This window comes from Aulonocara stuartgranti (assembly GCF_965226115.1).
Source record: "Aulonocara stuartgranti genome assembly, chromosome: 5".
Classification (NCBI taxonomy): Eukaryota; Metazoa; Chordata; class Actinopteri; order Cichliformes; family Cichlidae; genus Aulonocara; species Aulonocara stuartgranti.
In genome coordinates, this window is record NC_138943.1 from 21,885,058 (window position 1) to 21,946,193 (window position 61,136).

A 61,136-nucleotide genomic window follows, 5' to 3' on the forward strand; every position below is an offset into this window, starting at 1 on the left:
TGCATTTAAAGTTATGAAATATGATTCATTAAACATGTTTGTGGTTGTTACAGTAAAAAAATGTAACTTTTTCTACTCGGATTTTATGTTTTTTGTCTGATTTTAGATCAATTGTGTTAATACAGTATGTCAAAATGAAAACATAACGTGAGGTTGTGCTGAAAAGAGTGAGACCAAACAAGGCAAAGTAAATAGTTTTTAAAGGTGAAATGTGGAGGGAAAACCAAAAGTAGTTAAAAATGGCCAAGTATACCCTGGACCCCAGAGGGTTAAACGTTTGGGGGGGTTTTTTTCAAAGTAACGCAATAGTTACTTTTCAAGTAATTAATTACTTTTAGAATCTTGTGACTCAGTTACTTTTTTGAAGAACTATAATTAATTCCTTTTTCAAAGTAACTTGCCCAACACTGATCATTTCACAGAAGCAACAAATACAATGCTAAATTAAACATCAACTAATCATAAATAGCCAAAGGAGAAGTTTGCACATTAATGAATAAAAGTGAATATTTAATAGGCTTTTGTTGCTCCATATAGACTTTTTTTTCTTTGGATATTAAAGATTGCCAACCCTAGATTTGCAAATGTAATTGTCATTACCATCTAATATTAATATCCGTGTTTGCACTTTTCTTTATATAGCTGCTTTGTTTCAGATTGTGTTTCCATGTGATTTGTGGAGTCACGCTATGTTCACGTTCATATTTTTTGCATTTCTGGATTTTCCAGCGTGCTTTCTTTTTCCCTCTGCCCTATTTGCAGTCTTTATCATGCACTTTGTCGTTAAGAATGACCGTATGAAATGTTATCTCACATTTTTATAGCTGACAAGAGTATATGCCGGTCAAGCTGCAAATCCAACCGTCAGACCTGTTTCTAAAGACAAGCGCCAACAGATAACATACTGACTTTTACACATGGTGCATTTGATTATATTTGCATGGGGCCTGTTTTCATACTGGAACATCCAGACCACATGAACCCTCCATTGTTTGCAACTAATGCATAAAACACCTTAACATATTTTGTTGCAAAAGAGAAAGTCTACCCTATAGAGTTTTCCACTAGATAAGATTACAGTGTAATAAGTTGTAAGTAAAATCCTCTAGGCTGACTGACCACTGAAAGAAATGTCTTGGCCTCAGAGTTTGAAATCAAGTGTACAGAGAAACATTAAGAGACGGAGCGCACCAGCCTCCTCTAAAACTGGGCCATTTAAGTATTTTTTGTCCTGTAAGATTCTAGAAAATCCATTGAAGCAGTCATCTACAAAATCTCCAGCATCAGTGGGATATTGGGGTTTGAATGTAATTACTCTATGGCCACTTAGTTCAGGCTGTCACTGCTAAGGTCACATGAATAAGCCTCCATATTTGTCTCTAATCGAGCCACTAATCTCAAAGATCTAAGAGCCTGAATCAATCCTCCATTCTGCCTCTATTGATCTCATCTCCTCCGTCTACCAGTTTCACTCCAGCTTTTTCATCTCCATCTCCTTCCTCACTATGCTCTTTGCAGTAATGGATACTGAAAACGTCAGGCAGATTTAACATTTATTGCTTATTCAAAACGGCCTGTAACCCACACACAATACCCTCCACCACATTTCTGCAGACATGCCAAGAGGGGAAAAAAGGGGGGAGCAGTGCATCTCATTGGGCGTAGTCATCGTTCAGGGGCTGTCACTCTTGCTGTTGCAGTAGCCATGAAATGATCTAGCTTAGCTAATGGCTGCCTTATCTGTCCAGCAGGCTTAATAATGGCTGTTCAAAGTCTGCTTCTCCAGGTGGGAGTTATGTCATTAATCCTTGATATTAGACATTAGACTAACCACAATAACCATATGGTCCAAACTAAGAGCAAGATACTGAAAGGTTTTCAAAGCCTTGAGGCCTGGGCCAATGGATCAAAGTAGCAGAAAACCTGATTGTAAATGTCTGCATGTGTCCGTCTTTCCTGTGTTAGCAATTACGTGCATGCCGATTTATGTGTGTACAGTCAGTTACTCTCATGTCCCTTCATACCTTGCCTGCAGTGTTTACACAGGCATCACAACTGCATAAAATTACCTGAGTGAAATGTTTCCATATTATGACTAATGAAATTGTGTTTCTTCATTCATATTCATCAGAAAGGTTTTTTCCCCTAAGGGGGAAACACATCCATGGTACTCAGTAACATAAGGCAGCAGAAAGACACTGAACTGAGTAAGTGGAAATCAATTGCTGTAGTTTTGAGAAAGCTAATGTTTTCCCTTTTATACTGAGGGAACGGTTCACAGACTCCTTTGTGAAAGCTTAGATCAGGTCGGTTTAGCCCCATTAAGCACCTTTACGTCTCTTGTAATACATTCAGAATGTAGTTTGGCACCTCATTGCCGAAATAAGCAGGCTCTCTCCAAATTTAAAAAACAAAACCAAAAAAACATCATCTAATCACAAAAATTACAGTTTATGTTTCATTGTGTTTATATATTTTTTCCAGCATTAAATTTTAACCTTCACAGATGCAAGTTACTCATGCCATGTGCACTAATCCACCCCCATTAATAAATGTTATAACCTGCTTGTTACTACTGGATGTGGATAACAAGCCAGAGCCCATTCACTGATTTCCTCTGCAGATTCCTGTCATCCTTTAAAGCAGTACCTGTGGCTCGCAGTCATTCAATATTCATTTTGTCCTTCAAGTACAGTTTCCTCTGGATTCTCTGAACTTTCCCCAAATTATATGTGATTTTACATTAAAAACTTTTCTTCAGCTGTTGGATTCTTTTTTCTTTTTTTAACCATTTTAGTAAGCTGTTCCTAGATTTCCTAATCAGCTGTGACATGTTCAGGTTTGTTTTTTCTTTTTAATAGCATTACCCAAGTTTTCCATTCTTTTTAGTCCATTTACCATGTTATCTCTGCTATAAATAAATAAATATATATATATATATATATATATATATATATATATATATATATATATATATATATATATATATATATATATATATATATATATATATATATATATATATACACACACATATATATATCTGTGACACCTCTTCACAGTCACAACTTCTGTGAAGAGGTGGGTTTCCCTCACAGTTGTTATGCAACTGTCATGTAAGTTAAATTATAGCTAATCAACAGTGGACTATTAAAATATACGGCAAAAAAGAAGAAGAAGGAAAACCTGACCAATAAAAAGAGAGAGAAACAAAAATGATAGGAACAGTTTGTTAAAACTGAGTCAAAACTGCATCCAGACGAGTTAACCAGTCAGATAACCTTTTCCACATGATATCATCCTGCCTCTAAATCCACAGAGGTTCTAAATGAGCCACATATTTTGTTAAACAAACACTGGGATTACAGAGATTAATACACAGAAAGAGCAGACACTCATGATCACAGTTATGGGGAGCATTGGTATTTACTTGAACTCAGGGGAGCTCGTATCACTGCTGCAAAAACATACACGGAAAAACAAAAGCGTACAATGTAGGATGAATGTAATCCCTAAAATACAAGACGAGGGCTGTGTTTCCATGTTTTATTGCTCGTGCTTACTGAAAATACAGTTAATAACAACCATTTGACATTAATGAGGGACTTTTCTTCAGCTTTTATTATTACATCGACAAACTTGGATGAGGGATTGTCAGATGATTTAACTGAGAGTTACAACTGTTTGACATGTTGTGTTAAAAGTTTAGTTTTGCCTACAAACACCCTCTAACATTTTTATTCCTTATATAAAACTGTAGGCAATGCTAATGACAATTTTAAAGCTCCAGTTGCAATATAATGGGTTGTATGTTATACCTTCTGAATAACTTCTCAATATTTGCACTATTAATTAATGTGGTGTTTGAGAACAGCAGTTTTCGACCCAAAGTCCAAAAGTTTAAAACAATGGATACTTAAGAAAGCAGAGCATCCTTAGTACCTAAAACTGGATTTATCTCTTTATTCTCTGCATTAGGCTAAGCTTAACAACAAAGCAATTCCAGCAGGTTTCTGCTGAACAGGAGCAGCAAACATGTCCTCTTTGCTGTGGTTTGCTTTCGCTTTGTTTGAATGAGGGTCGAATTTGTTTTGGTGTCTCTGGGCTGCACATCAAAGTTGGGCACAGTGCATCGATGCTGGCCTTGTGCTGTGCTGATAAAACAGCAGAACTTCAACCACATCCCTCACTTGTCTACTATCGTCCCATCTCCTTAAAACCAGCCTGTGCATGCACGCCTTGGCCTTGTTTTCAGGGATGCAGAAGAACATGGCAGAGAAGGGATGGAAGTGGAAAACTACAGCTGAAAAGAAAAGGCCCCTCTTAGACTGGTTTATCAGCTTTAATGCCTTTGCTGTAACCCCTGTCTATGACTGGAAGACATCCAGTTACACATTTTAATTACTGGGAGAAAATCAGAAGCACTTTAGACACCAAACCCCTTTTAGATTTTGCTGAATAAATAATAAAACCCGATAATCGAGGCAGCATTTCCATTTATGAAATTTAACTCATGGGCCGGACTTCCATTGGGGGCGTTCCATCCTGTCCCCCACATCATTCCCAAACAGCCTGCCTGACTTTCCACCCCATGCCAAATGCAGACAAGGAAAAGAGAAAGGAGAAAAATAAATAAATCTTCAGTTTTAATGGCTCATTTCCATGGGAAACTACCCTTAAGCCTTAGGCGTGACATCCACGAAGACACAACTTCAACCCCAACCCTTGTTAAATCTCACCATCCACAACCAGTCCGAACAGGAACAAGAGCCAGGAGTATGTCTAATCTGATTTTTCAGTTTGGTAGTGGCTGGGGAGGCAAAACCACCAACCCAAACACGCTGAATACATGATTACCAGTGTGTTTGTGTGTGTTTGCATGCTTGTTTGTTTGTGTGAATGGGCACATCAGCTGTGAGAATACACAAACTTAAGTCGTTGAAACATGCAAAACTCACAAATAAGAGGTAACAGTTATGGTAAAATGTCGTATAACAGTACAACTAAATTACATTGTAAGTATATTTTAAATCTGTAATTAAATAATTTATAAAAATCTTTTTCTATTTTTAATTGCCCATAAATTATTATAAATTATACATATTTATTACAAAAAATACCCATGAACATATATTGTGTTTTCCCTAAACCATTAATTAAATATTCTTATATTATTCTGTGATCTTTATCTGCAAAATGCTGTTGGTTATCTACTATCGCTGAGCATCACTAGCACCTCTTATAGGAAACCAAGCAAGATGAAATTATATTTATACCAAAATCATGTGAGATGTACCATTAAACAAGAAACAAATTGTGGCGCATATAAAAAGTATAAAACGCAACAAATCGAAAATGTTAAAACACTGAACTAATATTGTTTAAAAGGACAAGTGTGGGTTCAGCAGCAGCAGTATAGTATTGAACTGAGGATAAAATTATTGCATAAATTATTAACAAGATAATTCGTGTATAAATGTATAGGATGTAAAAATGTAAGCTAAAAATTAAAACACTACACCCTAATGGGTGATAAACTTAGATAAAATATTAAATACACACTCTGAATTCAAAGTCTTTGCTGGGTAATTAGCTTTTTTATGTTCTTGTTATTGTTGGTATTGCAGAATTGAATTGAGAAAGCAGGAAGGGACTGGCCAACCTCCACGTATGAAGAAAACTTTATTAGTAATTCATCATTTAAATGCATTTTGTAAACATTCTACTATAGTTGTATAGATGATGTATAGACACTTATAGCAACCAATGTGAGCGCTATAGGTGTCACTGATTGTTACTTAATTACTTATAAGAATTAAGGATTCATTACTTATCAGAATGAATATTTATATAAGTATTTATTCTCCTGAGATATTTAGTTATTTATTTAGTTATTTCACCTGCGTTATTTTTTTATGTAAATATCTAGTATTTCCTATGGTAATGCTCACTAACTTTTCCTTAATACTTACATCTCTTAGGGATTTAATAAAGATCAATGAAAGTTTTAATGGTTAATGAATCAAAGAAAAAAAAAGCAAGGAAATACATACAGTATCTGCAACCAATAGATCACTTGCTAACTTGAATCTAGACTGATACTAATATATCTTAGAGAGCTGCAACAGTAAATAGACCATTCGATCCTTCACGACACAGACGTGGAATCAGATGAAGAAACAAAAGAACGGGATATTTTGTTCTGCATTATCTGCCATATGTATCTCACTGTCACCCTTGAATGGTCTGTGCCCCTGTCTGCATTGTCGCCACTGTGAAATGATGTTATGTACACACACCTGATGATTAATATGCAGCGATGAAGCATTGAAAAGAGCAACGGGGACAAAAAGAAACAGAGGAGAGAAAGGCCTGATGGGAATCTTTTCGGGACAGTAAACACTGCATAAATTAACCTATCAGTGCTCTCACAAGAAGAGACGTGAGCAGGAAATAAACGAACAAAGGGTCAGAATAAATTTACCACTATATGCAGTTTTTCATACTATCAAGTTTCATCAAGGGACCATCAAGAGTCAAATCTGTCCTAAATTTATTCTGCAGTGTGACAATGGTGCCAAACATATAACTGGAGTGAACCAGGAGTCCTGCAGCAGATGGTCATGATCCCACACAACCTCAATCTCAGTATCATGGGGATTACAAGAAGAGAGACACAGGAGTCTGAGGCAGCCTAAATCCACGATGCCAAGTTCTCAAAGATTTAGAGCAACAAGTAACTTGAACTAGGAAAAAAAAGCCTTTCAAAATTAAAACTTTCTCAAATTAAAACTTTCTCTTAGGTGAGGAAATTATTATTTTGAGATAATAAGCCAAAAAATCAGCATTAAATTTTTGGCTCTGCCAGCCAAAAAGATTTTAGTTAAACCACAATAAGCTTCTCATAATACACTGACTGTGTCTTCTTCACTCACCTCTTTTCTCTTATTATGTGTTTATTCACCACTCTGCATTTAATCATTACTTATTATTAATCTCTGGCTCTTTCCACAGTGTGTCTTTTGTCCTGTCATCCTCCCCTACCCCGAACCGGTCGCAGCGTCTGCCCGAGGTTTCTTCTTATTAAAAGGAACTTTTTTCCCAGTCTACAAAGTCATTACGCACAAGGGGTGATCTGATTGTCTGGGTTTTCTCTGTATTATTGTAGGATCTTTACCTTACAATATAAAGCTCTTTGAGGTGACTGTTGATTTGGCTCTATATAAATGAACTGGTGGTTTGTTTGTTTTTCCAAAGGACAATATGGCTGTGTGGTGTGGCTTTTGGTTCTGCTGCAGGTGGTGAGGCAAAGTGATTCAGGGAGCAGTGCTAGTTGTTACTGCCACACCTGCTGTGAATTTGTTAACAAGTTTCTCTTTTTTCATGCACTGCACTGATCTGAGGAGAGCTTCCTTGAATTACAGTTTGGACAAGTTTCTGTCTGTGTGTCTGTGGTGACCTAAACCCACAGGTAGCAAAGATTTCTGCTACAGACAGATCACTCAAAATTTCCTTCTTCTTCTTCAGTTCCACATTAAACTGTATTAAAAGGTTTTTGGATATATGTATTAAGATATATTGCTGCTGAGTCTTATGTGTATATTTTTTGACAGTTTCAGTACCACAAGTCAAATATCCATGAGAGGACAGACATCTTTACTTCCAATATCATGAAAAAAGTAAGAACCTGATCGATAAGATAAATATATGGGAACGTGATTTCAGGTTTAGCTGTACTGTTGAATGAAGAAGGCGATCACGTATATATGTTTATACGTGCGTAAGTGCTTGCCCAATGTCAATCAAGCTGGTTTCTAATTAAGAATTGCTGTACAAGGTGAGCGATAGTTGCTAGGGAAGGAAATCACTATCAGCCTCCAATTTTCATAAGAATGAGCTCATTTAATTAAACTGAACAGCTAATGAGAACCTATATCACAATAATAGAAATTTTTACCAGCTATGTAACAAATGAGCAGAAAAAGAAACCTCAAGGATGACATATAGGACAATAAAAAAAGAGCTGAAGCGAGACAAACAGAGTGAAAGGAAGGGAGGTTAACTGGTTCTTAGCAGAAAACAGATATCTGTTGTCTTTGAACCTGTAATGTTATTTTAATGCTGACAGAAGTTCAAAGAATCTGGAAGCTGAGATGTGAGTTAGACTTTGGAGCACAAAGGAACGAGGAGGAGAAAGAGAGTGAATAAATGTCGACTTGCATGTTGTCTGGTTCGTGTGTGTGTGTGTGTGTGTGTGTGTGTGTGTGTGTGTGTGTGTGTGTGTGTGTGTGTGTGTGTGTGTGTGTGTGTGTGTGAGAGAGAGAGAGAGAGAGTGTGAGAGAGAGAGAAGCATGGAGACAGATCTCAGATGAAAGGCAGAAAAAAGTCTCTTCCATTGTTGATTTTATGATGGTGTGTGAGTGTGTGTTCCCTGAGTATGCACACACATACACACACGTGTGCCTACAATAAATTCTCCATTTGAAGGTTAATTAACGCTTGGAGTGAAAGCTACAGTACTGCAAATCAAAGACAGTAAACAGTCTTCCAGCTGCCTTGGGGGATTATTAGAAAAATAAATGAAAGCTGCATAAAACAATTAAAATATTTGAAATGTGAACTTTGAGAGGCAGTTTTCTCTCGGCTTTCCTTTGATAACACAAAAATGATCAAGGACGAGTGAAATAAACTTAGAGAGCCAGCGTGTGAGTGTGCAGCTGCACAAATCATACATACTGGAGGATACTATAGCTGCAAAGCAACAACAGTGGATAAAGAAATGTGTTTTGAGTAAAGTGGTTGTATAGAATATCATCTGTAAAACAAAATAAGAGTGAAGGTCAGTTCAAATGATCCTGAATAAACGACACGTCTCCTGACCGCATCATAACAGAAAACAACAGGTAACTGCAACAGCTGGAGGAAAGCACCAAAAAACAGGATGTAATGATATTATTTCTCCTTGAAAGAAGATGAAGAAGCAAAAAAAAGTTTGTGCATGTGATGCTCGGGAGCGGGAGGGCTGTATGTGTTTGATTTGGGGCTGTGCCGTGTGCACGTTAACGACCCCAATCTGGCAAACCAGAGGGATATGAGCTAATTAAGGAGGAAGACAACCGAAGGGGCATAACAGAGGGAAGAAATCAAATTAAAGGCAGGAGAGGATTAGTGAGAAAGGCAAAGTACTTTTTCTAGAGTTTAGCAAAAACATTTGGAACGAGAGGGAATGAGAGAAACTGACAGAGGACGTAATAAAGACAGACAATGAGAGCATTGGGGAGTCATTTCTGACCACATTTGCATTAAATGAACCCCCCTGTCTGGTTTTTATATTTTCCATTTGTGTTACTGTCCAGTTTTCTTGTCTTCTTGAACATTTCTATCTTTTTCTGTCTTTCTGTCTTTTCTGTGCTCTCGGAGGAGCCGACCCTGTCCCAGGCATCGAGCTTGTATCTGATGGGCAGAGAGCCACTGTTTTCATAAACACTGGTTTTGGAGGGCTAGCATACATACATAAACAGCAGCACCACAGGCTGCAGTGTCAGATCTCCTCTAAACTTCTGTCACTCACTCTGCTCTTCTAAAAGCCCCATCAGCCAGTGTTTGGGCCAGCCTGACAGTGTACTTTCAGATGGGTCCCAGACAGAACCAGAGCCATGTCTGGGTCCCCCCGAAGATACAAAACCCTCTAGCCCATCAGAACCCCAGAGTCAGTCCTGGATTAAGTCTATATACAAACTGGTCCATTATAGTACACACAGTGTAGGCCGAAAAGCACAATAAATATTATTTAATCTGATAACTTTGTGTTTGCCCAAGAAAGAAAGTCTTTTAGAGGTTTTTTTTTTTTGTGGGTTTAAAGTAATGTTAATGTATTACTCTATGACGAACCACTAAATCTGTAAACAGCTTTTCACTGGCAGTTAAATAATGATTTGTGGTTTCCTCAAATTTAGATCCTGAGGTTCTTAAGTGTGCTACTGGTTTTCCATTGCCTCCAAATCCCACATAATGACAGTGCAGCAAAAGTCAAATTCAAATGCATTCAAATGGACAATTTAAATATAAAAACATTTTATATTTGCTTTATCCACAGTAGCAAGTACAGCAGTCCAGTACAACTCTCCCCGCTGCTGTTGTTGGAACACTTTCTCTCAATAAAGATTTTTTAAAGAGTAATTAAAGTAATCAAAAATAATTTTCACATGAAGCCAGAGACTGTACTCATCAAAAAACAGAAGAAGAAGACGTTCCTAGCTAACAGGCAGCTATGAGGGTTTTCTTTTTCAGTTTCTTTTTTTTAGCCATCCACTCTTTGCCAAAGCCTCATCAGAATTAGTCTCAGTCGAAGGGTAGCTGTCAAAAAGGCATTTTTAAATATGGCAGACAGAGAGAAAAGGCTGATGTATGCTACATTACTCAAAAACTGAGCTGAAAATCAGTGGCAACAGATGTGCTGGAGTGGTGAATCCAAATTTGAAACTTTTGCCAAATTATCATCAATATGTATGGAGGATGTCAGGAGAGGTACAACAGTGAGTGTCGACAATCATCTGCAAAACATGGTGGAGGGTCTGTCATGGTTTTGAGCTGCATTTCAGCTGGAGGTGTTGGAGATCTTTTCACAGTTAATCAATGATCAGCATGACAATGTTCCCAACCACTACCAATATTAAAAGCATACCAGTATAGAAAAAGAAACATAATGCAGCACTATCAGTCATGAATTGGCCTCCCTAGAGCCCGGACCTCAAAATTATTGAAGCAACGTGGGATCATCTCAACAGGAAACAGGACAAAAGGAAGAAACATACAAAGAAGAGCTTTGAATGTCCTTCAAGAAGCCTGAAGAACTTTTCCTGAAGACCACTTAAAGAAATTACAAGATCTTGCCTGAGAGTTCAGTGCGTGTTGAAAAATGAAGATGACCAGATACTGATGTTCCAGCAGGTTAAAACTGTACAAACGTATTTTTGCCTCATATACTTTATTTCCATGTCTGCACGTTTCTGCATCTGCTTTGCATTTTCCTAGCAAATGTGAAGACATTAGACATGACTCAAGACTCTTGCACAGTACTTTATGTTGTTCCATATATGCAAATGTATTTATTTGCTTACCAGATACTTTGATTTTAGATCCCTGAACATGAACAAGATGCTGTTTGCCATTCACTAATGAATAAATTAGTTCAAGATATTTTAGGCTCAGTGATTTCTGAAACAAACATAAATTGCGTGACACATGAGGAATGAGTTAGGACTGGCTTCTTCTGCTTGGGACTATCATGTTTGGTGACTAATCGAAGCATAACATCTACCTCTGAGTTACATCAGGCCAGATGGACTCCCCTAAACTTCCCTGAAGACATTTCATTCAATTGTAAAACAAGCATGAAGATCCAAGAATAGCTGACATGTCTTTTACGTTTTTTACAAGGTTATGCAGAGTGCAAGTGACTTTTCACATGACCCTGCGCATCACATGACCCCACCAGCAGCAATTTTACTGCTAGACCCCGAGTTTTAAACCCTCCTCCCTGCAGACCAAAGTCCCCTCGGCAGTAACAGAATGCTAGAATGGGAACAGCTTCAGGCTTTTCCTTCAGATTCATTACTATGTTGCTTTAACATAATTACTGGAAACCTACACAGGATCTCAAAGTAAAATCCTGCCAATAGTTGTGATAGCTAAAGCTGTAAACAGAGCTAACGGCATCACTGATGACAATTATATGTTTTATGTTAGAATACATTTTTAAAAACGGAGGGTTAAGAGAGAAATGTATGATCAGTGATATTTATGAAATAAAAGAAATTGTAATAATATTGTTACAAATGTCATTTTTCCAGACAACCTTTAGATTTTTGTTTACAAAGATCAATCAGCCAAACGCGTGAGGTGCCCAGAAAAATCTAATTTACCGAACTGCTATTTTTAATTGAAGAACTTATGAGTTGGTGGATCAGGTCAGAGGTGTGACCAGCAGGATCAGTAAGAGAGGAAATTTAGCAACTTAAATTGTGGCATGTGCCATTTTGCCACCCTCTTGTTCATGTTTGGTTCTTTTGACGTTGTTACCCATAAAGTCACATTTAAAGTTGAATGGTCTCCCTTTTTGACACAGTGGAAGAGCTCCAGCACTTGGCAGCTCGTCAGCAGTGGACTTCTAGATATACATCATAAAATAACAGCCCACAGGAAGGTGCTGTGGTGGTTACCACTTTGAAGCCAGTCTAGGGCCTTTCTGTGTGGAGCTTGCATATTCTCCCTGTGTCTGTGTGGGTTCTCTCTTGTTACTCTGGCTTCCATCCACAGACCAAAGTCATGCATTTTAGGTTAATTGGTGATTCTAAACTGAGCATGCGTGTGAATGTGAGCCTGAATGTTTGTCTGTCTCTCTGTGTTAGCATTGTGGAAGATTGGCAACCTGTCCAAGATGTACACCCTGCCTCTCACTGAATTGATTGAATTGGATAAGAAAAAGAAAATGCAACAACACTGAAAGGGATAGCAGTATTTCAAATCAGATTTAGCGTTTTTGGAGCAGGAATCACATCACACTTAATGTTTCCAAACATAAACTTTACAGAAATCCTTAATTAATAAACTACATAATGACAATGCTGTTTGTTAACTGCTTAAAAATTACCTGAGGCGTTTCTGAATTTCTTGTTACATGACCCTTATTTACATGCATGCATTATCATTAACCTAATACTGGCCATTGTACTGGATAGGGCAATTCATTAGTCTAGCAATAATTCTATGCATCCATGCTACGCTAACAAAAATAAATAAACAGAGCTAAAGACACTGCCACTGCTCTTCACAGTAATCTCAATCAAAGCTGCAGGTGTTTGTGTATATTTGTCTCCTCTCATTCCACTGTATGTGTGAAGGTGCATTGACATCTACTGACACACAGAAAGGTTCTTTGGTTTTTTTTTTTTACCAAGGTGATGCTTCAGATGGCCTCTGACTTGGACTGCTGGACTCTGCTGAGCTCAGCTATAATGATCGACTGTTATTCTTCAGCCATCAGCCTCTGCCTTTCACTGACCGTCCCCTCATCCTGAGGTGAGATGAGGAAGGAGATGAGACGATGACAGCAGCGGTAAAAACAGACTGTGTGTGCATGTGTGTACGCCAGGGTGTGGAAACAGTACATCAATAGATTGCTTTATTGAGGTGCCAGCACTAATTTGCATGTTTTTTCTGTCTGTGTAAATGAGAGAGGAAGAGATATGCAAACAACTCAGTGATGATGGGAAAACAATGGTGGTTTTAAAAGCTTTTCTTTCATTATGGTGTTCTGCTTAGGCTTTAAAAAAGTTTTGTGGATAAATCAGCTAATGGGGCTCTTTAATGTGCAAAGGATATAAAGAATTTGGTTTTAGAAGCTGGTTACATGAATAAAAGCCTTTTTCTAAAACTTGCTGACACAATTAATAACTATAATGACTGTTAAAAACAAATTATGTGAAACAAACTTCTCTGGTAAAAACAAACAAACAAAACAAACTCAACACTACAAACTATTAATGAACATCACTGCAAATCCATGAGGAGGGTTGTCCATAAGAAAAGAATGCTTTTATATTATACAATACCAGAAGTGTAATCTCTCTATATGTTTATATTATGATAACACATATGCAGAAGTCTGTATTTTACCTCCCCTTGACTCCTGAGACTAATAATACTAAAATGAATAAAACAGACGCGAAAGAGGAAAAGTGAAAAAAACAAACAAAACAGGGATGCCCAACTTTTATGAAAATTGAAAATAACTCTTGAGCAGCAGCTCACAGCGCCAGCAGATTTATGACTGAAATGAAAGAGGCAGTCTGCACTCACCACTGCTGGTGCCTGCTGCTCCTCATATCTAAAGAAGGGAGTCTTCAGGGAATATTTACGTTTTATCTGTATCATTATAATTATTATTATATTATATATAATTTATCTGTATTAGTATTAGTTTTATGTTTGTTTTGTTGTTTTTTGAGTTCTGGAATTTTTTCCGACAAATAAAAAATGTTCCTTTTCTAAGTGGACACATCCCAAAAGTTCTTTTTTGCAGAGTGTCCCAAATCCTAGCACTTACTGTTTCTGGCTTCTAACCCTTACATTTTTACTTTTTATTTATTGAAATAGCATTCAATATATCACATGTGCTAAAAGTAAATAAATAAATAAGCCATTATTATATTTCCACAGTTTGCATCATTTAAATATCTCTTTTGCCCATAAATTGAAGACCCTCCATAACCACAACTAAAGATTAAGTGAGATTAAGTGGCCACAACCATTTTGGTAATTTAAGTGAATTTCAGTCATGTTAAATTAACACTTGTGCAAGAGTACATGAACATCAAATAAAGTCAGATAGTCAGGTGTGCATATTTGTGGTTCTGACTTTGGCATTGTTGAAGTCAGAAACATTTTAAAAATGACTTGGAATTGCATTTTCACATTGTGCTCATCTGGTTACTGCAGATGTGCTTCAAACTGTTTTGGAAGTGAAATAAACCTTGTGACTTTATATAGGTTTAATGTTCTTCTCTGATCACATCCATATTTTACAAAAGCGCGTGTCAAGAACAAAACACCTAGAAAGACTTACACAGCTGATGGGAGGATCTGAGATAAGCGGCGCAGGAAATGGAAAAGTCGACAGAAAGAGGCCGCGGAGGTATTAATTAAACGCCGCTCATTTTAATCATAGCTAATTATATTTGCATGTGACGGTTCAGAGGAGTGATGAGGCCGAGGGTGATTCTATCCGTCTGTGTCTCATTAGTACGGTGCAGCTGTCTGATGGCAAAGATTCTTTAAAAAGCTATTTTAGACTCATTTGTATGGTAAAAATAAATAAATAAAATACAAATGTAAAAAAAAACAAACACAAAGAATATCTGTAATTGCTTGCAAGGAAAATAAGATATAAAACAATGCAGAAGAATTAGTAATTTACCCTAGCCTCCCTGGATTAATTGTTAATTGATGATACAGCCGTTTACCAATCAAATAGTTGCTAATTAGTCTTTTCAAGCTCCTCTTGTCTTGAAATGCTTCTCTGCGGCCCTCCTCCTCTGCCTTGCCAATAACCTACTCTTCCTTCTTTTCTTTCTCCTACCCAGCTTGTTATCAGCGCTCATCAGCGAATGTTTTCCATCTATAAACAATCAGACGCTCAGACGTTGACCCTCGACTCCTGTCTGACCTGGAGGTCACCAGTAAAAAGGAAAGGGGTGTTGAAGGGAAAATGGTCATTGCTGTATTTCATCTCTTTGGAGGAAAACAGAAAGGGGGGAGGGGGGGGGGGGGTGTTTAAAGAGAGCACATTACAGGATGTGTGGGAAAAGAGAATATGAGGACATGTAGGCCACAATGTTGCAGGAATAAGTGTAACCCCTCTGTCTCATCCATGCACAACAGGATTAGCATGCATGTTTAAAAAAAAAAAGGGGGGGGGGGGGGGTGTTCAGTGTGCTCGCTATCACATCTGTATTAATGAAACACAAGATCTTTATCAAGGTAATCACGATCTATTATCTTTTATCCACCATGTTTTGATTTTAATGCTTTTGTTGTTTAAGGACATTCTTATAGTAATGGAGATTATGACATATGGAAACAAACCAAACATGCACACTTTTGTTTTGTTACGTTTAAGATCTTAAACTTGGGCAATGACGCAAATATGTGCGCTGTCATGGTATGCCGGTTTAATTGTAACACTGGGGAAATATTTAGGAACCAAAAAGCTAATTTCCATGACAGCCTCATAACGAAGCCAGTAATAGAGAAAAAGGGGAGGGGGGTTCTATAAAAACCAGAATGAAAGAGGGGGAGGTGGAGCAAGAAAGAGAAATTGGAGAGACCAGGAGTAAAAAGCGACAGATTTTTTTTTTTCTGTCTGGTTTTCTATAAGAGGAACGAGAGGAGATAAGACTAAAAGGACTGTCACTCAGAGGAACAATCCTTCCAGTGTCCCCTCTTGCTCCTGCTGCTCCTCCTCCCTCCTTACCCCCCCTCTCCAATTTCCACAGATTCCTGCTGAGATAGAGTCGCTGTTCACAGGAACAGTTTGCTGACATCATCCGCTACATATCGAGCGTCCTGCATTCTCACAGCCCCGCCCAATAACACTGACAGGATGGACACGTACATACACGCATACTCAGGCACAGAGACGTGACCGTGGCTGAACAGCAACTTCTCGATAACTGCTGATTAGCAGCAACACTGATGTCCCTTTTTTTAGGGTTTAAAGAAGGGAGACTAAATCATGTGCAAACCATTTTTCTTCTTGTGTCTGGAGAGTCAGAATGCACAAGACTTCCTTCTTTTCAACTCAAACAGCAATTCTGATTGCTTGCATTATTATTTGACGACATATAGTGTGCATTATATATTTTATTGACTATAAATTTAGCAAAACTAATGTCATTTCTGTAACTTGCACTCTGCTGGAGCATTATCAGTATATAAACAGTACAGTAGGGCTCGTATTGAACCCCCAGTGTACTACTTTATGCATAAATACTCCCCCCCCTCCCGAAAAAAAAAAACAGTCTTAACAGGAGTTTTGTTTTAATTCTCTGAGATCATCAATATTGAACAGAAATCAAATATCATACAAACTGCCAATGATCACCGATTAGTTAAAGATGCAGCCAAACCCAGTCACTGAGCAAAGAAGACCTGAGTGAACGTGAGTTTAGTATTTCTACAGTGCTAAAGTCTTTATGCCAACAAGTTCTCAGATGAAATTTAAAATAAAAAAAACTAAACACACACACATAAACAGCAAAGACAAAAGTTAGTTTCTAGTCAGAATGATTGAATCAATTCTGTTTTTATCAATAAAGAAGAACAAAAGCCTTGATTTCTTTCAAAGATAAATCAAACGTATTGAGATCTGTTGAGCAGCTTTCACCCTTCTGATGGAGCAAACAGGATTAGATCCAGCTCGTTAAACTGAGATAAAACAATCACTGCTTTGCATGCGTTTAGCGTCCCACAATCATTGCATTTCAGCAGACTGTCTCCATCTCCAGAAAAAAAGAAAGGCAATGAGAGTTAACACAGCCTGGCAGTCACCTCTCTTTGTGCCAAGACTTCTCAAACAACTTCTCTATCTTACTCTCTGTCACCAATGGTGTCTGTCTATAAGTGTGCGCAGCAGAGGTCAAGACTGAACCATCTTTTTATGGGGATCAAAGACATATCGCTTGAAATGCAAGTGAATGCTAACAGGCTGAAAATCTGTTCTGGGCTCCTCTTCATTTGCAGTTGCACCTTTGCTCCCACTCTTCCCTTTCTTCTTAGAGGCGGAGGAAAACAGCTGCTTGGTTTCTGGTCGAAGACCCTCTAAAGAAAAACATCAACATCAATGTCAACTGAAACTGTATTAAAAACTGCATTGATGGAAACACAGAAAACGTTAAGATCGTTACTGTATACTGTCCGACAGTATGAACAGTAGTTGTGATGGCATATGTGATACATGATATGGATCTTTTCAGTTATGTGTGCAGTTGATGTTGTAACAATGTGCTGACCTCAAAAACAACTGATGCCTTCGTGCTCCTGATGTAACTGACGACAGTATGTAGAAAACCAGGTCGCAGTTGCTCCTAGTTATAATCTACACAGTTCCACGTTGTGTCGCATCTATCTGTTAGCTTCTCAGTCATCACTTTCCTCTCATATTGGCCTTATTCTAAGCCATACCAACCCATGCGAATGCTCAGTTTATTGTTCGATGCCAGTTAGGCGTGCAATGCAAGTCCTTCTCTATCATATCTTGTCGTCTGTCTGTATGTCTTTTTGAGGGAACAAACTGAATGCGTGTTTGCTTGCTGCCTTGCACACGGAAGGTAAAAAATGGTCTCAGTTCACTGCTTTACACGCTGGCTGTCTGACCTCACGTACAGCGGCGCCAGCATTCTTCTTGTTATCGTTATGCCAGCGTGAGGGTTGTTATGGTTGCAGCGCAGCCAGAAATTTCTTCTTGTTATCTTTGATCAGCTGAAAATGCCCCGTTCGCCACCACAAAACACGCCCTCCCACACCCTATCACTTGGGTTCAAGTGACACATGAGGATTGCTATTTTGTTTTCTGCCCACAAATGCTGCCAATGTCTTGGCATTTTCCACACACAGCAAAATTAAACTTTACAGGTACTACACAAACTTAAAGCGTCTCTCAAAGCATGACGATTTTTACTTAAAAAATATTTGTCAGATGTGGTTCAAAGTTAATAAGCAAAAAGCATAAAATACGGATAAAAACTGTCTTTGGTGTGAAGATCACTTTGTTTTCTGTGGAGATACGAAGTGACTGAATCAATACAACGACAGCAACCTAATGTATTACACAGTTCTTTTGGGCTTTTCAGTGGTAAAGTACACATGCTTGGAGAACATGTGCAGTGGCAAATATACTGACAGTTTTGTGTCTGTATATTTAGAAAAGTAGTAACAATCAGTAATACTCCGGTCACTACTACTTCTACTCTGTACAAGAAATCTGTGGATAGGCCTCTTACCTATTTCTAACATAACACACAATTATAGGAATATTATCTTAGACTATATGCTCAGCTGAATGATAAAAATAATCATTAGTTGCAGCCCTATGAATAATGCAGGTATGAACAGCTGATTTGAACAGGAAATAATCTGTGGGTGCAGTCTGTGTAAAAGCAGGCACACACATTAGAAACAGACCTGTGCTGGCCGCAGGAGAGCTCATAATATTTACAAGTTAACTTGTGTATTAGAGTAAAACCATTTCAATACTTTGTTTTGCTTTGTTTTGTTTTTTTTTTTACACTGAGTGAGAAAGAAACTACTTCAGACTTCCAGCATATACAAACTGCTTTAACCTCCAAACAACTACATATTCGTCTTTTCCTCCTGTTATAAGCTTATTACATTTAAAAATAAAATGTTTCCTATCATGAATTTGTTGGAATCTACATTTTTTCAGGGTTTTTTTTCCTACAGGAAGTTAGATAAGGAACATGTTTCTATTTATGGCCCTTGAAATATATGTGGTTTTTTTTAACATTATAAGCTTTGTCTTTACTGTATTTTTCAGCTTCTAAACATTGCTCTTTAATATTTTGTGGTGTACCATGTGAGAATCAGAGATATCCAGAAGTACATGCAGTTTGACAACTGAGCAACCAGAACAACAAGAGCAACCAGAGCTGGTTGAGGAAATCTGTTTGATCAAGGAAAATTGTTGCTTTTGAGAATATGAGGACAATACATCCCTTCTAAAGCTGAGAAAAGATTTAGTAGAACTGGGATGCTGAAACTCCTCATTGCATAAAAAATATTGAAAACCAGGATTCATTACTTTACATACGTATGTCTGTACATGCCGCATGCTGATGTTAAGTTTCTGAACCATAAAGGGGGCATTAAGAGAGTTTGTCATCCTCCATCTTTGCTGTTGAACACATTAACGATCTGTTTAGACCTGTGTTTAAAATGATCAACTGCTAATCTCTCTTTTAGTTATACTAAAAGAGCGTGAAAGCAACCATAGCAACCTACCTTCTGTGCCTTTCGAGACTCTGGCTGGTCCTAGTAGATTCCTAATAGGTTTTTAGTGGCAATTTTTATCGCAATGATTTACTTGAACTGATTAACAAACTGGCAAATTGAAATTGAATTTTTAGCATGGATGGTGACAAGCTTTTCAGTCCAATCATTTATTATCTGTTTTAAGACCAGACAGTCTCACCACTTCAGAGGCTACTAACATCATGAAGAGCACAGGTGAGGCTATCCAATTTCTACACGCAATCAACATCGCCCACAGAGATCTCAAGCGATTTGTCATTGGCTTATCATACTTATTCATAAGAAATTTACTTTATTTTTCTTTCAACTGAGGGTGATTTAGTTACTAATGTTGTAATCATATCTTTTTGTTAGATTCCTGAATACTCCCAGCAGCCAGAGAACTTACTGTATTCCTGAAAGAGACCCGGTGCCCCCCTCAAGCTCACAGACTTTGGCTTTGCCAAGGAGACCACCTCACTTAATGATGTTGGTAAGAATCTGTATGTAAAGCCATTAAAAAAGTATTCTTATACAAAATATGATGGATTCACTTGAGGGTTAGGAGTACAACTGCTCAAACAGATCATAACCCATCATTCTCTGTCTTATACCCCTGAATGTCTCATGTTATGCTCCTGCCTGAAGATGTGCGTGACAGTATATGTAAGACTTTTGATTATGCAGGAGTAAGGCAGCAAAAAGGATGTAGGTGAGGCTCTCTTTCTAGATATTTTTGTTTTCTCTTCCCTCCTGGTGTGGAGTCGTGGGTTTTGAGCAACAGAAGGTAAAATAAACACTGATCAGGCTTCCCCCGGAACACGTGCAATCCCCAGAGGAATCCTGGGAATGTGGCTCGGGATGTCAGGCCTACCACTTTTACCACATCCTGAAAACTGTCCGGTGAGCCCCAAAAATTCAAGGAAAGACAGAGAATTTGCTCCTGATGTGAGCACTGATGAAGAGGGAGAGACTGTTATGTGCAGCAGAAAACATCAGGGTAGTTGTTTCACTAAATCCTTACCTTGTACGCGAATCTTGAACTTCCCGCTCTGGCCAAACCCACCCTCAATGACACCAGTTTCTCCTGTGGACAAGGTGACCTTTAACCCCACAAAGAGCTGGAGATTGGTCTCCTTCTTGAACAGGCTGCGGCCAATCACAGTGTAATCATCGGTTACCTGGGCACAAGAGAGCAACAATGATGCAAACAGTGTGCAAGGCAGCGTATGATCTAATAATTCATTTATTGCTCATCTTGTGGTGACTTAATCCTCCGTCACAAAGAGCTGATCTGTCCCACATCCTCATCAATTGCACCGTCCAGCTGCATTCTTCGAGTCCCGCGGCCTGGCTGTCTCGCACTCTCTTTTCCATGGTTGTGCACTTAATGGCATATTTGCTTTTATTTCTCGATTATCATCCATCACTAAGTCAATATAACCCGCTGCTAATCTGATAACGTGAGGGCACCGCTCTGTCTCCAACTCGCCCTCATCACCAGCTCTTCCTTTCTCTCCTGCTTAACCCTCATTCATTCTTGAACATTTGACCCTGATGTATCGCAAGCGTGACTGATGAGCTGATAAAAAAAAAATACAGTTGCTGTATACGTCGTTTGACAGACCGTCTGAATTGTGGCTGTTCGAGTTCGTCATATCTCAACAATGCCACTAATGTGTTCTTTTACCAAAAGGACATTCTTTAAGTTTGAAGCATAACTGCTGCATTCTGGGAGACACACGAGTGACAACGTTAACGTCACACGACCACCATCTGACCTCGTGCACATGCTGTTCTGCTCCTGAGTTAGCGAGTGGAGCTGTCAACAGCCTGAGGTGCTAAAGCAGGAAACTAATTCACACACTTGAACCCTGACCTGAATCTGCCTTTCTATGAGGGAAACATGCAGAGAAGCTGCACACACAGAATGTAACACACAGAATGACAACAGCTATTATCAACATCACACTTAGTGTGAACAAAAATTTAAATATAACTTGTTAAGTTTCTGAAAAAATGACAAATCCAAGTTAAGTCAGTTAGATGTTTGATGAAAACCACAGAGAGAGCGGCTCGGGATTCAGGACACAATGAAAAAGCAATCACACAAATATGAAAATAAAGGTGGCGAGAGTATGTGACAGAGAGGAAGAGAATGAGAGCGAAAGACGCCCAGGCAGACAGAAGGGAGAGTTAGGCTAGTTCACAGTGGATGTGGATATTCGTGTGCCACTCAGGTGTGTCCAAACAGCGCCAGCCTCTGACAGCTAGACAGGACTAGTGGCGTCAGGCGGCCACCCACGCACACCTCTGTCACAGCACATGCTAAGGCATGCATACCCATCCCATGCCTCAAATATTGCTCACCAGAGCTGCATATGCATGCTTGTTTGTGTGTACGTGTCTGTTTATGAATATACAATAGGGGCTCTGTCTGCGACACGCTCCAGTGCCACCAGCAATGAGAAACATCCAAAGATTCAGAGCACGCAAAAGGAGCGCAAGGTGACAGAGCGGGCAGAGATGCAAGGAGCGGACTCCAAAGAAGGCTGAAAGGTCACCACACTGATCATTTTAAATGAGAGACAAACTGCTTAGCGTGCACTCACCCTCTCCACCTGTCCCTCCTTGTGCTTGGTTTTGTAAATGCGCAGACGAGGTAGATCGGTCTCAGCGTAGTTTTTATCTTCAAACCCCTGCAGCAGACGGCCCTGGAAAGCCAGCCGGCATGCATTGGCGTGGATGTCTGTATCTAGCTTTGAGCCAATTACTAGACAGAGCAAAGGGCACGTGACTGGCCGCTCAAACTCCAATAGAGCCCACTGCTCTGGGTCAGGCCCCAAACTCCCCTCTCCCTGACCAGTTACATATTCATCCTGGTAGAAGTACTCCCTGTCGAAGGTGAACGGAGTTTCCAGTGAGCAGGGCTCTGATGGAGGCGGCTTAGAGTCTGGAGGGGGCTCTGAGGCACCCACAGGTGGCAGGCCAAAGAAGGTCACCTTTGCCATGACTGTCTCGTGACCCACTGTGATGTGGAACTTGGCACGGGTGGACAGAGAGCCCTTGAAGTAGCCTATCTTCCTTACAGAGATGACAGCTGCAAAGAGCGTGCGCAGGGATTCAGGGGTGCACACCACACCACGCTCCAACAGTTTAGGGTCAAACTGTGTTACGCACACACCCACCCGATCCCCCTGCATGGCCCCAGACACGGGCTTCCGAAACATCTGCACCGACTTTATCTTCTTGGTCACCTGATGTCAGAGAGCATAGAGAAATAAATAACACAGCTCAAAACACATTTAAATACAAACAATAAAGTTTCCTCATGTAAACGTAATAAGAGACTGAGATGTAACAGATACAAAGCTACAACTGCAAAACTGAGAAGGAGAAAGCATACTAGGGCTCTACAGTAAAGTTTACAGCTTAGAATTTAACTTCCTATAGGTTCCTTTTGAAAGAGAATAATGTTTTATATTCCCTTTATCATTTTTATTTTTATCAATGTTTTCATTTTAGAGGTAAAATTTGAAAAACAAACCCAGAATACATGTAGAGATTAAAAAGAAATGAAACATCAGTTATAATAGTTATCATTTTCTCCTGTACTCTGATATTTAAAACACACAAAAACGCCCTTTAACGGAATTTTATCAATAAAACATGCACACATGTAAACAAAAAGCTTGTATAAGTTACAGTTTAAAGTGCACTGTTCATCTCTAAAAGATAAGAACTATTTGTCAGCATATTAGCTTTGATAAATGCAAAGACAAATAATTAAACTTCTTGGATATTTAAAAAGTCCCATTAAAGTGTAAAATATTATACATGACTAATTTCTGAGAAAAGGACCTGAAGAGTAAAAATCATATTTGAATATATATGAAGATAAATAAGACACTGATTGAAAAATAGATGCCAAGCTTTGTTTTGTTACACCAAATACGCATCTCCAAAAACAGGTGAACACATGGATGATTTAAAGGTGTCCAGATGAGCATCTATGTATACGTATATGTCACACCACACTCTCGATCCCTAGCTTGACACTGAGAATTTCATGGTTGTGTTTGTTGCCTATTACACAGACAAAATCACCCGTAAGCTGGATTGAGGCTCCTTAACAAGTGGCTATCAATCTAGCTATATGCTGCCTCCAAGAGGTGACCATGATGACTGCACACAAGACCACTGAGACATGCTCATAGTTTGCATCTGGTCTAAATTACCCAACTCCTGTGCTCCCAGTCCACCCCCAGTCCCCCCATCCTTCCCTCGTACTAAACTGACACATCCTCTGATCCCAGCCGGCAAGCCGTCCCTTTTTCTGCCCACAGCCAACTCAACTTCTGAACTTCCGAAACTGCGGTTCCTTCGAATGTTTTTCCACTGCTCGGGAATGTTTCGTGCTTGTACATATCAGAAATTCCAAATTCGTGCCCATTTTTTTGGAACACACCTTTAGCACTGGGATTTCTACAGTGTCATTAATGGCCAGTGACCCCTGCAGGATGGTCCCAGTCATGACTGTTCCTTGACCACGGATAGAGAAACAATGGTCCACAGCCATTAGGAGGTCACCTCCAGGGTCTCTCTTTGGTAGGTATGTCTGTTTCTTCAAAAGCTAGAAGGAGAAAGCACATATTCAAAATGAAATACAAAAAAGACACTCTAATCGATTTGAAAAAATATCTGAAGGTCACGTCTATGGTTTCGGACACATACAAGCATTAATGAGATCCATATCTTGTCTTCATTAATCCTGTTTTTGAAGCTCGGCCTCTTATGTTGACAGAGTTGATCCGACTCAGCAGTTTTTCACACTCCAGGAAAATGTACATTAACTCTCCAGAGTACCATCCTTAGGTTACGTTTTATTTAGCTTTATTGAACACTTGACTTAGTTTGACCAGTAAAATCAACCAATTGTTTATCGAAATCAGTGAGCAGTAAAGAAACTCCACGTTCCAGATGTGCCTGAAGTAATGTTTCCATTACAGTTTGACCACCAGAGAGCACTGAGCTTCTTTTCCAGCTGTCAAATGTTGCTCTTATTGCATACATTTGTCTCTTCAAAACAATGAGGAAAATAAAAAAATACTAACAATAATGGCTTCAAAACTATTTATAATTTAGATACGCATAAAAAAAAGAATAGCCTAAAACATTATCATCACATTTTTATCTCATGGCAGAACTACAGACAAGTGTTGACAGCATTTATTTACATTAGTTAGAATTTATTTAGCTATGGCTCCTTGTGGATTATTTAATTTTCATGTACATCCCGTGAGCCAGTGGTGACACTTAATGTGGCCCACAAGTATGTGATACTCAACCCTACAGTTCATGATATACTGTGCTCAATGAGACACAGGAAGCTTTACTTCCCATGTATAAAAGGTAAAATTTACTCTTACATTTTATGCATATCTTTTCTGGCTTTGTGCTTTTAATATGTTTTATATGTTACATATTTAATAATATTAAATTTTTAGAATATTTGTCTTATTTTCTGTCTTTTATGTGAAGTGTTGGTTTTTAAATGTGCTCTACAAATAAAGTTATATTGTATTGTATTACTCTTCCACTCACTTGACTGAATGAATGAATCAGCACAAAACAAAAACCTATCAACATAAATCCAAACTCAGCAGACACATTCTAAATAATATCTAAAAATGTTTCACGCATGTTAACTCACTGAATTTGGTACTTTGAGAATGTGTGATTAAAGAAATACTTGCTGTGACCAACTCATTTTTAAGCACATCAATTAAGTAATCATAGTAAATTACTGATCACTCATTTATTATTGACTAACTAGTAACAACAGAGTGGAACCAGTCTCTTTTACCTCTATTAACTGTGGCACTCCCTGTGGCTCCTCTGTGTCAGGAGCCTCGGGACCCCCTGGCTTTGCTGCTACGGCAATCACAGGACAATCCTTAAATCTGTCCGACAGAAAAACAACAAGGTGGAATCATGTCATGCTTCAATGTTTTCGTTTTTCTTTTTTTCTTTTTTTTTTTGGGGGGGGGGGGGTGTTGTTTTCTTTAAAGCATCACTGAAATATAAGCAGGCTGAGCAGACTAACTCTGGACACAGAGGGAGAGATATGAAGTGTAATAAATGAGGGAGCTGACATGAGGGTTAGACCTGTGATTACTGCAAGTGCTTGGGATCCCCGTAACCCCACTAATGTGTGGCTCTACATTATGCAGCTGTGTAACCCAATTATCATTTTAGATATAATTGCAGACCTGGTGCTTTCCAGTGTTTTGTGGAGTCTCTTGGTCATTTTCTCAATGGCACTTTGTCTCTTGTTGGGTGGCAGTAGGTCAATCTTATTCAGGACAACAACCATGCGAGGGCAGGTGAGCTCCCCTATCAGCAGACACTCTGCAGTCTGAGTCTGCACCCCTTTCACCACATCCACCACCAGCATCATCAGGTCGATGATTTGGGCACCTAGAGGAGGCAGATGTCACAGAGGTCAAAGAAAAGTAGTGAGCTGAAGGGGAACAATGCAGTGCTTTGTGTTAAAGGCATTTCAGCTTTCCTGCTCTATAAAAAGATGCAAATGCTTAGAGGCTATGTAGCCGACAACAGCAATGCAAACAGGAATGGACACGGAAACCCAAAAATAACAGGAGAAAAAGAGGAGAAATAAAGGGAGGGGGTGCACAGAGGCAAAGAGAGAATAAAAGGCTAGAGGGTTGAAACTGGAGCCGCAGCTCACTTGGTTGTCTTTCCTTTCCCTCTTTCTTTTCCTGATTTTGGCAATCTCTCTTTCCTGTGCTCGCCCCACTTGGGACTACAGGGGAAGTTTAATATAGACCCCAATCCACACACAATTTTGCTCCTCCATAATCTACAGCATGTGCCACCTAAATGGCTCTTGCATTTTTTTTTCTTTTACAGTGCTGGTCACACAACGCAAATGCATTTAGTGTTTAATGGGCTTCTAAAACAACCTTTTATTGTTCAGTAAATAAGAAAACAGGACTTCTTGCTCTGAACATCTGCAAATCCTAAAGTTGTTTCTCCAAATACTTCCAACCTTTAAACTCAACATACTTTCAAACAAGCTTTGAAAAAAACAAAACAAAACACACACAGACCCACTGAGGCGTGCTGAAAAAGAGAGGGCGCCCTCTGCTGGACAACAAATTGAAGCTCAAATGTAGCGAGGATGTAGTTACTATCCTATTAAGGCCTGTTGACTGCAGCCCTCACAAAGATCTGAAAGAATGATCTGTTGTGATTGATACAAACATACTAGTCTGATAATGTACACCCTTACACCAAACACTGTCAGTGTTTGTGCTACTGAAGGCATCCCAGACATGTTTTAATGTTTTTATGGACATACTGTTAAAACTTGTTTTGTACAAACTTGTTCATTCGTGACTGATCAGCACTAAATCTTATGATGTTCCAGCACTTACTTTTTCCAATTTTCATTTGATGGTTATATATAAACTTGGGTGATGTTGTGACTGCCTGTAGTCCACTCTGTTTCAAAGGCTATTTCCCAGTGAGTCAGTCATAGTCAGTCAAATATGTGTAAAAGAATTTGTGAATTCTGAATGTTTTTCCTGCATAAATGCCTTTTCTGTTCATCTGGACATAGCGTTTTCAGTGGGAGAAACATTTCATCACTCATCCAAGTGAATTCTTCAGTCTCAGCTGACTGCAGGTTTCCCCAATCTTATAAATAGTACATTTGTATAATGATTGAAACTAGCACCATTGAGGGAACAATGGGCTGGGAGGTCAGTTCCTTGATCAATTAATATGCAAATTCTCATGACAACAACCACTGATCAAAGCCCATTGATCAATGACCATGAGTACCATTTACAGGGAGTTGGGGAATGGCTACAATTACAGCATTGTAAGATGGCAGAGATGTACCCTTAGGCCCCCTCCTCAATTCAGAGATGGTCTTTCCCTTTTCACGTAAAGGGGCTCCTTGACTAAACGCTCAAACCAGCATTCCTCCCTGTCCAGGATGTGTAAATCCTCATCACTGAAAGAGTGTCCACTGGCCTGTAGGTGTGAATAGACTGCTGAGTCCTGGCCTGACGAAGTGGCTCTTCTGTGTTGTGCCATCCGCTTAGCCAGAGGTTGTTTGGTTTCCCCGATGTATAAATCCTGCCAATCCTCCTGGCACTTAACACTTACACTATATTTCTCTGTTTGTGTCAGGGGACAGATCCTTGGGGTGGACCAAGGTGCAGCCACTGAGACGTGGTGTTTTTTAAAAAATGCCTCACTTGGATGAGTGTTGAAACGTTTCTCCTTCTGAAAACGCTACGCCCAGATGAACAGAATCAACTTTTGGGGATTTACTTACCTGGATGATTGAGCATGCATCAATAAGGAAATTATGTGAAATTGAGGTTTATGAAGGTATTTTATGTCTGTGGTCTCACATCCAAACTTTTTGTACCCAGATTCCTGCAAGTTATTTTATTGCCCAAGAAGACAGCATGCAGTCACATACACACACAAAGTAGATTTAACTGACTGCATATTTACATTTTCTGTAAATATCGCGATAAAATCGTTGTTGTCATTTCTTTTGATAATCCTGTATTTAAAATGGGAAATCGTGACCCTCCTACATCAGAGCTCACCTCCAATGATAGTTCGAATGAGAGAAGCGTGCCCCGGACAATCCACCAGGGTAAACTGGAGGCTGTCATATGGCTGCTTCCCCACGCTGTCCCGCAGGTGATCGGGAAGATCCACAGTGAAGGAGGAGAAGCCGAGGTCCAGAGTGATGCCTCTCTCGCGGGACTGCGGGTTCTTGTCGAAGGCGGCAGTGGACGCGGTGCTGCTCAGCGCCCTGGCGAGCGACGTCTTCCCGCTGTCGACATGTCCGAGCACGCCGACGTTGAAATTTAACGTTTTCGTGCGGGTGTCAGAAGATTCGGACATGTTGTTGAACTCTTACCTGGAGCGCGTATTTTTCTCTACTCTGGGAGAGACGCTTAACTCGGCTCCAAAAACAGACAAAAAGCGGGGCTAGTTTATGGCCACAGACTGCGCTTATTTAGCAAAGCCGCAACAAAATATACGAATACTTTGTGGCTTACAGCGTGTGGTTTAGTAATAAATCTGACATAACTTTCGAGGAAACTGTTGAAAGTCTTCCCTAGTGTCAGTGTATTCTATCCCAGGGACAACATGTTAAGGGGGAACTGTTTTTTATTAGCAGACAAAAATCATAAAAGGAAAGTGATCACTCATAATAGCACTTTAATCACATCTTAATTTTGAAATGATTAAAACCCGTCCACCTTTTTTATTCCTGCATTTATATTGTATTTTAATTCATATATTTGCAAGTTTTTGACAGTTTCTACTACGACAAACCAACAGAAACACAAACGGAAATGGGAAACGACAAAAGGGCGGGCTCTGGAGTGTAAATGTGATTGACAGGCTCTAATCCAATGAATGCTCAGGGATATTTGGCGTAGCCCAATAGTTTACCACAGTTGTTAGATGGGCGGTACTTAAAGGTATCACTTCCGCTTATTTTCCCTAGTAACCCACATGGAAACAGATTTTCCTGTGTTTTGAGTTTAGGCGCCGATTGAGGCGGTATTTCGTATTAGAGATTATATGTGTATTTAACGCATCTGGCAGACTTTACACTATACATTTTCACAAATAACGCAACTATGAAGATCGAGGAGGTAAAAAGCACAACAAAAACGCAGAGGATCGCTTCACACAGTCACGTCAAAGGACTGGGGCTAGACGAGGCCGGTAATGCTAAACAGACAGCATGTGGACTCGTGGGCCAGGAGGCTGCAAGAGAGGTAATATTCGTGTTTCACGTCATTTGCTTTCTTTTTTCTTTTGGGGGAATATTATGTAAGAAGGGAATATTTACGAGGACAATTGAGCGCTTTACAGGCACTACAGTACAAGCTAATCCTATTAGCATTGAGTGGGGTCGCTGTCGTTTGCGGGTCCGATTTGTGACAGAGAGACGCTAACTTATAAGAAGACGGTATATACATCCCTATAGTTTAACTTAATCTGGATTAAAAGTATGAATTGTGAATTTATAATAACTGTTTTCTAACGGAAAGCAGGGAGGTATCAGTTGTTGATGGATCTAGTTGAGAAAAAACGGATCTGCTGTTGGGTACAGGTACAATAAGGACAACCAGATGAACTACATTTATTTAAAGCCATTTTAACATTCAAATGTGGTTTAATATATCCCTTTTCTTAAGTGGAAAATTAAATGATCCCGAACAGCAGTGAATTATGGGAGCTGATACAAATTTTAATGGCATACAAATTTTTCTTGCTGGCCATTGTCAATTTTTTGTATTTATCTTTTTATTTGCTATTTATTCCCATTTTGTGCTGGTAATTAAAAAAAAAAACATCATTACTAATAAAAAAAGTGGTGTAAAGTCTTTCAGGGTGTCACACTATATTTAAAAAATGTACACCCACAAAACTCATGTAACACACCAATTCAATGATCAGTTGCCACTGACATTGGTAAGTAACATTTATTTGAATGTACAAACTGATATATTTGCCAGTTAGTGTGAGTTTTATTGAAAATTAAACATTGCAGGTTCATTGTTAACCCAGCAAAGCTTTTCACAAACTAAATAGCAAAGTTATGGTAAAGACTAGAGCAGGGATGTCAAACTCATTTCATGTTGTGGGCCACATACATCCATCTTTGATCTTAAGTGGGCTGGACCAGTGAAACTCTTTTCCGTCAGTGTATAACTGCACATTTAATCTCTGAGATATCTTAACATAAGATAAAGACGTGCAATTTAAACAGCATGTCTCAGTTTTTCTACATGATATAGACATTTTACTGTAGTAAATAGTAAAAGAACTCTGTCAACATGATTCTTTAGTCTTAAACTGAAAGAAATAAATGTCTAAAATTGCTGAAAAGGTTCTGGTAGTTCCCTGTTCAGACTGACCTGCAACTATGAAACAGCATTTTTTTTTAAGTCACAAAAATTATATTTAATTGGGAATCGCTGTGAAAAAAGGAGCCTTTTTAGAAAATAGTGGAGAAAAAAAAACCTGGAAATTTTCTGTCATTTAATTGCTTATCTGTTGCTTTGGTGTAATATGAATAGGGATGTCATTAGCAGCAGGAAAAAGCTGTAAAACCTATGAAAATACAGTTAAAAAAATAATAATTTATTCCACTTTGCACATTTTCCAAAGTCATCCAATGGGCTGGATTGGAGTCTTTGCTTGGTTTATTTTGGCCCCCAGGCCATATGTTTGACACCCGTAGACTAGAGCCTGATTCATTTATCAGCAGGGTAGGTTTATCAACAGTTAATAGCTGTTTAGTGGTCTGTTAGTATTGGCATTTATACTGCCTTAACAGTGAAAATAGGGAAAATATAAAGAGGAGACTAGAGAACGACGTATTGACACTGCATAGTTTGTCCATCAGAGGGCACTCTGCAACTTCCCTGTAATTTGGAACGCCACAGAAGCAACAACCAGAGCATTAATGAATTACTATAGTAACAAATGTTAGGGAAATCTGTTTATGTTTTATATTTCTGACAGATAAAAAAAAAATCAGATATTAGAAATTATTTTCTTAATATTCTTAAAATTCCTACATTGACCCTGCCCACCTCCGATGTGTACTCTGCTACATGCGCTGCACCCAGTGCTGATGTTTTTGTAACGAATGAAGGTAAAACATATTTATATAGCACATTTCTAGATGAAATGCTTTACCACAACAATCAACAAAGAACAATGCTGATATAAAAACACAACAATAATTTCCACTAGGAAAAAGCAAGTCTATGCAAATAAGCTCCTTTAAAGTTTCATTGGAGTCCACGGATTTTAAATGTAATAGTAGTACATTCTCGATCCCTAATGCATGATTTCCTTTCATTTTCGGTCTTCAGAGTAGAACAATGAGGTTTTGGCCAGAAGATCTCAATCACCTGCATGCTGTATATGGATGCAATCATTTACTAATGAACGCAGGCATTTGATCATGCAGGGCTCTGAAAATGATTGCAAAGATCTTAGTCTGAACTTATGGGGATCCAGGGTGAAGACGTCAAATAGGGTGTCACATCAGAACACTTGGAGGTAGCCTCGCAGCTGCTGGTTGGACTATTTGTAAGCGATCCAACAAATGACTGACCTATTGAAGCCAATGTACAGTGAATTGCAGTAGTCCAGTTGTTTCCATTTCCGATTTGGATGGAATTTTACTGAGGCGAGCAATATTTTGTAGATGATAAAAGCGGGATCACAGGACGGGAACGAGAACAATTAGCATTTCTTAAGTAATTGTGCAAGCTGTTATTTGCTATTCTGATACAAATATACAATGCATTATTATTTCTCTGACAGTTAATGTGAGTGGCTACAGAGGATTGCACAGATTATAACTAGATTGACACAGCTTGTAGTGCTGCTACAATTCAGAATAACTTGCATAACTCAGTTATAAAGAGCAAAAAATCCTTGGGGCAAATTGTTTTTGCTTCTATGCTTTGTTTAACCCACAGCTCTGTTGTTCTCAGTCATCACCCAGCATCTCACTCATATTTGCGACTAAAAATAGAGATGCAATAGAAAAAAACTAAGCCATTAAATCCACACAGCCCCCAGTTTTTAAACAAAAAGCTCATAACACAACAGCAGCACTTTCAATCACAATCACAAACCTGCAGCAAGCAGGGGTGAATCTAAAGGTGAGCATGGTGTATATTAGGCCATTTATTTCAAGGCTTTCGTAACAGTATTTTTCTGATTTTTAATAACATAAAATGGTTTATTAATAAAATCGTGTTTTCTAATAAAAACCATATAAAAGTTTTTTCTTCAGGCCTAAAAAAAATGTCCACGTGCCAGTAAAACTCTAAACCACTGACTTGGTGCTGTTAGGGTGGACACTTCATTATTAATAGCATCTATATGATCATAACATCTTGTTTACATCAGCGCTCAGGGTGACATTCAGAATGTCGATCTGCTCGCTTTTCTTCATTGCAGCAATGCCACACACCCTTAAAGGGATTACAGACAGACTCACTCACTGATACACTAGCACACTTAAACACGCAGATGCACAAAAACACACATGAACACACAGCAGATCTACCTCATCCATGAGATATAACACCATCGGAACTCTTTTTGCCTTCTACTAATGAGAGAAAGCCCCCCTGTCCCCAAGAACACAGAGTAAAAGAGCTAATGCCTTATTTTAGATTCATGTATATCTTATTTTATGACATTATTGTACTTTTTGACAGTTGTATGCTGTTAAACTTTTAAACACTCTACTAAATCGGATGTGAATTGCTAAATTCTTGTTCCACTCGGTGGGCTTTGAATTGAATTGTTTTTGTCAGCCACATTAAAGGAACTGACGTTTGTATCAGAGTGTGACTTTAGCCACAACAGATGCGTTGCCTCGTGTGCTTTACAGTTCTCCAACAGGGTTGTATAACGCCTGGGTTCAGGAGTGGGGGTTTTGCTAGTTAGTTGTATTGCATTTAAACCTTGCGCGTGTGCATAATAGTCTAATTTGTCTTATTCTCCAGGCTTGTGGTATCATCGTTGAGCTGATCCGCTCAAAAAAGATGGCAGGGAGGGCCATTTTACTGGCAGGGCCACCTGGAACAGGAAAGGTAAGTGTGCTGTGTTCAGCAGTAAGGTTTAATTTAATATAGCAGATATCTCTGCAGCGTTTGTTAACCATGCCTCTTTATTTCTTCCTGCCTGCGCACCTTCAGACTGCCCTCGCCCTGGCTATGGCACAGGAGCTGGGAAACAAGGTACCATTCTGCCCCATGGTCGGCAGTGAGGTCTACTCATCTGAAATCAAGAAGACAGAAGTATTGATGGAGAATTTCAGGAGGGCGATTGGTGAGTGTTGGATAGATTTTTAACCCAGATTTTAGTTTTCTGTTCTCCAGGTTTACTCGATGGGTTGTGACCTGTTGGGCATTTAGTTTGTAGAAGTGAAAATGAGCTTACTATTACCAAAGGCTTAATTGGTAAGAAAATAAGAAACTGGCCTAATGATTTAATTAGATTTAATATTGATATACACCTAAAGCATTTTGTCTTTTTAAAAATAATATTTTTATGCGTGTCTTCTATTGTACTGGTGGGAAAAGATCAGGTCATACTAGCAGTGAGAAAGAAACTCTTGCACACACAGTTGTCATGAGCTGAAAGGTAACACTGTAAAGCAGATTTATAAAGGTGGTGAGAAGGAATAGCAGAAAGGGGATCTGAGACTGCTGATGCTACCTGTTGAGTGGGCAGCAAATGGAGCCAAGGTGGAGGGAGACGTGGTCATTAGCACATTCACTCCACCCCTTGAGCAGATTCTTCAGAGAGACCAGGTTTCATTTGAACGTTGTCATCACCTTGTCAATAACAGCACCCTGATGGACAGTCCCCGCCTTTAGAGCTGCTCTGTGCCCCACAGCACCGAGGATTAGACACCTGTGTGCTGCATGTAACAGGAACAAGAGCATGATCGTGTTACACTGAACAATGTCCAGTCATTTCACAGGACACATGTTTCTTTTCTGTAATAAAATACGTTGCTCGGTGACCCAATGGATGCTGCGGCTTAGCTCATGTAGGAATATAAAGACCAGATTAGGTTGTGCATAAGTTTGTATGTGTGTAAATGTGTAACTGTAATGCGGCGCCATATTCAGGATTGCGCATCAAAGAAACAAAGGAGGTGTATGAAGGGGAGGTGACAGAGCTGACCCCATGCGAGACCGAGAATCCCATGGGCGGCTACGGCAAAACCATCAGCCACGTCATCATCGGTCTGAAGACTGCCAAAGGCACAAAGCAGCTCAAGGTCAGACTGAGAGTTTTAATCTTTCCCCTCAGCTTTCCTGTCCTTTCTTCACTGTGTCTGTCAATAAAGCTGAAAAAGGCCAAAAAAAAACCCTATAATGCTGACAGCCAAAGCTAGGCCAGCGTTTTGCTTTAAAACATTTAAAGTTGTTGTGTTTCCTTAGCTGGATCCCAGTATTTACGAGAGTCTTCAGAAAGAGCGTGTGGAGGTGGGAGACGTCATCTACATTGAAGCTAACAGCGGAGCCGTGAAGGTAAACTATTTTACTTTTATGCTGTTATGTTACATTTGCAGCACATTTTGGTTTTTGGCAAAAGCGAGAAACTGATCATGGCTGATTGTTCATTTACCAGATTGTGTATAGTTTACAGATGAAAAATGTTTTTTCCAAAAAACGTCTTAGTCGGGTCAAAGTTGAGGGTTTTTCCATCTTGCTTGTCCTCTTCAACCCTTCATGGTGGCATGCTTTCATCTCTCTCCACCCTGCTGCATTTGTGTTGTACTCTGGAATGAGCCTCTCATTCCTGCGGCTCTTCATGTTCCATTTATCTCTCCATCTCCCACAGTGCCTCTTTACCAACAGTGGGGCTTGCGGCCTGTGCTGAAAGGCTGCAGGAGCGGTTCTTTTAATCAGTGCAGGTGGGCCAGAAGCACAGGTCGGCTCTAGTCAGAGGGTAAAGGAGGAGGGCTGGGCGACACATTTGTTACTGTTGACAGCCACCTCATGACTTTCCTTCTGAACCTCTTTCATCCTTCAGCCACATGCCCTTGTTTCTGCAGTGGGCTGGCACTGAGTTCAGTCATACATCTGCTCTCCCTCCTGCAGTGTGGTACCTTTCCCTTCATTGTTGACTGCAGCAATGTGAGACATTAATCTTTTCTATTACTGTGCCTTTGCAGAGACAAGGCCGCTGTGACACCTTTGCAACAGAGTTTGACCTGGAGGCAGAGGAGTATGTTCCGCTGCCCAAAGGTGATGTCCACAAAAAGAAGGAGATTGTCCAAGATGTCACACTGCATGACCTGGATGTTGCAAATGCTCGCCCCCAGGTACATAACTGCAATAATAAAGTAGCATCGGTTTGGAATAAACACATCTGTATACATCTTAAATTTGATTGTTTTTATATTGGCACTCTTTATAAACGGTTCATTGTTTCATCTCAGGGAGGCCAGGACATTCTCTCCATGATGGGACAATTGATGAAGCCCAAAAAGACAGAAATCACTGGTAGAGACGGTGTAACACCTAACTCAGACTAAATCTCTCAAGTTGTCTTCAGTTCTTGACCCACTGCCAATTTCTCGCTGCAGATAAGTTGCGTGCTGAGATCAACAAGGTGGTGAACCGCTACATAGACCAAGGTATAGCTGAGCTCGTACCCGGCGTGCTGTTCGTGGATGAGGTGCACATGCTGGACATTGAATGCTTCACGTACCTCCATCGAGCACTGGAAAGCAGCATCGCCCCCATTGTCGTATTCGCTTCTAACAGGGGAAACTGTTTAATCAGGTGAGAAGTGCTTTATGGAGAGAAGCACATTTTGTTTTTGTTTATTTTTAAGGTAAAACAAAACAGTTTCAGGATTTAAGTAGTTTTTGTTGACCAGGGGGACAGAGGACATCAGTTCTCCACACGGCATTCCTCTGGACTTGCTGGACAGAGTCATGATCATTCGCACCATGTTGTACACACCACAGGAGATGAAGCAGGTAAGTCTGAAAACCAATTTCTGTGGATTATGTGATGTGCGACATCAAACTGTCTGTGCATGCGTCACTAACAAGGCTGTGGTCTGCAGATCATCAAGATTCGGGCTCAGACCGAAGGAATCAGCATCAGCGAGGAGGCTCTTACACACCTGGCAGAGATTGGCACCAAGACCACCCTCAGGTACGGCCAAACACTCTGGGTGTGGGTGTGTTATAATGAAATGCCTCAACTCAGTTACGGTTTGCTCAACAAAATCTAAAAGTTCATGTGTACTCTTTCTATTTTTGACGTACCGTAATAAATTTGTTTAGCCATAACTGTTGCCAGATGTTTAAAAAAAAAAAAAAAAAAAAAAACGTTGTTCAAAGGGATTAGAATAGGTCAGCTACGTCACTGAGACCAACATGTATAAAGTTACAGATAAAAGACTGTATACTGTAGTAAAGCTCTTGTAGGATTTGCACCCATTAAACTATCTTCTGCTATAAACAGGTTTACTATAAATATGTGTGTGTGGGTGTACTGAGTCTTTCCTATTTCCTGTTTTGTCTCAGATACGCTGTACAGCTGCTGACGCCGGCAAGTCTGTTGGGCCGCGTTCAGGGAAAAGAAACAGTGGAGAGGGAGCAGGTAGAAGAGATCAATGAGCTGTTCTATGACGCCAAGTCTTCAGCAAAAATCCTCCAAGATCAGGATCACAAGTTTATGAAATAAAACTTGTGATCATTGTATTTGTCCATCCTAGTTTCACTCTAACGTTCATTGCATTTTATCATCTTTGCCCTTCACTGTAACTCACTCCGGTGTCCCTGCCTCTGCTTTCTGTAGTAGTTTTGTTCAGATGAATTTTTATTTGTTCCATTTGTCAATGGAAAGTTTTGAAATAAAAAAGGAAAAATTTAATTTTCTTAGTTTTGCCTCTTATTTTTGGATTTTAGTAGTAAAGTTTACTAGCATCTCACTGTAATAACAGACAGGCAAGAAGAGACAATTTGCATCATTTCAAGAGATTTTATTGCAAAGTAATTTCGTAATCGTTGCTGAATAAATCTGTCTTTCTGTTCATTATTATCATTATTATCATTAAGGTTTTTCTGAAGTGTACTGCATACACTACTTTATACTCCCACTCTGAAACTTCCGGTGTAACAAAAAGTCGTATCAGACAGATCAACAAATATGTTTTAAACACTGAAACTGAGTTCATCAGTTAGGCACCTTTCTTAAAATTCAAGGAACTATCAATATAAATCTAGTGTAAAATTTTGTCATAACGAAATACAGAAAAAATGGGCTTTAAACAAGATTTTCCTTGGGTTGAAGTAAGACAAGAAAACAGCTGATCCAAACACATGAACATGGAGCAGGTGTGATTCAGCCACGGTCAGGTTTTCTCCTATTTCCTGATTGGCTGGCCTGAGCGAGTGTTGAAAGCAGTCTCTGCTCCTGACCTCGCTCTGCTGAACACAGAGGGCGCAACTTTACCCATTTTCTCTGTGAAGAACAGGAAACAGCAGTAGGATATCTCACTGTAAATGCAGCAGTAAAGAGGATTATGTAAGACAAATATTTGCTCTGTAAGTACATTGTGTCCCGCTCCGTGTCAGAGGGAACACTGTGACAGGAATCTCCCATCATTACAACCCCTTTCTTTTCTTTTTTTTCTTCTTCTCCGTATATGGAATGGAAACTTGAGCATCATGAGAAACGCCCCTCGCATTTACTCACGGCTGCAGTGTGGTCTTAGCTTAACCAAATACAGAAAGCAGAATAGTTTCATTCGCTCTCATCTGCTGGTTTAGTGTCCTTACCGCACTCCTCCATTACTTCCATTGTCTTGCTCTTGGGAGGCCCGGCAGCACCCAGCTTGTTCTTTGCTTCAGTCAGGTCTTCTTCTCTCACTTCAGGACGCTGCATTTGCTCATCTTCCTGATTAGGCTGAAAGGCAGTAAAGGGAAAGTAAAACACAGAGGTTACTGACAGTCCCCGTGTCTGCAACAATTATGCCCTGCTTTGAAAGCTCAAACACTGCTCTTACTTGAGACATGATTGTTGAGTAGCTGAAGATGGCCTGGAATAAATTCTCTTTCTTTCAGCGGGCTCTCTTTCTCCAACAGGCCGAACCCAACACACACTCTCATATATATACACAACCTAACAGTGAGTCAGTCTCCAGTGGGCAATAACTCTGTTCCTAACACATAAAAAATGACGTAATGAGGGAACTGACTCCTCCTCTTGATCTCTCCCTCCTATTTTTCTCAGGGTCTGCTTCTTCCTTAGAAAATGAAACACTTCTACAACTTGTGGCATTACTTTTTGTCGAATAAATCGGCGGTGTAGGAATCTTGCAAGCGTGGTTGGGCAGCTGCTTTCTAACAGCGCTGACAATAAACAAACCATGCAAATTAAACTCAAAGTTTATAAGATGTGAATCAAGAGATAAGTACTTGATTTTCTTAAGAGGAGACTTAATTTTTCCTGCTGTAAAAGAATGTCACCCCACCCACACACCCATCCATCCATCTTTGTGAAAAAATTGCTGGGCTGATGGGATAGGTTCATTTTCCATAATTACATCATTATTCAACCCCACGGAGACCCCAAATTCAGTGGAAATTAGTTTAGGGGCAAGAAAAGCAATTAAATGGCTGTCTTATCAGACAGGGAAACAATTACAAAGTAGCTGAGTTGACTTAAGCACTGAACTCAAACTTTTCTTTCAAAAACAAGGAAAAAAAATACTAGTGCAAATCAAGGCTCAAGAACGTAACTACTTCTCACAATATAAACAAAATATTTGGTCAAGGTAAGGTAGCAGAAGTCAAGCATTTCATTTCATTTTAGTAAACATGTTGTACTGCTTCTTAAATACAACTCTACTCCAATCAGTCAACACTGAGAGCGCCTGCCTTAGTTTGTGCACAACTGTTTCACCAAAACAGCTACAGAGGTAGGTGAGCAACACAAACGCAGTATTTAAAACCAAACTTTTTTCCATTTAATTCCTGGAAAAACACCACAGATATAAATACAGTGGTCATGGTGTAAAACAATAAAGAGTTTTATTAAAATACATCCACTTTTTTAAACCCACAACTAAATTCATTCATTTTTTTATATAAAACTCACAGATTCACACACGGTCATGACACATGTGAGGTCCTTAGAAAGAAAAGGTTGTTCCCCGGCTCAGTTTGTAGTGGAAACGCACGACTTCTTTGAGTCAGGTGTAACAGTTTTACGTCTAATTTAAGTGCGCTTCTTTCTGAATCGAGGCAGCAGCTGAGTGCTCACAAACTGAACAAGCTTAGTCTCTGTGAGAAGAACAGCTACAACCACACCAAGCAGACATATTGCCCCCACGCCGATATGGACGAGCCTCAGAAGCAAGCCGCTGTCGCAGCAGAAAAAAGCCTGGAGACAAGAAAACAGATGCTCCAGTTAGGATCACAGACTTCTACAGAATAAAAATAATAATAAGTATGTTTACTAAAAGCGCAGCTCAAAAGTTCCTGTTTTGAGAAAAAAAACAAACCTCAGAAACTGCTGTGACAACTCCACTGACGCCCAACGCCAGCAGTATGAGAGGGGAGGGCAACAGGCCTCGCAGAGGTTTCCACCGACTCAACTGGAAGTACCGGTGTATGTAAAGCAGGCTGTGTAAGATACGGAGGCCCATATTGAGGCAGTTTGCCAGTATGAAGCCAACACTGCCAGCCCAACTTGTCAGTACGTATGAAAGGAAGAGGAAGGAGACAGACAGGGCTAGCATGATGAAGTTGTACCTGAGGACATAAACTCAGTGTTAAATGACAGTTTACACGCTATAAAATAACTGTGTGTCTATATACATATATATGTGTTTCTGCATTCTCACTTGTCAACCTCTTCTTGGCTCATGACAGCAAAAACAAAACACTCTGTTACACCATTCACAGCAAGCAGGAGGACATAGCAGCTGTAGCATTGCAGCAAACTGGGCCCTAAAAAATAAAGAAACACATTTTACAAATTCCCAGCAAAGCAAAATGTCATATACTGGTGTCTCCTGTCACCGGATTGTAGCTCACATACCTGACCCACTACTAAGGAGAGAGCCACCATAAATATCCAGAGCCAGGTGAGAGTATGCATAACCAAACACTGTGATAATCAGACCAATCACCAGCACCAGTTTCAGCAGGCACTCCAGGACCTCTGCGACAATGGCAACTTCTTCCTATAACAAAAACCAGCAAAAAGAGGTCAAATCAACAATTCCAGCATAGCCACTCACAAACATTTGTTTGAGATAACGTCCACAGTTCAGACCTGTTTCTGACTTTTGACATTGCGCCCTCTCTCCAGCACTTTGGCAAAGAATATGTAGAAGCTTTCTTCAATTGGCAAGAAGATGAAGCGCGCCACCATGGAGCCCAGATTATTGACGATATCATAAACACCCTGATCTCCAAAGCTGAGGACGTTCAAAAAGGTCATGACGTATCGCTCACCCTCGGTCAGGATCTGCTTCAGGAAGGATTGCTTGAAGAAGCTCCAAGTGAGCCGCGCTAGATTCCTGTCGACTAACGGCTTTAAACACAGAAAAAGGTTAAGAATATCCGCCGTGAATAGTAACCAAAATATAATTAATAATCACAAATAATCAGATTTTTACAACATTTTCTGCTTGACTGTCTCTAATTTACCTAAAACATTATAGCACAAAGCTTGGATATAAATTTTTAGCTTTATATGCTAAATGCTTTTCTAGATTTTTAATGGCCTATCCACCCACTTTCAGGGTGTTGTTTCCCTGAGGCATCTGAGGCAGTGTAACCCAAACCTAACCTTAACGCCAGAACTTCCACAGGCAAGCAGGGATCAGATAATCATCATGCTGACTGCTGCAACGAAGGCTGCTGTCTATGATATTATAATATACATGAAAATGATACATTGTTGCATTTATTTTAAACCTAATCTGAATGATTTGATTCCTTCAGGGCAGAGTGCATGCCTTAAAAGTGGGTCTCAAAAATGTAAACTTTGCACAAAATAGAGTTTTCTTCTATTCAGGTTAGACTGTCTGCTATTGTTTTTGTGGTACAAATTGTCATATTTGCTCTACCAGCATGAAAGTTGAATGGTAATGCCATTTTCTTAATTTTTGCGACTAGGAATTTCATAAATCAGAAAAAGAGAGAATGATTTGATCTTCAGTGCGAATATTTCACAGCAATCATCACATACATCCAAACTTTGTACCATAAATTTAGCATGCAAATTTGGAGATGGTCGAGCAGAAGGCACACAGTGATTTCAGATGCAATGACTCAGTGTGACTTTGATGGGATCAGTGATGAGTAATGCATAATGACGTGCAAGGTCAAGTACCTCTCCATACTGTCTGCGGGGCAGCAAATCTCTAACACGGCGCAGTGGGAAACTATTCCTCGCTGCCTCTTTGGAACCCAGGAAATGAATGAAGTAAACAGCATAGCATAGCACCAGGATCCCTGTGTACACCAACTAGAAAAAGTGAACACAGCACAAAGTCGTGAAAAGTTCAAACAAATATCTGCAGAAATAAAGCAGCTGATACTTCAGCTGATTTCTTACATGAGCAGCAGAAAAGATGTAAAGGCCCCATTCACGGGAAAACACCACCAGCACCACAGTTATGCTGCACTTTGCGATCATTGCCAAGCTTTCAGCCACCACTTTCAATCGGATAAACATGTGAGCTTGAGCCAAGACCCACAAGGGTTCTGCCAGGAGCTCCTGCACCCCAGATAAGGCAAACAGCACCACAGCAGGACTGTAGTAAGGGACAGTGTGAGCATCTGGGACCTCTAGGAGCCAAAGCCACACATATGACAGAAGTACTGCCCATAACACACCAAGGGGTACCCTGAAAAATTAGAAATAACATGTGAGCATCAAAAACTGAAAATCAGAATGCCTATTTTATCATCTAATCAACTCACGTCATCCATAGGAGATTGATAACTGGTCTCCAGCTGTGGTTTTTGCCCGATTGCCCGCTCAGACAGGCCCTCCGGAAAGCCTCTCTGGACAGAAACACTAATGTGGAATACAGCAGTGTAAGCCTGCATAATAAAGACACATGTTACAGCGGCTGGAGTCCGAAAACCATTGTGTTGTTTTCCTGCAAACTTTACCTGACATTGACCACCCCAATCAGCTCTTTGGACACAAACCGCAGCGTAAAGGCATTCAGAAGAAAGGTGAGCACACGGAACATTACCTGAGGACATAAAACCGGACAAATAAATGAATAAATAAATAAAAAAAATGCTGTAAATGCTCAACACACATCAACTACCGTGTTTGTTTACCTGTAGCAACACATTATAGGACGCTAGAGTGGACACACTCTGCAGTATGTCCTGAGAGCTCATTTTGATCTTCCTTTGGCTCTGTGAAAACTGTAGTCAGGTGTGGAGTATACCAGGTGTCCGCTGCTTTCTACGAAGAAGAATCATAATGCTGCCATAGTGTGGGAACTCTTATCTCGACCGCATTACAAACCGGCGGCACCAGACATTATTCCAGTAGAGCAACTATGAGCTGTCAGTTGTGCCCGGCAGTTAAAGCTGTGGATCGTACACCAATACTTCCGTAGACATTTTACGCAAGCGCATTACGTAGTGACGTCACGCAACGTTGCTTTCACCCTAGTGCCACTAGATAGCGTCATAATGCTTAGGAAAAATCTATAGATGAAATCAAAAATTAATGCTCGGGAATTTATTATGTACTACAGGTCCACGTGGACCACGTGTTTCTGGAAAATGCATTACTGGTTAATATCTCCAAATTCGGTGGCACGGTGGTTAGCACTGTTGCCGCACAGCAAGAAGGTCCTGAGTTCAATTCCACCATCAGGCCGGGGTCTTTCTGTGTGGAGTTTGCATGTTCTCCCCGTGTTTGCGTGGGTTCCCTCCGGGTACTCCGGCTTCCTCCCACCGTCCAAAGACATGCAGCTTGTGGGGATAGGTTAATTGGAAAATCCAAATTGCCACTAGGTGTGAATGTGCGAGTGAACGTGAGTGTGAATGGTTGTCTGTCCTTGTGTGTTGGCCCTGCGACAGACTGGCGAGCTGTCCAGGGTGTACCCCGCCTCTCGCCCCATGACAGCTAGGTGTGTCATGACAGCTAGGCTCCAGCGCCCCCCGCGACCCTGGAAAGGATAAGCGGAAGCGAATGGATGGATGGATCTCCAAATTCGACTTTCTGACTCAAACCTTGGTTGTTGATGTTTTAGTGGCAGAAACAAGCATCCATAGGGTCTCAATATATTCGCTATATAAACACATATATGCTATATAAACACATATATGCATTTCTGATAAAAATAATAATAATAATAATAAGTTACGGGAAAATGTGTCTAATATTTCCTGTCCAAATAAAAAGATTTATTAACAAATAGAAAAAAAAATATTTTGTCGACTGATACTGATTCTTGTTTTGGTTTGTTTATGAATCAAATTTAATCAAAGGATAATGGGTTGTTGATCAGATCCAAAACGCTTTTAAGTGAAAAGCCTTCAAAATTTTAATTTGATTTATATAAAGATTATATTGCTTTAGATCGCCTCCAGTCCAGCTCCTGAAAGTCAATTTGTTTAAAACCTTTTCTATTACGTGCACTTCAAAATCACACAAAAGGAGCACAGACTTGGGAGTTTATGTTTTTTTTTAATCATATGGGAAATATGGAGACAGTAAAAAAAAAAAATACATCCTTTGCAAACCAATATACATGTTAACAACAATATACATAAATATTATATACAGCGTTTAAGTGGCTCACCAATTAGTCATTTCACTACTCTTTTTGTACACATGGCTGCACTCATTGCACCTCCATCCACAAAACAGAACTTTTCTGTACAGCTGAAAACAGCTGGAGCATTAAAGTTTGATCATTACATGGCACTGTTCAGTCAACTTTACAACCACAAGTTCTTCTTAGTCAAAGGCAAGAAGTTGGATGTTTGAAATTATAACATTCATATTTAAGCCACAATGCTAAGATTGATGGATTTTTCTTGGTCTCAAATCTCTAAACATGCAGTCACCTCATTCACAAATACGACCTATATCTGAAGCATGAAGTAAAATTAGTTCCTGTAGCCTTTTTCCTCCATTTCATATTTTCTATCCCCAGTGGAGATGATTTTCAACATGAAAGGGAAACATGATGGCAGCAGATGGTAGCAATGACGTCAAGTGGAATGTAAGGATTTTTCAGACTCCCACTCCCACAGTATATTATTACTCACACAGGTCTTCATAACCTATACAAATAATAAGCATGCACATAAATGAAACATCCACATATATATATATACAGTACACGGGCCGTTTGTTGTTTGATCGTACCCAAGAATAGTTTGTGCTTAAAATAAGGTGAAACAAATACTGATTGTGAAACAGCTTGCTCATCTGCAAGCAGGCAAACTGTTCCATAAACATGAGGAGAGTAACATGAGTCTGACATGGATGACATCATTTTTCTAAAAGATGCTCCATCTTGGGGTTCATGAATGAAAACCCAGCAAATGCCGACTGGTCCATGGAATCTATGAAGTTCTTATCACTGTAGGAAAGACGAGCCTTCTCGCTGAGGAACTCCCGGTCAAAGTTGCTGCAGTCATTCGGTGCTTTCTGGAAGTTTCCACAAACAAATCTCAGCAAAATGTAATCATAGCACAAGAGCTACAATTTTTAAATCCTCAGTGACGTGTGTGACGTACCACTTTGGGTTTGAAGGGGGGCTCAACCTCTCTCATTTCCAACGCCTGCCAGTTAATGCTCTTGAAAAAGGGGTGTAACCGGATATTACCCACAATTCCTATCCTGCGAGTTGGGTCTCTCTCAAACAACTGCAGGGAAGGAAGGTCAGAAAGGTTGCATAAGGAATATATGTGATCATGTGTCAAACACAAAGGATTTTCAGTTAAATGGACTGCTTATGTTCTCAGACCGTACCAGCCAGGGACTGAACTTGGTGCTTAATGTTCCCTCCACTCAAGTGCATCAACAAGCTAATTTTTTTACCGTCATTTCCTACTCCACAGACAATCTAAGTTATTCAGGTCAGGACTCTGCAAGGTCTTACAACTGGCAGAGTAACTGCAGGTGGAGTAGACCATATTAACAATGGATATGTTGCACTAAGTGTGACAATTAGAACTTGTCCAAATACTTTTTGTTAATATTTGGAGGGCTTTTGGATGCTCCCTCAAAAGAAAGGCTGATTTCATTTCACTAAACCTCAAGCAAAGCTTTAGCTCAGGCAGGCCCACAAAGGCAAGTCTTGGAACAATCCCAGCAGACTAGCTGATCCCAGTATTAGCCCACACCAGCAGAGGACTAAGCTCAGTTACCCTAAAACCCTTTCAAATGGTTATTTCATATAGGATATGAAATGTAAGCAGCTTTTTCTTGCCCACTGTTTCTGTGCATCTGCAAGCTGCTTCTTTTCATGTTTCTGACTTGTTCAATGTCCAGTCTGTTGCCAGTGACACAAATACTAGTTTACCTAATACTTTGTGAAATAAACACATGAAACTCACTTGGATGAGTGATAAAACATTGCTCCCACTGAAAACGCTACGTCCAGATGAACAGAGTCAACTTTTTGGGACTCATGGACATTTCGTGTCTGAACGCTTTTTGGGGTTATTATATTTAGTATTAAAGATATGATACAAACCCGCTCAAGCAGATCTTTCGACTCCTTGCTAATCCATCGGGGATAATGGGGAGTATCCATGCGAATGGACTCAAACAGCTCATCCTCATCATCTCCATGAAAAGGTGACTGACCAATCAGCATCTCATACAGCAACACCCCAAATGACCACCAGTCAACTGAGAATGAGTATTTCTGTCCCAGCAGAATCTAAAGTTAAACAAAAAATTATAAATAACAATTAAACCAGACAGACGTTTAAAAGTTTTGTTTTTAAATGCAGATTTGATTATTTCAGCACAAGAGAGAATTTTGGAAGAAGACTGCACCTCTGGAGCGATGTAATCTGGAGTGCCGCAAAAAGTTGTGGCGCGATTGTCACCAAATACATTCTCCTTGCACATGCCAAAGTCAGCAATCTTTATATGCCCATCGCAGTCCAGCATCACATTGTCTAACTTAAGATCCCTGAAAATGAATAAAAAGTAGAACCAAGTTACGATATAAACATGAGTTATTGTGATGATAACGTTTTAGAAAACTATTTTGTGTTTGTTAGAACAGAATTTACCACACAAATAACAACTTACAATAAAAGGTTAAATAAAATTTTAAGGGGATTAATGTTTGATTACAGATGCATTTGCACTTTGAACTGTGAGATTTTTTACACACTACTATTCGCTACACAAAGCAGCAGTTTTGTAAAATGCAGTAATTATATGAGTTTCTTTGAGGATATTGAATTTTTACTATACTTATAGGTGATTTCACTATAATTAAAAAAAACAAAATTATGCAGAGATATGAAAGGTCTTTGAGATATGCAGTCCAATTGAGTGGTCTACTGTTTCTATGTTCATTTACTAGACATTTTGTAACAGTTATCTTAGTTTTGTGTTGTCCTGAAATGTCAGGAGTCTGGTTTTCTCAGTGTAACAAATAAACACATTTACATTTTCCTCTTCCCAAAATCTTTTAAAAAAATTTTAAATCACATTTTTGTACTGCATCCAAGTCCACAGTTTTCATAACAGCCCTTGCTCAATGCATGCCACACAATAATAATTAAACTTTCAGGGGGAAAAAGTGTCAAAAATGCGTGGGATTACCTAACTAAACAAGATTGGAGACTTTGCAAATTCATTTTCTCATTACACTTGCAACTGAAATCATTGGCGCATTAAAAAACAACAACAAAATAATGTAAAGAAAACAGATTTTTAAGTGTATTTTATATTCATGTGAAATTCCTATTCTGTGCTCTGACCTGTAGATGATGCCTTTGGAATGTAAAAACTGAAGACCACAAATGATCTCGGCAGAGTAGAACCTGGTAAGACAAAGGAGTCAGAGACAGAAATATCAGACACTCATCTCTGATGGAAAGCTACAGGCCTGTGCGGAGCTATCTCAGTACATAGCTGGAGGCTTAACACTGGTGTAACTGCAGACTCATTTCAGTGTACACCTGAATTATTGAAGAGGACATTTGTATGGAGTAGGAGACAGGTGAATAACACTCTCATAATGTGAAACCCAAGAGCTGCTGCGAGCCGAATGATTAGCCTATCGCTGACCTGCTTCTCTTGTCATCTGTGTCGAGTGAAACAACCAGGTCCGGAGAGCACACAAAGCCATCTCTCCAGCCCAGTTCCTGCACAGTGACACTAAATGACCTGCTGAACAGGACTGAATAGACTGTCAATATCTCTCACTTAACATCATTAGAAATGCAGTCCTCATAGAATAGGAGTCAGACAGTACAGGCATATGTACAAGAACGTCTCAACCTGGATCACGAAGAACAAAACAAAAACACACAGTTGTAAGAGGACACCTCGATATGCATGCAAGCTGAAGGAAAGTTGAAATGGTGCATGAAACTAGTCTTTGTCAGGTTAGCAGCAGCCTTTGTGGTGGCAACGAGCTTAACTGAGACTCTGCAGTTCAGTCACTGCCAAAGGAAAAATGTTGCATAACCAGATCCAGCACATGCCTTATATTCTGTGACAGCCTGTGCAGCAATATACAACACGACAGTTTAGACACATTAATCTTGTGTGTCATCAAGTTTACAGAAACTATTCTATTATAAATAAGTCACCAGAAGATTATGTATATTGCAGGTACTAGACGACTTCCTGACTGGCATGGCGGTGGAAGTGCAGGTTGATGGAAGAATACTGCTTTGTCTTTTTCACAACAATAATGAGCATTCCTACAGAAATAAGAGGAAATGCCACTGGAGGAACAGATAGATAAGAAAATGAAAGGAGGGGATCAAAGCCATATCTCACCTCTAACAGTGCAGGAAATTATGTTAATGGCATGAGATTGACAAGGAAATGAGCCTAATGAGTGTGCAGTTACGTTTTACAGAGACATAGCAACAGGGTATATTTCAGATCCCTTGATTACCATCAACCGCTTTCAGACAGTTCGGGTGAACAGGAATAAATCCAAGCGTAATAAATAAAGATGTGGATGATTTGCCACTTTTATTAACAACAGATGGTGCCACCCTTGTCACATTACTGTGAAGGAACGCTTCTGCAGCCCACATATTTAACATGGGGCTACTTCCACACTATATACCCACAGACTTTTCACATGCCAGATTGGCTGTTGTTTACATCGCGCTCTCCAGCAAACTGGCAACTCCGTGTGACATCATCCACACTTGCATTGAGACTACGGACTATGCATCCCAGTGATTTCTTGTAGTCCTGTGTTGTGTTAGGCTTGTGGGATTTTACAACTCGCCAGTATTAGAGCTGTTACAAAATAATTTCCCTGCAGAGAATATTAAAGTCCTTATTTTAATCCATCCATCCTCATTTGTTTAACACTTTAAATGTGTATAAATGCATCATCTACAAGCATCCTATTTTTTTTTTTTTAAGTTTAAACAACCAACCTGCTCCACCATGACTATAACAGGCAATGTTATAGTCATGGTGGAGCTATGCTGTTTGTCAGCAAGATAGGCAAAACTACCAAAGTTAACTTACATAAAGTACACTGCATAAAAAAGCAACAGCTCATAGCATGAACTTGCTGCTCTTACTGATATTACCATTCAGTCTTCAAAAACAATGCATGGTTAACACCACAGACTGTAAGCATACATTTAAATTAAAGCAAATTTGTTTAATTAATTTACTGCTTTGCTGGAATTGACTTAAATTCGGTCTTATGAACCACAGAATTTCTGCTGTCTTGTTGAGGCATGTTTGTTTTAAGCATTAACATAAAAAAAGATGCAAACACGTAAAGGAATGAATAGTAGGGAAATAAAATAGCCCACTCTCTCTCTCACTCACTGAGGATAAATTACCCAGAGTGAATACAGTCACTGAGTGAGGAGAATTCTAGAGGATGCCAACAAAGGATCAGGTGTCAGTGTTTGCAAAATACAAAATTACTCCTGTCATCTCAAAGGTACTGGACACAGCCGCTGATTTAACTACAGGAGATGTAAGATCAGTGACTAAGCACAACAGTTAGAAAGCAGAACATGAAGCATTTCAGTGGTTCATAAGAAAAAAATCCAGCGAATGCATTCAGTCTTAAAACCCGGCTGTACACTCTTTGTATTTTTCTGCTACATACAGCCAAATTCTGTCAAAACTCTTCAGCCAAAACATTACTTTTCAAAAGATTTCTGCACTCAGTGAATTAAATTTATAACTGACTAAAAAGCAAGAATTTCATCGGTTCTAAACACCACATAACATGATTATTACTCTCATATTAATCTCTCTGAATCCTTAGCACTTGCTAAGAAATGTCAGCAGGTTTGTAAAAGTGTAATTTAATTTAAAAAAGTAAAAGTTTAGTTGGCAGTCAAGGTGCCGCCAGATTTTGGATTCATAACGCTTTATTTCACCAGCTTGCGATTGTTTTTCTCTGGAGAGATTCCCATAGTGTGATGAGAAGTGGGTGTAGTAACTGATATCTCCCCATACACAAACATTAAGAGCTGTTCACTCCTTACAAGGCCTGTCTTCTAAAGAACAGGAGCTAATAGATGCCAGCATTGCCCCAGTCCTTCAGACTTTATACATCATATAAAAGAAAACAAGATGCAGGCTAAAAAAGTGACAAAGAGACAATAAACATATGCTCATCTTTACAAGTATCTTCTGTAAATGTGAGTCTCTGGGCAGCTAGACAAGCATGTGAACACTGAGTAAGGATGGCAGGGATTGTGTTTCCACTGAGTAACGTACAGTATGTCATGATGGCTGTGTGACAGGTGGAACTCACGTGGCTCTGTAGAGCTCAAAGCGCCCTTTTTCCTGAATGTGAAACATCAAGTCACCTCCATTCAGATACTCCATCACAAAGAACAGATGCTCCTAGAGAAACATTTCATTTTTTACTATTAAAGGCACAACGATGTAATGTAATGTAACTACTGATGCAGAATAAAATACAGTCATTAATGACATGGAGGGGAAGTACCTTGGTCTGAAAGGTGGAGTAAAGGTGTGTGAGGAAGGGGTTTTCCCAGGCTAAAGCCAAGACTCTTTTCTCTACCATCGTGCACTCCACATCATCATCCATAAGCACTACATCTTTCTTCAGAGCTTTCACAGCAAAATACTCTCCACGCCCTTTCAGCTCTGCCAGCAGGACCTACAAAGAGAAGAGAAGAGAAGAGAAGAGAAGTGAAGAGAAGAGAAGAGAAGAGAAGAGAAGAGAAGAGAAGAGAAGAGAAGAGAAGAGAAGAGAAGAGAAGAAAAGAGAAGAGAAGAGAAGAGAAGAGAAGTATTAGTATTTTAATTCGCTGGTTGATGAAACACCCACAGTCCATGTAATAAGTTCTATAAGAGAACTACAGCCTCCATTGTAATGATGACAGCTGATATGGGTTGACTTGAGTGTTGTTGGTTCACTTATTTATATTCTCTCTTTTTCTCTCTAGTTTTTAAGATGGCAGTCTCACAGTTCGTTTCACACTGACGTCATTGCTCCGTACCTTTCCAAAACTGCCTTTTCCTAAGACTTTGTGGAAGATGAAGTTGTCCATGTTGATCTTGGTTAAGTGGGTAAGACGAGACGGTACCCGTGGGATGGAACCGTCCCAAAGTTTGCCATATGTCGACCCATCTAATGGACAAATACATTACCACACACAGAAATGACATATTTACACAATTATCTCAAACCTTTGCATATTTTCTGCAGTTTTTATTTGCATAGCATTTGCTATCAGTACAGAACTTTAACTTTCTGCTTGAATGTTTGGAGGAAAAAGCACCAACAAATAAAGCCTCACTCACCATTGATCTCAAGTCCAGCAAGTTTATTCACTTCGTCATAGATTCCAATATCCGGGAGATTAGGCAGATTTGGATCTGAACGGCGAGTGGATGATTTCTGATGGAAAAAAGGAAGAAAAATAAACACATAAACAAAAAATAAACATGAAGAACTCAAACAACTGTTTCCTAACAATGGTCGACTAACAGCCGTGGTACATTTGAGTCAAAAACTTGTTTGATTCTTCTCTCTTTAACTGTCTTCAAAACTAAATAGATTTTGGGTTGAACGACAGGCCTGTAAAGACAGAACAGAATGAGTCAGGCGTTTAGCACAGAAGGGCAGGAAAATTAGGTCAACACACACCAGTAACTTTGAGTTTCACATTCAAGTGAAACAAATAAGATACTTTTTTGCTAGTTAGTTATTATTAATCAGCTTGTTATCTTTCCACTTCAGGTAAGAAGCCTGAAGTGGAAAGTTTGGGTAAACAAAGAAAGTTGATAACTGTTATCATGACACCCATTATCTCTATAACCAGTTTTAGGTTTTGTTGAGCCAACAAACACAAGCATCTCGGGGTACTGGCAACATTGCAAGCTAAGTGCCTAGATTTGATTTCAGATCTATTTGAATCTTCTCTATCCTTTCAAAACAAACATTTACACATTATGATAAATAATGTAAATACTTCAAGAATTTAAATGCTATTTCATTTCTTAAATGATGATAAAATATAGAGATGTAGTTATAAGGCTTAAGTATTCATTTTATTCAGAAAGTTTATAAAGTTATAAAGAAATTTGCTGCTAATATGTTTACTAATATTTCTGGAAAACATCCAAATAAGTGCCACTACATAGAAAACAGAACAGCAACAACCAGTTTTTAAATTATCTTTTTTATATAAAATTTAATAAAGTGCTTATCTATATTTGTTATTCATTATCATTCGGAGTCACAAAATCTCCAAGAGCAAAGTCGCGTTAGTAGAATGACACCTGAGTCACACTTCTTTCTCATTGTAATGTCATCCATCTTGATGTGGACTTGAATACCAAAAGATACAATCCACTGAATGACTCACTGAACTCACCTGACTGACTTGTGTGAGGGCTTCGGCTAGTAGTTTCTGATTGATACCACAAAGGTTGGCTACTTTGTCCTGACACTTGTGATGGACATTCATGGCGCAGTCTGCAAAGAGAAAAAACAAGTCTGCACTGAAAAAATTTTTCTTGGCCCCCATAAATATGAAGCAATAATTTTGAGTAAAATAAAAATGAAATCTATAAAACTGAAGGGTTATTTTTTAAAATAATCATTAAGGAAAATATGCTTAGGATAAACTAAATGTATTTCAATACGGTAAATTTAATTTGACCAAATCCATTAAATTTAATGTTTTACATGTTTTATATGTAAAAAATACACAGAAAATTTACTTTTAATTAAGTTGCTTAAAGTCAACATTTTAGGCGTAAATATTTTTTTAGTCTGTAGAGTACAGAAGCACACGCTCCTGTAACCATCCAGTCAATCATGTCTCTGCTGTACCTTCACACTTCAGGCCTTGCTTGACCAGACCCCACAGAAGGCTTCCACAGTGGTCACAGAAGGTGGGACTCATGTAGTTGTTGATCTTGAAACGATGCGGCATGTCGATTTTAAATCGCTCCTTCTGGAACTTTGGGCACGGAGAAGATTCATCATTGCTATGTATGACCAAAGGACTCACGCTCACAGGCCTGTAACATCTAGCTTTCCTGCGCACCTTCCTCATCCTTTTTTTCCCCCTTGTCTTCTTCTTCCCTCTCTAACTTCAATGTGTCAAAAGTCACTACAGCACTGTGTAAAAAAAATTCTCAGAGATTACAACTTGTGGGCCAGATCTGTCCCTGCTAGTTGAATTTAAAGTATTTCCCTAAGACCACACCCCATCTGTTAGTCCCACAATGTGTGGGGGTGCAGTGCTCATTCCTGTCACTGCTATCTAGGTTAGCTGGACTTTGATTATCCCCTAATATTGATGGACATTGAAAAATGCTTCACTGGAAGTGGAAACTAACAGGTATGTGCCTTTGTGTTAAACCCTGACCGAACTATACACTTTAATTTGATAAACGAATCATTGTTGATCTGCTAAGGAGGAATACATCAAAATCGTAAATCACAGAGGAAAAAAAGCCCACACTAAACTGACTATTGCGCACTAATTGGGACACATATGGCGAACACTAACAGTACATGGTCTACAGAAGAAATGTGTGTTACACACCACAGTATCCCGACTGTTGGCAGCAGTACCAGTACATCTGCCGATGATTTTGTCTATACATTTCTTGTGGATGGCTGCATTACATTCTGAGAAAAAGAAACGATATAGCAGATTAATACTTTAGTTTTTAAGCTGTACACACACATGCTTTCATAAACATGAAGCAGTGATTTTGAATAAAATTCAGTGAAAATATGTCAAATCAAATTTATCTATATAATTAATCTTGCAGGAAAATGGTAGTCCACTACATTTCTTTTGACCAGACTCCTTTAAATCTATCATTTTACCTTGTAAAAAAAATTACATGGAAATATTTCAGCAATCAGCATATTTTTGAGTGCATAACGGTAAAAGAAATGAATATGTACATTTCACAGTTTGCTTTTATGGTTAAGTAGACATTTTTTATGTTTAACATCTCAGCCATTCTCACTCCCGAGATGTGATATACTCACGATATGTTAAGTCCCGAGGCATTCCTGAGGAACGCGAAAGCATAAGAACGTGTATTATGCTACGCGCCTGGTTATAGATGAATTCCAGTAGAATGCCGGTAATACACATTCCAGCCATGTATTCCAGCCCTAACCATAAACTTATCCCGAACCTTAACCAGCACTTTGATGACATTAGATAGTGTTTTCTAAAGCAACTTAAGTAAAATGAACGTACATGTGTAGATTCATTTCAAACGGTTCTCATGTTTTCTCATGTTTCCTCATTTTTCCGATCTCATAATATAGGGACGTGTTGGGTGCCGGAAGCGTAATATACAGACGATTTGTCACCTAGCGTAAAATGTAACGCTTTGGGAGTGAGAACGTGTTGAACATCTATGTTGCTGTTTTAGCTATAACACAATGTATTGAGATTTTTTTAATGAAGTACACTTACGTCTGCATTTATAGCCTTGCTTGTTGAGTCCCCTGTGTGAGACAAAGACAGGCTTTGTGAATGATTTCCCAGTTTATCACTCAAAAGCAATAAGGAACAGGTACTGCATTGCATACACTTTATAACTTGTAAATTCTATCTTAACTGTGTGGTAACGATGGTGATTAAGTCTCATTAAGGTTAAAACACTTCATAGGAACAGGCCCTGATTTGCTACTCTACCTAAGAATATTAAAGTGCATAACACAAGTAACATAACCTCCCAAAAGCACAAGGGTAATCTTAGAGCTACACTAACAATCCCTCTTCCATCAAGTAGAGTGAGTAAGTACAGATGTGTGAGGAAGGGGTTAGTGGTAGTACTTTATTTCTGAACTTCATTTAACTAACGTGGCAACAGCAATCATTGAGAAAGCTAATGGTAACAAGGATGTGTGGAGCTCAGTAAGATGGAAAAGTACCAGCGGGTGGTCAATAATGGGCTTAAACGAGATGTTGGGGTGTATATTTATCATTTCCTAATCTGAAATAAGATAAAGTGAAGTCAGATAAGATAGGATGCCTCCTATATTTAGACTTTACTTCTGTAGAATCAATTTGGGAAAATAATGTTAGGCTTATCTAATATTAGGCCTAAAATAGTACATTTCTGTAATGTGGCTCCAAATGAAGTATGTAGTTTTGTGTATCTTTTTGCACAAAATTTCCAATTTCATCAAAATGTGCTTCATATCAGATAACTGGACAACTAAAGTCTTCAAAGGAAAACATGAGCATTCTATGTATAACATCAAGAAAATGGGTCATCAAAGTCTTGGGTCATGGTCTGGCAAACAAAAATAGTTATTGAGAGTTTCTGCCAAACTATGTCAGGGGATTGTCCTCACTTCTTTTTTAATTAGAGAGCTCATATTTCCAGGAACTGTTCACATTAAAAGTGTCACATACAAAACAGTGATCTAGAAAAATAATTACAGTCTTAATCAGAAATAAGTCTGCTAATACTACATATCCACAAGTTCCTGAACACTAGATTCTCAATATCCTGTTTCCTAATTTGATGAAAGTTTTAGACGGGCACTGACCAGACAAATTCTCTGCACACAGAGCAGAAAGTGGGCTGTCTGAAGAAAGTTGCAATGAACTCATGGTTCTTGATGAAGTGTATTTTGGCCTGCTTTATGGCCCCGCGTCTACGGTTCAGAGTAGGAGCTTCCTCCTTCACAGGCTGCTTGCTCTCTTCCAAATAAAGAGAGAAAAACAAGTCAGTCATATACAACACTGTGACAGAAAAAGAGAGGTCATATTACAGATTTGTTACAGACTGATAGCCTTATGATTGCAGTAGGGAATCACACGTTAAAGTGTGTGTAAGGACTACATTAAATTAGCAGCTGAAAACCAAGTTAGATGACTGGTGTGGGTGAAGGGGATACCCCTCTAACTGTCTTTGAAGAGGCTGCAAAACATACTTAAATAAAAGGAAGTGCATAGAAGAGAAAATAAAAATAAATAATATAAAAATATAATGTAATTTAATCTCACCTGCATCTGCATCCTCCAGAAAATACTGCACTGCCATCATTACTTTTCCTGAAGGATGGAGATCCACCTGAACACAAAATATAAGTACAGTTAAACAGGATCCTGACATTTGCTCTTAAAGACAAAGGACAGTGTGTAATGACTTACCCAGAATTCAGCACGCCCGTTGGCTTTCTTGCAGCGCTCAGCAAGGACAGACACACCGACAGACACTTCAGCCAGCGGCTCCTCCGCTGTCTTCATCAGCAGTACCTCGAGCACACGACCTTCATAGATGTGTGCATCAAAAGTGGACTTCCAGGCTGGGTACATGGTGGGTTTACGCTGAACCAGGGTCTTCCCTCTTTCTGAGAAGCAGATGGGCAGATAGAGGAAGTAGAAAAAATATTTTTGGCATGTTTTCAATTTAAACAAAATAAGATAACATAATTTGTGTTTGTTGTTTGAGCAGAAGTAGAGACTTCTGCAAAAGACAAAAAAATGATCTCACCAGTTGTCAAGGCTTCCTTCATCTTGATAGCACAGAAGGGTGGGTCAGTCAGAGGAGGCAGGATACCCAGGTCGTACGAGTTAAAGGCAATCCTCAAGAAAGGAGCCATGGTGAAAGTACCAGGATCGCCTGTTCTCAGACAAGAACAACCACAAATTTATTACTGTTAAAGTGCATCATCGCATTGTCTCAAAATATTGCAAAATGTCAAGCAATAGTGCTAAGTTCTATCTGAGCATTTTGACCCCAAACAAAAAAAAGACAGAAGATAAGATAAGCGGTCTTTTTACTGGTATTTGAGAATTTCCTGTCACTAAGCGAGACACCTGCAATGAGCAAAATTTGCCTCTGGCTGCAGCACAAATTTGTATTTTGCTTTCTCTCACTGCAAGATTTACTCTGACTCAATTTTTTATGGTGGACTGGCTATTAATCCAAATGACTGCTTGTTGGAAGCAAGTTACGCACACATTTAGTACATGACCTGAATTTTATGTCATGTATATATTTTCCATATTTTTCCTAACTGAAGAGAAAAAAATCATTCACTTTTTTACCTACAGAGGAAATACCTGAATAACTGGATTTCTTTTGCATTAGAAGTGAAATTCCAGTGGTGACACATAATGAGCGATCAATGTCCCCCTTTGTGCTGGGTGCTTGTTACCTCACGCATGATTTGCTGCTTGCATAACTCCACAAGTGTTGCAGACAGTGCCACAACTTTTCTCTATAACAACCCAAACACCACTAGTTTCAGTATGTGCAATACATTAGGTAACCCCTGTTAACTGTTACACCCATGGAGTCTTTAATTATTATTTTCTTATTGCCACTGATACACATTTAAAATGTGAGCACAAAGTCACATTTGTTTGGTTCCTTATCACTATGCGTGCAGTTTCTGACAGGTTGCAGCTGCAACACCAGAGGTGTTTCCTAGCACTACAAAGTCAGAGCTAGTCTCAACATGTCACTGATCCAAATGCATGCTGTGCTCCAAAGAAAGCCTAGCTGCTATCACAAGCCTGAAACTGTAACCACCTACACTCAGACTCAGAAAAGTAAGACGGAATAAAAGATGCAGGCAAGTAAAAAAGCATGCAACCAGTTTCACTCACGTACTGCAGCTGGGAGCTGTGATGCCAGGGCTTTTGGGAGTTAATCAACAGCAGGCATGCTGTGTGTTTCAGGCCAGTAGTGATTGATTTCCCAACCAGCTGTGAGCAGTTTCAAATTGTCCTGTCTAGTTACCTCCCCAGCATACTGTAACTGGTAAACATCCTCTAGAAGCTTGTTATTCAACTTTATGTTGTCTACTTCCTAATGTCTGACCTAACAAACCACACAATTACTGATTTCTGTTATTATTGCTTAATAATTGTATCAAAAACCATTACACGCTGTTCATTCACAAAGGCAATGTGGTAAAATCATTACAAAAAATAAACCCCTGAGCACTGAAACATAATTTGATGGCTGTACTCTCCTCTGAACCTTTGCTTAATTTAAAGTTCAATTAAAATTTTAATTTTCTTCCACACAGAAGAATACTAACATCGCTTTTACTGACTGAAATGGTAACATAATACCTGATTCTGAGAGCCTGACTGTGTTTCATCGTGGTATGGAAAAGAGCCTTTCTTCCTCGACGTAATTACCCCCTCATAAACACTTTTGAACGCCTCATGTGATCGCGCAGAACACCTAAACCATTGCTGAGGTTGACACAGGTCCTATCTAGATTTGAGTCTTGCGCATAATGAAAAACTAAACTCTGACGGTCACATTCACCGAGAATCAGTCAGTGCATCTGATTCTCTCTTTATTCTCTAAAGGATGTGGTCGATTGTCAGTTGGCTGAACGCAGATGTCACCCCACGTCTGACTCAGACAGCAGCTTGCAGCCAGATTGTCTTAATGACAAGTAAATAACTGTTCCTTCTCCCTTTTCTCCCTTTTCTTCTTTTTATCTTTACTCCTCCATCCTCGCTGTCCAGACCTGCTCACATTCCTCCTCATCCCTGGTGATATTCTGTCACTTAACGGATTCCACATAAGCAGAATTACCGACATACTGCATGCAGTTACCGACTGTGTTAAGACAGGGCCGCAGATGCTTGCAGATGTTCCAGTCCAAAGGGGTGGTGGGTATAGATCAGTAGGTCGCGATAATTCACCTGTCAGTACCTTTTGTGACCCCGTAGCGTCAGCAAGTGTGACGGGGTCACGGATTCCTGTGCACTGTTTCACTGAAGCAGCTCCAGTCGCTACTCGGAAAAGTTGTCAGGGGTTATTATTTTAACCAAAACAGCTGTGTAGTGCCAGCTGCCTTGTTGACTTTTCATAGAAATGAAACGTGTCTGGCTAAACTTTCACTGCGCTACAACAGCTAACGCTTTCAGCGAGGAAGAAAAACTGTAACCAGTTAGCCAGGGTTTAGCGTTACTCGCCTCACCCTCACAGTGAGGTTTTCCAAAGGATGAAAGAAGCAGACGAAACGGTACTGTTTTCTGTAACTTTCTGTAAAGTTTAGACGTAAAACCCGTACTCTGCTACTAAAAACCCACTCGACTGAAGCCTGAAAAGGATTGTAATGGCAGACTCACCTTGTCCTGCAAACCAGGCGGTTGTTCTCGACGAAAGTTGCTCTTTTTCTTCCTCTAGTGTTTTTTTTCTCTCTGTGATTCCGTCGATTGAGGAAGTGTGGCGCGCGCTCGCAGCGCAGGGGCTTTCTTTGCAAGCTGTGACGTTTACCTGGTATGCACACAAACACACACACAGACACACACACTCACTCCCCCCCTCTCTCTCTCTTTCAGACACACAGACTCACACAGGGTAGTCTGTGAAGCGGTGGCGGGGCACTGTACACTTAGCTGCCCTCATTGAATTTAGGGCCGTGCCACTTACCATAATACTTTTTTTCTTTTTTTCTCCCCCCTCAGGGGTGGGAGTATTCCCTTAACACACACAAACACAGCACAGATGCAGGCAAATACACACATAGTCTATCGCTTTTCAGTCACGCGTGTCACTTGACATGTAAGCCTGTTTGAAGTTAACGGGCGTGTTCGTCACAGCAGACCTGTTGATCATATATGAGGCTATATGAGTTATAAATATGAAAAAGCGACCCAACACATTATAACTGTGCATAAAGATCCGCATTGCTGGTGAGTATGCCCTAGATTACAGTATGTGGGGGAAGAGTCTTTTTTTTTCCACGTGAAGTGTTTGTGTGGCAGGGGGTGGGGTCACGTGGCTGGGACTGTAGGCTGCGGGGGTAGTTTTGAGGTTTGCGCTAGGTTTTGCTGGTGAGGAGGTGGCAGATTTGGCTCCGGTACCAAGAAGGATCTTTTCTTGTTCTAAACAGGCACTCCAGATTATCCACACTCTTTATTTGTTTCATGCCTGTGTTCACCCCCACACACGCACACATAGATCTAAATAATTGTATGTCAGCACAAGTAAGGGGGGGTTAAGCCCAACTTGGTATTCATCGTCATCTGATTAGAGGCAGCTATAGAACATACTGGCTGATTGAGGGCCTAATTCCTCCAGGATGAGTCATAGTTCAATGACTGGGAGCAATAAGTAATTGCTGCTCTGTGTCAAAAGGGAAGGAAAAAAAACCTGGACAGGAGCAGGCTGGCAGGGCACAGGTGTGCCGGTGTCCCCCTCACTTCTCTGTGGATTTACATAACAAGCAGATTCTGACTCATGGTAGACACAGGAAGTCTGCAGACTAGGTGTGTGCACTAAAGACTTCAATGCTCACCGACTCTTCTGACTCTCACTGAGGCACCCTCAAAGCTCAAGAAACCCTGTTATTCTGTTCTTTTTCCAGCACACACATGCACACATACACACACTGTGATGATCCACCAGTGGGATTCATAGGCTGGAGAACAGGCGGATGTTAAATTGAGCCTGCAGAGATGGAAGAGAGAATGATCATCTACATAGAAACTCCTTATGCATGCAGATGAATGCATATGGCTATGTGGCTCTGTGGGCTAGGAAGCTAAGGAAGAGGCTTCGTCATTTGAAGCTGAGGTTTCTTTCATGGGTTTTAGTGCATACTCAGTTGTGAGTTTATTATTTAAATGTTTATTATGGTCAACTACAGGTGTAAGACTTTTTTTTTTAAATTGTTTTGGCCGTCAGGTTATTCAAAGCTGCTTCTTTTGTTGCTGTAAATAGAGGATACATTTGAATTTTAAATTTAGAAAATATTATTTTCTCTATTTTGTACAATTCAAAAAATCAAATGTAAAAAGGCACATCACAACTGCTGATTTAAGCAGAATAGCATCAGCTATAAAATAGGAAGAAAAAAATTTGGGGGTGCCTGACAGTTGCAGATAAAGACTGTGTGATGAATTAGTTTCATGCATAATGCTAGAGAGACACAGCAGCATCTCCCGATTGCTCTGTGGAAAAGACATTTAGAGCATTTCCATTTACAAGTATTAGGATAAACAGATCGTTTCCCATGTTTAAGGGATAAGTGTGTAACATCAGCTTTCTTGCTTTTGTGGCGGAAACTCCACCACAACTTGACTTGAAAGCAGTGCTTCATCGTTTTTATGGAGGCTATATAGAATAAACCAGCGGGTGCTTGAACTCTGTGTTGGTTGCAATTTCCTCCAGCTAATATATTGTCTGTTACAGAGATGTCTGATTCATACAACCCAAAATTCACCATCTGGGTTGGACCAGTGAAACTCTGCTTTC

General features: G+C 39.6%; 5 protein-coding genes across 6 annotated transcripts; 1 reads left to right on the forward strand and 4 right to left on the reverse strand.

Annotated features, from left to right (window-relative positions):
* Nucleotides 1-16,582: 16,582 nt before the first annotated feature.
* eefsec (eukaryotic elongation factor, selenocysteine-tRNA-specific) lies at nt 16,583-28,818 on the reverse strand. The gene is made up of 7 exons (XM_082533384.1): nt 28,242-28,818; nt 25,860-26,067; nt 25,454-25,550; nt 24,056-24,220; nt 22,200-22,844; nt 20,612-20,768; nt 16,583-17,379 (listed from the first exon to the last, which is right to left on the reverse strand). The coding sequence occupies exons 1-7, from the start codon at nt 28,543-28,545 to the stop codon at nt 17,198-17,200; spliced, it is 1,758 nt and encodes a 585-aa protein (XP_082389510.1). The 5' UTR covers nt 28,546-28,818; the 3' UTR covers nt 16,583-17,197.
* Nucleotides 28,819-29,133: 315 nt separating this feature from the next.
* On the forward strand, nt 29,134-37,106 carry ruvbl1 (RuvB-like AAA ATPase 1). Its single transcript, XM_082533386.1, has 11 exons — nt 29,134-29,435; nt 33,204-33,290; nt 33,396-33,528; nt 34,338-34,489; nt 34,653-34,742; nt 35,390-35,539; nt 35,657-35,720; nt 35,804-36,002; nt 36,100-36,202; nt 36,292-36,383; nt 36,758-37,106. Exons 1-11 carry the CDS (start codon nt 29,295-29,297, stop codon nt 36,915-36,917), a joined length of 1,371 nt encoding a protein of 456 aa, XP_082389512.1. The 5' UTR covers nt 29,134-29,294; the 3' UTR covers nt 36,918-37,106.
* A 94-nt stretch (nt 37,107-37,200) lies between these two features.
* mustn1a (musculoskeletal, embryonic nuclear protein 1a) lies at nt 37,201-38,373 on the reverse strand. Its single transcript, XM_082533387.1, has 3 exons — nt 38,242-38,373; nt 38,015-38,141; nt 37,201-37,697 (listed from the first exon to the last, which is right to left on the reverse strand). The coding sequence occupies exons 1-3, from the start codon at nt 38,248-38,250 to the stop codon at nt 37,600-37,602; spliced, it is 234 nt and encodes a 77-aa protein (XP_082389513.1). The 5' UTR covers nt 38,251-38,373; the 3' UTR covers nt 37,201-37,599.
* Nucleotides 38,374-38,490: 117 nt separating this feature from the next.
* Nucleotides 38,491-42,848, reverse strand: rft1 (RFT1 homolog). Its single transcript, XM_082533385.1, has 10 exons — nt 42,548-42,848; nt 42,371-42,456; nt 42,176-42,298; nt 41,808-42,099; nt 41,583-41,717; nt 40,518-40,778; nt 40,281-40,425; nt 40,084-40,189; nt 39,742-39,991; nt 38,491-39,620 (listed from the first exon to the last, which is right to left on the reverse strand). The coding sequence occupies exons 1-10, from the start codon at nt 42,608-42,610 to the stop codon at nt 39,456-39,458; spliced, it is 1,626 nt and encodes a 541-aa protein (XP_082389511.1). The 5' UTR covers nt 42,611-42,848; the 3' UTR covers nt 38,491-39,455.
* Nucleotides 42,849-43,893: 1,045 nt separating this feature from the next.
* Nucleotides 43,894-59,308, reverse strand: prkcda (protein kinase C, delta a). Of its 2 annotated transcripts, none has more exons than XM_082532964.1 (18): nt 59,006-59,308; nt 56,397-56,525; nt 56,054-56,253; nt 55,907-55,973; nt 55,447-55,600; nt 54,362-54,393; nt 53,465-53,550; nt 52,744-52,873; nt 52,283-52,383; nt 51,207-51,303; nt 50,903-51,033; nt 50,386-50,559; nt 50,188-50,279; nt 47,186-47,248; nt 46,245-46,383; nt 45,937-46,125; nt 44,975-45,103; nt 43,894-44,885 (listed from the first exon to the last, which is right to left on the reverse strand). In XM_082532964.1, the coding sequence occupies exons 2-18, from the start codon at nt 56,503-56,505 to the stop codon at nt 44,727-44,729; spliced, it is 2,052 nt and encodes a 683-aa protein (XP_082389090.1). In that variant the 5' UTR covers nt 56,506-56,525; nt 59,006-59,308; the 3' UTR covers nt 43,894-44,726. The 2 variants fall into 2 exon arrangements, with proteins under 2 accessions (XP_082389090.1, XP_082389091.1); XM_082532965.1 differs by lacking the exon at nt 59,006-59,308 and adding an exon at nt 57,518-58,963.
* Between the last annotated feature and the right edge of the window lie 1,828 nt (nt 59,309-61,136).

Bases quoted from the DNA above. Each gene is read 5' to 3' on its own strand.
- rft1 (XM_082533385.1), bottom strand. From the start codon at position 42,610: ATGAGCTCTCAGGACATACTGCAGAGTGTGTCCACTCTAGCGTCCTAT. The intron at 41,718-41,807 runs GTAAGAAATCAG...CACTTTTTCTAG, and splicing joins ACATCTTTTCTGCTGCTCAT to TTGGTGTACACAGGGATCCT. The intron at 40,779-41,582 runs GTACTTGACCTT...CTGTGTTTAAAG, and splicing joins CCCGCAGACAGTATGGAGAG to CCGTTAGTCGACAGGAATCT.
- eefsec (XM_082533384.1), bottom strand. From the start codon at position 28,545: ATGTCCGAATCTTCTGACACCCGCACGAAAACGTTAAATTTCAACGTC. The intron at 24,221-25,453 runs GTAAAAGAGACT...TTCTCCTTCTAG, and splicing joins GAGTGCCACAGTTAATAGAG to CTTTTGAAGAAACAGACATA. The intron at 20,769-22,199 runs GTGAGTGCACGC...TCTTGTGCCCAG, and splicing joins AGGAGGGACAGGTGGAGAGG to GTAACCGATGATTACACTGT.
- mustn1a (XM_082533387.1), bottom strand. The intron at 37,698-38,014 runs GTAAGGACACTA...TGTTCTTCACAG, and splicing joins GGAAGTAATGGAGGAGTGCG to AGAAAATGGGTAAAGTTGCG.
- prkcda (XM_082532964.1), bottom strand. From the start codon at position 56,505: ATGGCTCCTTTCTTGAGGATTGCCTTTAACTCGTACGACCTGGGTATC. The intron at 55,601-55,906 runs GTGAGATTAAAT...TTTATTTGGAAG, and splicing joins TCTGGAGGATGCAGATGCAG to AGAGCAAGCAGCCTGTGAAG. The intron at 50,560-50,902 runs GTACGGAGCAAT...TTCTCTTTGTAG, and splicing joins GAAAAGGCAGTTTTGGAAAG to GTCCTGCTGGCAGAGCTGAA.
- ruvbl1 (XM_082533386.1), top strand. From the start codon at position 29,295: ATGAAGATCGAGGAGGTAAAAAGCACAACAAAAACGCAGAGGATCGCT. The intron at 29,436-33,203 runs GTAATATTCGTG...CTTATTCTCCAG, and splicing joins GCCAGGAGGCTGCAAGAGAG to GCTTGTGGTATCATCGTTGA. The intron at 33,291-33,395 runs GTAAGTGTGCTG...GCGCACCTTCAG, and splicing joins GGCCACCTGGAACAGGAAAG to ACTGCCCTCGCCCTGGCTAT.